Below are 72,089 nucleotides of genomic sequence, written 5' to 3'. Positions count from 1 at the left end.
GGGCCAAAAGAATTTTAGCAAATTTTAAATAATTGAAATGATACAAGGTATCAATCATTCAATGATTAAGTTAAATTAGAACTCAATAACGTAAATGTATCTGGAAAATATCCAAACACCTGGAAGCTAAACAACACAGTTCTAAATAAGTTATGGATCAAATAGAAAGGTATAGTGAAAATTAGGAAATACTTCGAATTTCACAAAAAATTTGATATACCAAAGTTTGTGGAACATTGGTCAAACAATGCTTATAGATAACTCTGTATCACTAAAGGCTTATGTTAGAAAATAAGAAAGGTTTCAAATTATGGTCTAAGCTTCCACTTTATGAAAATAGGGGAAAAAGTAAAACAAATTAAATAAATGCAAGTTGGAAAAAGGAGATAATAAAGAGAAGGGCAAATCAATAAAATTAAAAGCAGTAGAGAAAAAAAATCAATGAAACCAAAATTTTGTTCAATGAATTTAATAAGCCCAGAGCCAGACTGCTTAAGGAAAAGAGAAGACATAAATAGTCAATATCAAGAATTAAAGAGATGACAATACTTATAAATACCAAAAAAATAAAAATGATAACAAGAAAATATCTTTATGCCAATAAATTCAACCACTTAAATGAATTAGAAAAATTCTTTGAAGAAACATAATTTTCCAAAGCTTACTCAAGAATAAAAAGAAGATCAATATACAAAAATCAATTGTATTCCATGTACCAGTAATGAGCAATCTGAAAATAAAATTAAGAAGATATTTCTGCTCAAAATAGTATTGAAAAGAATAAAGTGCTAAGGAATAAATTTAACTAAGGAAATGCAAGACTCAGACCAAAAGTTGCAAAAATTGCTGACAAAAATATAAAAGGATCTAAATAAACAAATAGACAGTCCATGTTCATGGATAGGAAAACTCAATATTATTTTTAGCTGGTTCTTCCAATTGATCTATAGATTCAACAGCATTTCTATCACTATCCCAGCAACCTTATTTTTTTTCATAAAGTTGATACTAAAATGTATATGAAAAGGCAAAGGACCCAGAATAGCCGAAACAACTTTGTGGAAAAAAGGACAAATTTGGAGGACTCATACTTCCTAATTTCAAAATTTGCAAACATTTATAACATTAGCAAAAGATTTAGAAAAAAATATATGCAAGATATGTATGGTGAAAACTACAAATACTGATAAAAGAAATCAAACATGGCCTTAATAAAGGGAAACATACTATGTTCATGGACTCAAGATCATAAGTTGCCAATTCTCCTGAAGTATAAATTCAATGCAATTCCAATCAAACTCTTAGCAGGATTTACATACAAAGACAAAGGAACTCAAATAGCAAAACCAATTTTGAAAAAGATAAACAAGGAAGATCCAAGCAAGATGGCAGCCGAGTAACAGCTTCCTTGCAACTGGGCACGGCAAGTCTGGGGAGACATGACTCCAGGCATCTCTGGCTGGTGGGATCTGCCTATAATCATCCCTTTGAGGACACAGGGAGTCAGCGAGAGACTTCAGGACCCTGCAGTGGAAAAATGGCAAGTGGTGGCGTGTGTTTGTTCAGTCTAATCCCACTGGCAGCTGTAAGTACAGTAGCAGTGAGGCTGCAAACTAGAAAGACCTTACCTGTGAGCTGCTTTGTTGTTTTTGGACTTGGCACTCAGTTGAACTGCCTTGGGAGAGCTTGGGCAGGAGTGCAGAGAACTTTGGGCATAGTCTAGGGCCCCAGATTGAGCCGCTGAGCCAGATGGAGCTAATAGTGTTTGGCTGTGGACCACGTGGAGCCATTGTGAGAGAATTGCCCCAGCAAGCTCAGCTCTCAGGGTTGCAGAGCAAGGAGGGGTGGGGGGGGGCTTGTAATCTAATGACTGAGCGGCCTAAAGGTGGGGACTGAGCTGCCTTACAGCCTTAACCCTCAGGGGCAGAGTGAGACCAGTTTTGGCACCCTGGGTAAGTGGATAGCCACTTCAGCAGTGATTACAGTGACAAGCACTTTCCTGGGAAAGCTTCTGCTTAGACAAGTTTAGAAGTTTAAAGTGCATTTTAAGAGGGCTGAAGAGAGATTTAGGGTCTCCACCTTGCCGGGTTTGAGAAATCAACACAGGCCTTCAGTCATATCAGCATTGTGATTAACATCTCATACCCCAGAAGATCACATGTTGCCCAGACAATATTCATCACGATATATATACTGCTTTGCTTTTGGTTTTGTTTTTTGTTTTTGTTGTTGTTGTTTTGTTTTTTAATTTCAACTGTTTCTGTATAGATTTTTCTTTTCTTTCTCCATTTTTCTAGTTTAAATCCAATTTCCCATTGCTGTCTCTTTCAATAATTAGAACTTTATTTATGCTAGTGTTCCTACCCCTATTGTTTGGTTTTTCCCCAAATTTTATCCCATAAAGTTTTCTGTTCGCTTGTTTTGACTCGATTGATAGCATTTTTGTCTTTCCTCTCTACTTGGTGGAGGTGGGATACTGTGTCCGATCAGGCTAGCAAAGAGCTGCTGACATCAAGGGAACCACACAACCCAGCAACCCGGCAACCCTTTTGTAAGGTTGTGTCAAAATACCCTACTGTGCAGAGGGAGACTGCTCTGTCTTTCTCTCTCTGTGCATCTCTTCTATTTGTCAATATTCCCCTTTACCCACCCCCTCTCCTTTCTCTGTTTTCTTTTCTTTCTTTCTTTTTCTTTTTTTTTTTCTTTCTTTTAGCCCTTCTTGCTCTTCAACCTTCTCATTCTTTTGGTCCTGTACCAAAAGGACTCATCAAAACCTTAGTCCATAGGCATGGCAACTTAAAGAGTAAGAGGAAATAAAAGGAAAATTAGGGCAAGGAAACTTATAAAAGAAATCACTCCTGAGGAACAATCAGCAGAAAACTCCTGGCAATATGAAGAACCAGTCCAGAGCAACCCCTCCAAGGGATCATGAGGTAGCTACTGCAGAGGATTCTACCTATAAAGAAATGTTAGGAATGACAGAAAGGAAATTTAGAATACACATGATGAAAACAATGAAGGAAACTGCTGATAAAGTGGAAAATAAGCAAAAGGAAATCCAAAAACAGAATCAAATAAGAGATGAACAATATGAAGAATATAGGAAGGATATACTAGAGGTGAAGGAACTGAAGCAGTCAATTAGGGTATTCAAAGATGAAATAGAAACTATCAGCAACACATTAGACCATGCAGAAGAAAGAATTTCGGAGGTAGAAGACAAAGTTCTTTTTTTTTTTTTTTTTTGGCCAGGGCTGGGTTTGAACCCGCCACCTCCAGCATATGGGACCAGCGCCCTGCCACTTGAGCCACAGGCGCCGCCCGACAAAGTTCTTGAGATAACTCAGATAGTTAAAGAGGCAGAAAAGAAGAGAGAGAAAGCATGATGTGCGCTGACAGAATTATGGGACTTTATGAAGCATTCCAATATACGAGTTATAGGAATCCCAGAAGGGGAAGAAGAATACCCCAGGGACATGAAAACCATACTAGAGAATGTTATAAATGAATATTTCCCAAATATGACCAAACATTCTGACACACTCCTTTCAGAGGGATATCAGACCCCAGATCACCTGAATTCTAACCGAGCTTTTCCAAGACACATTGTGGTGAACCTGTCCAAAGTCAAGACAAAAGAAAAGATTCTTCAAGCTGACAGAAGTAAGTACCAGTTGACCTACAGGGCAAATCCATCAGAGTGACGGCAGACTTCTCTAATGAAATGTTCTAAGTAAGAAGACAATGGTCATCTATCTTTAATCTACTTAAACAGAACAATTTCCAGCCCAGAATTCTATATCCTGCTAAGCTAAGCTTTAAAATCAATGGAGAAATCAAATCATTTACTGATATACAAACACTGAGGAAATTTGCCACAAGACTAACTCTACAGGAAATACTTCAACCTGTTCTACACACTGATCATCACAATGGATCAGCAGCAAAGTAAGAACTTAGAAATTAAAGGACAGAACTTAACCTACACACTGATGCAAAAGATAAAACTAAGTAATGGACTCTCACAAAATAAGATGAATAGAATACTACCACACTTATCAATTACCTCAACAAATGTTAATGGCATGAATTTCCCACTGAAGAGGCATAGATAGGCTGACTGGATTGAAAAACATAAGCCATCGCTTTGCTGTCTGCAGGAAACACACCTGGCTTCAAAAGACAAATTATAACTCCGAGTCAAGGGTTGGAAGACAATTTTTAGGCAAATGGAATTCAGAAGAAAAGAGGACTTGCAATCTTATTTTCAGATACATGTGGATTTAAAGCAACTAAAGTCAAAAAAGACAAAGATGGTCACTTTATATTGGTCAAGGGAAAAATACAACAAGAGGATGTTTCAATTCTAAATATTTGTGCACCCAATTTAAATGCTCCCAGATTCTTGAAACAGACCTTACTCAGTCTGAGCAATATGATATCTGATAATACCATACAGAGCTGGACAGATCCTCTAAACAGAAATTAAACAAAGACATAAGAGATATAAATGAGACCCTAGAACAACTGTGCTTGATGGACGTATATAGAACACTCCATCCCCCAAATAAAGAATATACATTCTTCTCATCACCCCATGGAACATTCTCCAAAATTGATCATATCCTAGACCACAAAACAAACCTCAACAGAATCAAAAGAATTGAAATTTTACCTTGTATCTTCTCAGACCATAAGGCACTAAAGCTGGAACTCAACTCTAACAAAAACATTCGACCCCACACAAAGGCATGGAAATTGAACAACCTTCTGTTGAATAACAGATGGGTGCAGGAAGGAATAAAACAGGAAATCATTAACTTCCTTGAGCATAACAACAATGAAGACTCAAGCTACCAAAACCTGTGGGATACTTCAAAAGCAGTTTTGAGAGGAAAATTTATTGCTTTAGATGCCTACATTCGAAAAACAGAAAGAGAGCGCATCAACAAACTCACAAGCCATCTTATGGAGTTGGAAAAAGAAGAACAATCTAAGCCTAATGTCAGTAGAAGAAAAGAAATCTCCAAAATCAAATCAGAGATCAATGAAATTAAAAACAAAAGAATCATTCAGAAAATTAATGAAACAAGGAGTTGGTTTTTTGAAAAAAATAATAAAGTAGATAAACCACTGGCCAGACTAACGAGAAATAGAAAAGTAAAATCTCTAGTAACCTCAATCAGAAAAGATAAAGGGGAAATAACAACTGATCCCACAGAGATCATCTCTGAATACTACCAGAAACTCTATGCCCAGAAATTTGACAATGTGAAGGAAATGGATCAATATTTGGAATCACACCCTCTCCCTAGACTTAGCCAGGAAGAAATAGAGCTCCTTAACAGACCAATTTCAAGCACTGAGATTAAAGAAACAATAAAAAAGCTTCCAACCAAAAAATGCCCTGGTCCAGATGGCTTCACACCAGAATTCTATCAAACCTTCAAGGAAGAGCTTATTCCTGTACTGCAGAAATTATTCCAAAAAATTGAGGAAGAAGGAATCTTCCCCAATACATTCTATGAAGCAAACATCACCTTGATACCAAAACCAGGAAAAGACCCAACTAAAAAGAAGAATTTCAGACCAATCTCACTCATGAATATAGATGCAAAAATTCTCAACAAAATCCTACCCAATAGATTACAGCTTATCATCAGAAAAGTCATACATCATGATCAAGTAGGTTTCATCCCAGGGATGCAAGGCTGGTTTAACATACGCAAGTCCATAAACGTTATCCACCATATTAACAGAGGCAAAAATAAAGATCATATGATCCTCTCAATAGATGCAGAAAAAGCACCTGATAAAATCCAGCATCCTTTTCTAATTAGAACACTGAAGAGTATAGGCATAGGTGGCACATTTCTAAAACTGATTGAAGCTATCTATAACAAACCCACAGCTAATATTTACTGAATGGAGTAAAACTGAAAGCTTTTCCTCTTAAAACTGGAACCAGACAAGGTTGTCCTCTGTCACCTTTACTATTCAACGTAGTGCTTGAAGTTCTAGCCAATACAATTAAACAAGAGAAGGAAATAAAGGGCATCCAAATGGGAGCAGAGGAGGTCAAACTCTCCCTCTTTGCTGATGACATGATCTTATACTTAGAGAATCCCAAAGACTCAACCACAAGACTCCTAGAAGTCATCAAAAAATACAGTAATGTTTCAGGATATAAAATTAATGTCCACAAGTCAGTAGCCTTTGTGTACACCAATAACAGTCAAGATGAGAAGCTAATTAAGGACACAACTCCCTTCACCATAGTTTCAAAGAAAATGATATACCTAGGAATATACCTAAGGAAGGAGGTGAAGGACTTCTATACAGAAAATTATGAAACCCTCAGAAAGGAAATAGCAGAGATATTAACAAATGGAAGAACATACCATGGTCATGGATGGAATCAACATTGTTAAAATGTCTATACGTCCCAAAGCAATCTACCTATTCAGTGCCATTCCTATTAGAATACCAACATCATACTTTCAAGATTTGGAAAAAATGATTCTGCGTTTTGTATGGAACCAGAAAAAACCTGGTATAGCTAAGGCAGTTCTTAGTAATAAAAATAAAGCTGAGGGCATCGCCATACCAAATTTTAGGCTGTACTACAAAGCCATCGTGGTCAAGACAGCATGGTACTGGCACAAAAATAGAGACATAGACATTTGGAATCGAATAGAAAACCAGGAAATGAAACTAAAATCTTACAGCCACCTAATCTTTGATAAACCAAACAAGAACATACCTTAAAGGAAAGACTCCCTATTCAATAAATGGTGTTAGGAGAACTGGATATCCAGATGTAAAAGACTGAAATTGGACCCACACCTTTCTCCACTCACAAAAATTGATTCAAGATGGATAAAGGACTTACATTTAAGGCATGAAACAATAAAAATCCTCAAAGAAAGCATAGGAAAAACACTGGAAGATATTAACCTAGGGAAAGACTTTATGAAGAAGACTGCCATGGCAATTGCAACAACAACAAAAATAAACAAATGGGACTTCATTAAACTGAAAAGCTTCTGTACAGCTAAGGAGACAACAACCAAAGCAAACAGACTACCTACACAATGGGAAAGGATATTTGCATATTTTCAATCAGACAAAAGCTTGATAACTAGGATCTATAGAGAACTCAAATTAATCTACATGGAAAAAGCCAACAATCCCATATATCAATGGGCAAGAGACATGAATAGAACCTTCTCTAAAGAAGACAGATGAATGGCTAACAAACATATGAAAAAATGTTCATCATCCCTATCTATTAGAGAAATGCAAATCAAAACCACCCTGAGATACCATCTAACCCCAGTGAGAATGGCCCACATCACAAAATCTCAAAACTGCAGATGCTGGCGTGGATGTGGAGTGAAGGGAACACTTTTACACTGCTGGTGGGACTGCAAACTAGTACAACCTTTCTGGAAGGAAGTATGGAGAAACCTCAAAGCACTCAAGTTAGACCTCCCATTTGATCCTGCAATCCCATTACTGGGCATCTACCCAGAAGGAAAAAAATCCTTTTATCATAAAGACACTTGTACTAGACTGTTTATTGCAGCTCAATTTACAATCGCCAAAATGTGGAAACAGCCTAAATGCCCACCAACCCATGAATGGATTAACAAGCTGTGGTATATGTACACCATGGAATACTATTCAGCCATTAAAAAAAATGGAGACTTTACATCCTTCGTATTAACCTGGATGGAAGTGGAAGACATTATTCTTAGTAAAGCATCACAAGAATGGAGAAGCATGAATCCTATGTACTCAATTTTGATATGAGGACAATTAAGGTTATGAGGGGGGGGAAGCAGAAAGAGGGACGGAGGGAGGGGGGTGGGGCCTTGGTGTGTGTCACAGTTTATGGGGGCAAGACATGATTGCAAGAAGGACTTTACCTAACAATTGCAATCAGTGTAACCTGGCTTATTGTACCCTCAATGAATCCCCAACAATAAAAAAAAAAAAAAGAATGGAGAAGCATGAGTCCTATGTACTCAGTTTTGATATGAGGATAATTAATGACAATTAAGCTTATGGGGGGGGTTGAAAGCAGAGAGAGGGAAGGAGGGAAGGGGGCCAATACAGCTGCCTATCAAAACAGGAGAAATACAGAAAGGATATTACCCTGAACCTCAGTGGTACCATAATTACTCCACATTTGGGTTTTAACACATGAGTCTTAGCTCTTACACAATAGCAATAATAATAACAAATGTTACCCAGACAGTGGGGCTTTCTGCCATGTTTTAATCCCATTTTCAGAGAGTGTCTACAAGGACAAAGACTTTTCTTTGGGGGAGAATTGCAGAAAGATAAAGTTTGGGGTCTGTCATTGCGTTTATCCATCAGTCTGTCACTGGGTTGTAAGGAACTAATTCATCACTCCAATATTCTTTGCTTTTGCTGCAAAGAGAGTTGCTACTGAGATTCTCAGTGTGGCCTTTTAGACAGAAATAAAGCTGTCCCTTTCTGAGTGAAAGAGTTTTATTGTATTCTTTTGATGAGACTGAGCTGCTTTGGATTCTAGCCCACAGGACAGAAAGGATGGCAGGGCTGAAAACATCAGTTTGCACCTGCTGGAAGGTTGCATTCATCCTGCCAAGTAGATATGACTTTGTCCTTATTTTTGAGCTCTAGGACTCCAGGACTAATTCTAGCCCTTTAATAGACGCAGCCTCACCCTTTGGCCACTTTCTGTAAAGATTCTTTTTTTATAAGTTAAATTTATATGTAACAGTAGGTGGATGCTAGCAACTCGACATGGCGTTAAGAAGAGGAGATTTAGACCCAGGCAGGCTTAGATTCTATTCTGCTTGGGCTGCCATAACAAAATGCACAACAGAAAGTAATGTTTTCCACAGTTCTAGATGCAAGAAGGCCATGATCCAGATACTGGAAAGTTCAGTTTCTGATGCAGACCTCTCTTCCTGGCTTACACTCACTGTGTGCTCACATGGCCTTTTTCTCTGGGTGTACGAGGAGAGACAGGGAAAGAACTCCAATGTCTCTTCCTCTTCTAAGGTCACCAGTTCTACTGGATTAGGGCCCCAACCTTCTGGCCTCATTTAATCTTAATTACCTCCATGAAGGTCCTTTCTCCAAATAAAGTTACCTTCTTTAGGGGTTAGGGCCTCAACATACAAATTCTGGGGGAACACAATTCAGTCCATAACGGATTCCATCCGGCTCTGTGTGACTCTAAGAAAATGATTCAACCTCTCTGGACCTCACTCTCCTCATCTTGTCAAATGGAGACAATAGCGTCTAACTTCTGGGATTATTTGGCTGATTCAACAACACGATGCCGGTTACAGGATTAGTATAGTGCTTCCCATGTAGTAAACTCTAAACCCAGCAATTTTTATATAGCATATTAATTGAAGTTCAAGCAACACTGGACTCAGTACAGTGGTGAAGTGAAAGAGGTATTTCAAGGGCCACCAAGTTCCTTTCCAGGTAATCTTTCCTGCTGCTGGCCCCACGAAAGAACCCCCTGAAAACCCAGCCATTCTTCTCTAGCAGACAAATGCCAATGGGTGCCTGACCCTCCCCACCCCCACTGTTTTTTTCTTGTATGTTCAGTTGTTCTGCATAAACAAATATACAGAAAGACCATCAGTGGGGTCCCTGACCCCAGTTTGGGATGTGAATGCTTGGCTGAAACTAAAGTCAGCAGCTACTCCATGTGTTCTCCCCCCACCAGAGCTCATGTTCCCAAAAAGGCCTTGTGGACATTGGAGTCAGTGGGACCTGAGTGCAGACCCCAGCTCTGCCATTCACTAACTGTGTGTGTAACACAGGAAGTTTTCTCTCTGTCCTAGCTCAGCCTAAAAGGGAACCTGTTGATTCATGAACTTCAAAGTCCAGGGCATTCTAGCTTTAGGCATGTCTGGATTCGGAAGCTCACATGAGAACAACTGAAATCATTGTCTACCATAGGGTAGGTGGCTTAAACAGCAGACATTTCTTTCTCATGTTTATTTCTCTTTGTATGTTATGGCCTCAACATACAAATCCTGGGGGAACTCAATTCAGTCCTTAATGGATTCCATCCCAGCTCCACCAGTGGAGTTATAGAGGCTGGAAGTCTGAGATCAAAGGACCAAAGTGAGTCTGGTGAAGACTCTTTTCTGGATTGTGGACAGACACCTTCTCACTGTGTCCTCACATGATGGAGAAACAGACAGCTCTTTGGTCTCTTTCTCTTCCTATAAGGACGCTAATCTTATAGGTTAGGCCCTACCCTCATGACTTCATCTCAATCTAATTACCCCCAAATGCCCCACCTCCAAATACGGTCACTTTGAGAGTCAGGACTTCAATACATGGATTTGGAGAAACACAAATATTGAGACCATTATGCTTTCTGAGCCTGTCTTACCAAAATTCTTTCCATTGCAAATGACAGAAAACCCAGATCAAAAACTGGATTAAAGCCTAGAAGAGGATTTGTTGATTCATAAACAGCAAAGACCAGGGTATTCTAGCTTTAGGCCTGTCTGGATTCGGAAACTCACACAATAACAACTGAAATCATTCCCTTCTTCCACATCTCTTTCCTCGGTGTTGGCTTTATTTTCCCACAGGCAAACCTGACCCTGTTTCCTATGGGCTTACATTTCACTGTCTGAGCCACTGGAACCAGAAAAAGACAGCACATTCCTGGATTTCCAGCAGGAGTCCCAGGTCTGGCTCTCACTGGCCTCATGCGTCCATCTCTGACCAATCACAGCGCCATTGGATAAAATATTCAGATTGGTCAGTTCTCAGCCAAGACAGGATCAGTCCCACCTGAGGTACAAACTAAATACCAAAGAAGGGGGACAAGAAATGTTGGCTAAGGAAAAAACAGCAGAACCCCAATATCCTCTACAAAGCCCCAATTTCTTAATATGTAAAAACGGGGAAATAATATCAGACTTTCAGGACTACCGAGAAAACAGAATTAAATTATATGTGTTAGTATAATGCTGAAAGGCACTAGCTGGGATGAAATAAATTGTTTCACACACACATACGCGCACATACCCTATATTCCAACATCCTAATTCCATAAGGATCTGCCCTTCAGCTTTTTGCTTCCCCTTACTGTGGCAATCATGTACTGCCTGTAACCCACAGTGGACACGATAGGTAGAAAGCATTGTTCAGGCACACCGGCCCTTCTGAGACAAGATGTCAATTAATGAGAACTTAGCAAAGATGAGCGCCTCTTCCAAAGGGGCATCTTCAGCATCCCTCCCCCACCAGAGGGAGAGGGCAATGCCCCCCTGAATGCTTTGCACGAGGAAGCCACTAGGGTCTCAGAATTCCCCCGTCGAAAAGCAAATGGACCTGGAAAGGGCTTTTCTTAAATATCAGCTAATAGCTCAGTTATCACTTAGCACAGATGCAGGGATTATCCAGATGGGACCAGGATAGGGACTCTGGGGGGGGGGGGGAGGGGGGCGGGGGAGGAAGACACATGAGGTGATGACAGAGAAAAGAGAAAGTGCCTAACTGCTGCTTTTAATTCTTCCTGGGGCACTGTTGCCACACACCTTCCTCCCAAATCTGGGCTGATGGGCCATTTAACAGAATAATAGCAGCTGCAACTTAAAGAGTGCTCTCTATATGCCAGGCTCAGTGCTAAGCTTTGATGAGCATGATTTTATTTAATGCTGGCTCCCTGTACCCTAGCTGTGTGTTCCTAGGCAAGTTGCATCATCTCAATGAGATGCCATCTTGTTTTCTCAGCTAAAACAATAATAAAGGGCTGACAAGTATTGATTATTTGCCATGTGCCAGATATGTTTTTACATCTATTAATTCATTTAAGCTTCAAAATAGCTTTATGGAGTATATTATTATTTCTGTTTTACAAATGAGAATACTGAAAATCAGAGAGGTTAAGTAACCTGCCCAATGTCACACAGCCAGGAACTGGCAGAACCTACATTAGGACACAAGTAAAGCCCAAATTCTTAGCCTGTACATTGCCTCCTATCATTGAGCTTAGCAAACCCCAAATGCTCCATAACATTAGCTGTTACTGTTATTTCTCTGTGCTAATAGGGAGATATTAATAAGGGGGAATATTTTTATTATCAACACTACCATTATTAGAAGACTCAACAAATGTATTTTCACTGTGGAAAATAAAAATAATACAGTGAACTCATGTGCTGTCTACATCTGTATAATTCAGAGGTCATTAAAAGCAAGCAACAGAAACCTACCCTAACACATGCAAAGAAGTACTAATGTTTATTGAAAGGATACTTAGAAAGTCACAGTAAAAAAGGGGATTGGGGGAGCTAAGACTCACTGACAGCCTCAAAAGTGAGTGACTTTTTTGCAATCACCTTACCCCTGTGTGTCTCAGCTCAAGACTCAGATTCCCAGAAGAGAGAGCTTGGATTGAACAGCCTGGATTACAGACCCAGCTCTGTAGCCAGGGAGTAGAGTGTCATGGTTTGAAGTCCCATGGAGCCATGTAGCACAGGAGGGAGCCTTCACCAAAAGAAATGACAATGAACAAACAGAAACAACCAATGACAAATCTAGCCACTTCCATGGCATGAGGACTCCTAAGAATAAAACCTGGTGTGAAGAGACCTCCCCATCTAAGCATGAAGGTCTGTCATTAGAAGATCTTCCAGCCAGGCACAAAGGACTTGGATCACAGCAATAATGTTACACTAGGAAGGCTCCAAAGTGCCCCCAACCCTTCTTGATATTCAAGGCCAGAGCTGGATAAGGACCTTCAAGGTACTTAAGCAGCTTCCCAAAGTGCAGCACCCAGAAGACAAGCGCTAACTGGATTTATGGGCCACATTACTGATAAACCCAGTGACCATGTGTCAGAATTCAGTGTGCTGATGGAGAAGCAAATGGCACTAAAGTCTTTATATTAATTAGATAGACCCTGAACCTGATTTATGTGTTCAGTGCAAATTGCTCCCAGGGGCACTCAGGATGACAGTTCTAAACTACCTCTTCTGACTTTGATGTGTGACTCCTTCCTCTTCTGTGTCTGAAAGAATTCACTGGGCAGCATGACCTTTGTAATGGCGTCTTTACCTGTGACATCTGTACTGAGAGACTGGACATAAAGATGCACGGGACACCCTCATATCTAGACCTTGTTAAAACACTCTGGCAGGAGATATCATTTTCCCTGCCTTTTCCTGACAGCTGTTTTCAAGATATAACAAGTCACATATTTGTGTGCTTATTCTTTTAACACTTATTGGTAACCATAAAAAATAAAACCAGACTCTCCTCAAGGCATTATGGAGACCCAAAAAATGTCAGATGCAACTTCCACCCTTAAGGTTCTCACAGCCAAGGGGAGATTCAGCATAATAGAAAATGTACTACACTATGGCCGGCACGGTGGCTCACACCTACAATCCTAGCACTCTGGGAGGCTGAGTCAGGAGGATCACTTGAGGATAGGAGTTCAAGACCAGCCTGAGCAAGAGCAAGACTCTGCCTCTACTAAAAACAGAAAAACAAGCCAGGCATGGTGGCTTGCTCCTTTAGTTCCAGTTACTCAGGAGGCTGAAAAAAGAGGATCACTTGAGCTCAGGAGTTTGAGGTTGTAGGGAGCTATGATTAAGCCACTCCACTCTACCCAGGGTGACAAAGAAACAAAAACAAAATCAAAGTCATGAAATATAATAGGAGTTTAAAGACTTAATTTCTTATTGTAACTGAACCACTTATTATCTATTCAAACTTGATTACATCATGTATCCCCTTTGATCTTCAGTTTCCTCATCTGTAGATAATAGTAAATCTATATGTGTACTAAAAGGCTATTAGGAAGGTTCAAACGATCTAGAGCGCACAGATTGTACAATGCTCTCCACTCTACAAAGTCAGGATGAATTTCACATTCGTGTTCTCTTGATCACATTTCTTGATTATTAATTATTTGCAGGCTCATGACAAAGACTTTAGGTCTGAATCCATCATGGTGCTTTAGACTGCAAATAAAAGACATTCCTCTTCAAACGGACGAAATCAGCAAGAACAGTGTTTGCTACAACAAAGTTGAAAGAGGAAGGTAGCTTCAGGGTTGGTTGTTTGTTTGTTTTGCAGTTTTTGGCCTGGGGTCTGGTTTACACCCACCACCTCCGGTATGTGGGGCCAGTGGCCTACTCCTTTGAGCCACAGGCACTACCCAGCTTCAAGGTTTGATTGAGGCAGCAGTTCAATGTTGACATCAGCTAGCCAAGTTTCTCTGCCCTTCATGCTCTGGCTCCACTTTCATAACATAGGCTTTGTCAAGGCCTGCTGCCCTTATTGACATAAAGTGACTGTTCTCAGAAACCGAAACAAGGGGTGCTCTTTAATTCAAGCATTGTGAAAGAGGAAAACTGGATTTCCTTTGCCAAAAGCCTACCGCAAGTCCCTCCTAGCGTCTGATTGGTCCAGATTGGCATGGGCTGCCCATTCCTCAACCAATCACTGATAAGGGGATGGACTTATCGTATTGTGGCCTGGAAAAACCACCTGCCCTGGAATGCACACGGGGACGCCTCAGTGCTTCCTGTCAACAAGGAACTTATATTCTAAAGATGAAAAAGCAAAGGTGCCTTTGCAAAGCAAGGCTCGGAAGGGTATAATATTTTTTATTTTTCTTAATGTGTACCTGCTCCCTGTATCTATCTATCCAAGATTTGGAAATAACCTCAAATGAAGATAAAAAAGTATTTAGTGAGGAGATAGTGTGGCTGTTTGACAGACTTTTCACATCTTCACCAGAGAGGGAAAGGAACTGTATTCTGAGTGTCTCTGCATGACCATCACAGTGCTCTTTGCCAGTTTCTGATTTTGTTTTGATGCCTTCTCACCATCTAGGCTTCCAAGGTGGGGGCCTCATCTGCCAACTGGCTCCTTCACTGTCAGGAGATGACTGCCAGCAGGAACTGGGACAATGGTAATACTAATAGGACGAGCATTATCCCCATTGTAGAAGCCCAGGGGTGTGGGAAATGTGTTCAAGGTCACACGGTTATTAAGAGGGATTAGGACCACAGCTCACACAAATCTGATCCATGTTCATGTCATTTCCAGCATATCATATTGGTTCCTAAACACATTTGGTGACTGTCCCTCTGTGCTTTTGCCTTCATTTATAATAGACACAATAATGATAATAAATATCATTTGCTGAGCACTCACTTTGTGCCAGGCAATGTTCTGAGTCCTTAAATTCATGATGGCAACAAAAAACATATAACATATCTAGTAACTAACCTAAAAGTAAATGCAGAACTTTGTGGAGAAATGTAAAGCTCTTATAAATACTACTTGAAGAGGTTCGAATAACTTAGGATATACACCATATTCATAAATAGGATAACTAAACCTTGTAAAGATATTAATTCCCTCCAAACATCAATCCCTGGATTTAATGCAGTTCTAATCAAAATTCCAGCAGAATTTTTGAAGAATTTGACAAACTGATACTAAAATGTATGTGAAAAAATATATATATATATAAAATGAGTATCAAAGGCAATTATAAAAATATCAGAGAAGAGGAAGGATTCATTTTACTGAATATCATGACTTATTGAGAGAGGATATCCAAGAAGGGTGAGGTCTAGAAGAACAGGTCTTCTCAAGGAGACCACAAGGATACACCTGCAGGGTCCTCTCCACGGTGACTCAGCTCTTGGGAATTTGTAAACTTAACTTCCTGAAACTTGGAAATTTCCAAGTTCTGTGAAATCCTGTAGTTCTGTAGGGGCAGGAATAGCATCTCCCACTTGATTCAAACTGGCCAATGAGAAAGTTCCACCTGTGGGGTGGAACTTTTTGACTGTCAATAAAAAGGGACAGACCAAGGCAGTCAGGGAGCACGGCCATTTGGAATTCTTCTATGCCGTAAGCTCCAGGCTGGTGAATAAAGCCCTTCCTCTTATAAACGTGGTGTTTGGGTGCTCTTTCTCTCCGTTGGGCCTTGTCTTCCTGCAACATTTTTGGTTCTCTGACCGGGAAGCAAGATCACTCCTGGAGAGAACATGCACCTGGTAGTTGCCGCCAATCCTTTAGACACCCACGTGGGGGCCCCTGATCGGCCTGGGCGACGTGAACCACTGAGCACGCCAGGGAGGCAGTTTGGCCTCCCTGTATGGACGCCTCGACTGGGCTGAGAAGGGACCCCGTCGGCGGGTCTTCAAGGAGTCAAACACCGGGAGGAACTGGCATGCAGGAACAGGTACCTACACAGGGAGACGTCTAAGGCAAGGTATGATGGATCTGGGGGTCCCACTACAGTTTTAGTGGAAGAGGAGCCTGATCAACTCCTTGGGCATTAGATTGCCAGCAGGTCTGTTGAGAGGTGTGTGAGAGTGTGTGGATGTGGTGTGATTGAGAGAACTCTATGGAGTTGGACCTCCCTTCATAGGGCCTAGGGGAGTGTTGGTTTGCCTCCTATAGCTAAATGGCAGCTTGAGTGGGAAATCGAGGCTGCCCAGGTTAAGAAGTGAGTTGGAATTGTGTGCTGTGCTTGTGAATGCTTTGAGAATGACTGAGATGGGTAACAATAGGTGGGGTTTCGCTGCCCTCCCACCCCCATTCATGGGGTGAAATGAATGTGTGAGTGTGCCCTTCTTCCCTGCTCCAACTTTGCCCCCTGGCTATTCTGAGAGAAACTGGAAGTTCTGGGTTTTACGCTTTCTGTCTTTGGTGGTGGCCAAGTGGCCATGTGAGACTTGGGAGAAAATGAAAAGACATTAGAAAGGATGTTGTTGTAGTTTTGTTACTGGAATTTCTTCAGTGAGTGTTTGGTCTCAGGAATTTGAGAATTGAGCCTGCGGGCCACAGATCAGTGATAAAATGGCATTTTGTTGGACTGAGGGGCAGAGAGTGGAGAGTGCCAGAGCTATTGGCAGAGGGGTCCTGCCTTAAAAAGTGTTGCGGTTCAGGCAGTCCAGTGAGCTCTGGATGGCCCTTGAAAATCTAGGGAAGAGAGTGTAAATCTCATGCTGGACAAGGCTGTATCCGTATAAGCAACAGGTCTCCAAAGTGAACAGCCTCTGGAAGGGGGGAGAAGGCCCAGATTGGAGGTTTCCTGCATAAGTCCTTTTCTAGGGGTAAATAATTGGCCCTGAGAGATATTTTGGCCAGGACTTGTTAGGTGGAAAAATACCTTTAGAAACTGAAAGGGTGTTCTAGCAAATGAATGAATGTAGTGCCTCATCTTGGACAAGGGTATTAGGTCTTTGCTGCAGTTTTTGTCTGGGGAGGGGATTAGGGTGTGTGCTCCTTAGTCAGGGTGGAGCTGTCCAAAAGGTTTCAGGCTGCTTTGTCCACAACCTTGCTGGGGCTCAGAGGGTTTGTGCCTGGAGATGGGAGTCTGATGTCTAACCTCACCTGAGCCTGAAAAATGGGGGTTCCCTGTCCAGCCCTGACTGGGAAAATCCTGTATCAATGTTATGTCTCATAAAATGTCTCTCATTTGTAAAATGTAATAATTTGATTGTTTAAATTGTTGGGGAAACTGAGTCTTTGTCAAAGGATAAGATTCTTGCCTTTTAACCCTTTTAGTTATCAGTTTGGCTGAGTGAATGGGTGACTTCATGGTAAACTGGGATCCTGTTTTGTGGGAAGTGAGTTTTTGAGAGTAAGAGAAATTAGACAGAAAGGAGAATGGCATTGTATGAAGCAAGAATCTTGTGTGATAAATTTTGTCCTGAAACAGAATGGTTGTGTAAGAAAGTGAAAGGCAGTGCAAAAGTTAAAGTAAGTTTAGAATGTTTGTAGATGGTCTGTGCAGGTTAAATGAAGCTCATAACAGAGAATTTGTGAAAGAATTTATATGTGATCCAGTTGACTATGTATTTCCTTTAAAATATTTTGGCTTGTAATTTTCTTTAAACAAATGTTTGAGGCCTTTGATATTTGACAAACCTTCCAAAATAAAAACTCTAAATCTGGGGCTTGGTGCCCCTAGGGCAGTGGTTGCAATGCTGGCCACATGCACTGAGATTGGCGGGTTCAAACTTGGCCCAGGCCAACAACAACAACAAAAAAAAAACACAACTCTAAATTTGGTCTTCTTGAAATATTAAGACCACTGAAAGTCATGGGAAAACAAATTAAACTTATTTGATTTATTTAAAAAAATAGGAAAGATTGTCAAATATGAAATGGTGATTAATTTTGTGTGGGTTATGGTTATATATATGTTCTAATATTATAAAGTATTTGTCTGTCCTAATGTATAAAGCATTGGTCTGTCCTAAGGTATAAGACATTGGTCTGTCCTAACATATATTGTCAGTAATCATTTTAATTCATCTAAAAAAGAAAGTATTTTTTATGTAACTGGCTTAGTCCAAAGTTTATCCTAAAAAGAAAAAGAAATATTAAGAGAGGCTGACGAATTCTCTCGAATTCAAATTCCTGATGTCTTTGGAAATTGAATACCTCCGGACTAAAAAGCAGATTTTTAGAACTTTCACTGGAAAGTTAACATGTTTTACTAACCTACCTTCAACAGAACAGAAATCAGTTATGTGGAACTGGGCTAGTTTGTAATGGCTTTTTGTTGGAAATATTGTTGATTCTTCCTGTGTTCCATTTTCCAGAAGTCAAGAAAATAATTTTCTGTCTTTTGAGCTATTTATAGCTTTTCAAGCAATGTATGTACTTATGAGCAGAGTTTGAAACACGCATTTTTCTCTCTCCTTGTTTTGTCCAGAATTTGAAAGCCATTTGTAAGTATTCTTAATTTCTGACAATACAGTTATTTGTATAAGTTCAATAAGAATCTGTTTTGTTCTATAGGACGTGATGAAGACACTGGTTATTTTACCAAGGCTTTGGCTGGAATAACATTTCCAGAGTTTTCCAGACTGTGCTAAGGAATTAAGGTTGACTTTATAAGGCCAATAAAAAAGCCCTTTGGAAAACTGGCCAGATACGCATCAGTAACATTTCCTGATCTGTGGTAAGTAACGAAGGTTGCTTGCTGATGGGTCCAGGAATCAAAATGTGCTTGGGGACCTCAAGAGAAGAGGGATTTACCCAATGCATACAGGTATCTAATGGCACAGATGAAACCTTGGCTTTGAAAGGCTTTCAAAAGGTCCAGCCTGAGATTCCTTATAAAAGGTTCCAGCAAAGGGACGGAGGGAGGGGGGTGGGGCCTTGGTGTGTGTCACACTTTATGGGGGCAAGACATGATTGCAAGAGGGACTTTACCTAACAATTGCAATCAGTGTAACCTGGCTTATTGTACTCTCAATGAATCCCCAACAATAAAAAAAAAAAAAAAGTTCCAGCAAACCCAATTTTAAAGGAAAGAAGAGCCTAGATGGCTAATAATTAATTATTCTTACTGCAATTTATGCAAATAATCAGACCCTGTATATTGAAGGTACAGTTTATTTTGGCAAATAAGTTATCTCTACTATAATTTGCCTTTAGTAAAGAGAGAAATTGGAGAGAGAAAAATAGTTTAAAAGGAGGAAAAAGAGGCTGTGGTCCACCTGTATTTAGATCCCAGCCTTGTCTGTATTCATAAAATGAGACATAACTGTTTTACTAAATTGATCTGTTGAATGGGACTAAGAGACTGGCCAAAGAGTACAGAATTATTTATAGTATTTATATGTACTCTGAAGCCTTAAGGTTCAACAAAGGTCGCCTGTTGGCTACACTGGAAAACTTGTGCAGTATTAAATGTTATCTAGAATTTCCCAGTAAATGGTGTAGCTGTAACACTGCATCCTACTCTACTGAATCTGCTGCCAAGTGGCCCACTTGTCTGGACTTAAAAGAGGCCTTTTTCAGTATAAGGCTGGATCTGGGAAGCCAGAGGATGTTTGCTTTTCAGTGGGAGAGACCAGACATGGAAACTTGAATCCAGCAGACATGAACCAGGTTGCCAGAGGGGTTTAAAACACCCACGATTTTTGGAGAAGGGCTGGCTCGTGACCTCCAGAAATTCCTGGCTGTGTAATTAGAATGTGTGCTGTTCCAATATGACCTCCTTTCAGGACACCCTACCCAGGAGGGCTGTGCCCAAGGCATGGATTGTCTTTTATGACATCTAGAGGTATGTGGCTATAAAGTATCCAAACAGAAGGACCAGATTTGCCAGCAGCAAGTACATTATTTAAGATTTATTGTCCAGAAGGGGTAGAGGTATCTAGGCATGAAATGGAGGCAGGTCATTAATTGCCTCCTCAGCCCCACGAGCCAAAAGCAGGTTTGGAAATTCTTAGGCCCAATCGGCTTCTGTCATCTTTGGATCCCCAACTTTGCCGTCTTAGCTAAGCCCTTGTATGAGGCAACTAAAGAAGAGGAGGAAGAACCCTTGGAGTGGGGAGAACAGGAACGTGCCTTCTCCCAACTAAAGATGAGGCTGATGGCTGCACCTGCACTGGGACTGCCAGACTTGACCAAGGCCTTTACTCTGTATGTCTCAGAGAGAGAGAAAATGGTTGGGGGTGTGTTAATCCAGCTGGTTGGGTCCTGGCTAAGGCCTGTAGCTTACCTCTCTAAGCAGTTGGATGGAGTGGCAAAGGGTGGCCACCCTGCTTACGGGCTTTAGCCGCTACTGCTCACCTTGTGCAAGAAGCTGATAAGCTGACTCTAGGGCAGGATCTCAGACTGAAAGTACCGTACTCTGTGGTCAATTTAATGGACACTAAGGGACATTTTTGGCTCTCTAATGCAACACTCTAAACCAAGCCACGCTCCTTCCAGTCAGTGGAAGAGAGACTGAGCATGACTGTACGGAAGTCATAGATAATGTGTACTCTAGCAGACCTGACTTGTGTGACCAGCCCTGGACAGATGGGACTTGTATGTAGATGGAAGCAGTTACGTGATGGCGCAAGGTGAGTGGCGGGCTGGGTATGCAGTGGTCACCTTAACAGAGACTGTGGAGGCTAAGTCCCTACCTCAAGGTACATCTGCTCAGAATGCTGAGTTAATTGCCTTGACCTGAGCCTTAGAATTAAGCCAAGGAAAAAGTGTAACTATTTACACTGACTCTAAGTATGCTTTTCTGACTCTCCAGGTACGCAGGACATTGTACAAGGAGAAGGGACTATTAAATTCTGGGAAAAAGGACATTAAATATCAGCAGGAGATAACTTCAGTTGCCAGAGGCAGTATGGAAATGCTGGAAGGTAGCAGTGATGCACTGTCGTGGACATCAAGGAGATGCTTCCACCATTACTAAGGGGAGCGTCAGAGCTGACTCTGAGGCAAAGAGGGCTGCCTCCCAGCCGTGCCAGGTGTCGTGAGCGGCTCCCCTCATCCCATGGGTCCTGGAGCTCACCCCTATCTACTCCCAGGAGGAGAAGGAATGGTTGGCAGTGGAAGGGAGCCGAGGAAGCAGAGGGAGGATGAATAAAGATGCCAGACGAACAAGTAGCAGTCCCCCATATTCTAGGAGCCACTGTGGTGACAGGAGTATTTGATGAAGTTACTGGGCCAGTACTTCTACATCTCCCACCTGGCAGCCCTGGCCAAAACTGTCAGTCTACAGTGTGTCACTGGCAGCCAGTTCAACAGATGCCAAGAACCAGCGGTACCCCCAGGAATCCAGTCATATGGAGCAACGCCCTTCAAGGACTTCCAGGTAGACTTTACTAAAATGCCCAGGTTTAGAGGGAACAAGTACTGGCTGGTGATGGTCTGTCAGATTTGGAATAGGTAAAAGCCTTCCCCACCAGTATAAAAAAAGGACTCCTGAAGTAGTAAAGTATTGCCCAGAGAAATCGTCCCATGATTTAGGCTGCCACTCTGTTTTAAATTTGACAATGGGCTAGCCTTCATAACAGAACTAGTGCAAATAATAAGCTAAAGCTTTGAATAATTTATAGGCCTCAAAGCTTAGACAGGGTAAAGTGCATAAACAGGACCACAAGAGCAGAAATTGATAAACTCTGCTAGGAAGCAAAGCTTAACTGGATGCAGGCCTTGCCACTGGTGTTGTTCAAAGAGGCCTCTGTCCATTCTCTGCAAGTTAGCAGGAACTCCTAAAAGAACTGGGAAAGACTGAACTGAATAGACAAAAACCCTAGAAAGAGTAACAAGGAAAATCTCCTCTGGGGTAATTAACTGTGTTCTGTTTAGTCTTTTGTGTCTGTACATCTTTTCTCTCTGGAAGATCAAGGGGACCAAGTCTAGGTCTGGAATCAGAACCTGGTCCCCCTGAAACCAAGGTAGAAAGGACTTTACACCATCATCCTGACCACATGCACAGCAGTGAAGGTGGAAAGAATCCTCACCTGGAGTCATCACAGCTGGCTGAATAGGGCTTCACTGCTCCTTGGAAAGTAAAGGTAACTTTTAAGACAATCAACATGCCCTGCTCCAGCCACATACTGGGAGCTGGCTCGTCAATGCACAGCTGAAGCCTGAGGAAACTCCTCAAGGAACTTGCCTTAATTGGACTTTGAACTTTGGGAAAAGGGGGGAAATGTCACAGGAAAAAGCAAAAACTCGTATGTATATTAGCCCACCACCACAGTACTATGAAGGCCTGAGTAGAGAACCCAAGAAGAGTCACAGTCCCTAAAACCTCAGTGCTGAAAAGTAATTAATATTGGCACCTGCAGAAACAAGCTGATATTGAGACCCCAAATTAAAATATATTGGAGTCTCAAAAGCGGGGAATGAGAGAGGATAGCTGAGAAGGGTGAGGTCTAGGAGAATAGGTCTTCTCAAGGAGACCACAAGGATACACCTGTAGGGTCCTCTCCACGGTGACTCAGCTCTTGGGAATTTGTAAACTTAACTTCCTGAAACTTGGAAATTTCCAAGTTCTGTGAAATCCTGTAGTTCTGTAGGGGCGGGAATAGCATCTCCTGCTTGATTCAAACTGGCCAATGAGAAGGGTTCCTGTGGGGTGGAACTTTTTGACTGTCAATAAAAAGGGACGGACCAAGGCAGTCGGGGAGCGCAGCCATTTGGAATTCTTCTATGCCGTAAGCTCCAGGCTGGTGAATAAAGCCCTTCCTCTCATAAATGTGGTATTTGGGTGCTCTTTCTCTCCATTGGGCCTTGTCTTCCTGCAACACTATTACTAAGCAATAGTAATAAAAAGGAAAGTGTGGTACAGTCTTAGGAACAGCTAAATAGAATGACAAAGCAGCACAGAGGTTATAGAAACACACCCACAGACACAGGAGACTTGGTGTCATAACCCAAGTAGGAAAGAATGAATTTGGTAGATAGGGCAGGGATGGTTCATTGTCTCAGAAAAATTAAGTTGGATTCTCTCCTTTATGTCTAAATGCAAAAGTTACATTGAGAAAAGCAATCAAAGAAGCTAAACAGGGGAGCTCATTCCTATAATCCCAGCACTCTGGAAGGCCAAGGTGCAAGGAATGCTTGAGTCCAGGAATTTAAAACCAATAGCCTGGACAACATAGCAAGACCCCATCTCTCAAAAAAAAAAAAAAAAATAGAAAATTTAGCCCGGTGTGGTGACAGGTGCCTATAGTCTCAGCTACACAGGAGGGTGAGGCAGGAGGATCACTTGAGCCCAGGTTTTGAGGTTGCAGTGAGCTATGATGGTACCTCTGAACTCTAGCTAGGACTACAGAGCAAGACTCTCTCTCTCAAAAGTAAAATAGTATTTTTTAAACATAATCAAAGAAAATTTAGGAAATACATTTGTGACTTAGGAATCAGGCAGGTTCTTAAGCAAAAAGTAAAGAAAGGGAAAAGGAAAAAGAAAAATCCTTAACAGGAAAACATGAAGTGTTTTACTACATGAAAATTGAGATTTCTGATCAGAAATCATCTATACATTGAACACATTGGTAGACCCTGAAAAGATCGTGTCAGCATCTGGTGTTACTATCGAGAGAAACTCTTGCAAAACAGCAAGATGATTTTAGGAAATTTGATAGAAAAAATAGGCAAGTTCTATGAAAATAAAATTAATAGAAGAGAAAACACTAATGGCTAGTAAGTATATGAAGAGACAACTCTAAGGGCTAATAAGTGTGTGAAGAGATGCTCCACCTCACTGCTAATCAGAGAAAAGCAAGCAAAACAACAACGATATGCCACTTTACAGCCATCAGATTGGCAAATACTACAAAGCCAGAGAACACCACGTGCTAGGGAAGAGGTGCAAACTGAACAGCTGCTCCAAGTAACAATCTCTCAGTACTTAGTGCAATTAGCTATTCATCTACTCAACAATCCCTCTCCCGGATATGGGCCCCAAAGAAATTCCCACAAAACCTTAACAGCATATGCGTGAGGATGCTTGCCATAGTTCTGCTTGTGGCCTCAAAGATTTTCATGTCCCTATATGATAATCACAAGGGAAATGGATAAATTCTGTTCTGTGCATACACTGCCTTTTAGGCCACAGTCAGAATTTAATTAGATCTCTATAGAGCAACGTGGAGAGATTATAAAAATACAGGGTTGAGTGGGAGAAAAGGAGGTTTGGGGCCCAGAACCGTTTATGTAAACTAATCAAAAACACATTACAAATAATTATACATCTTGTATCAACTATTACATACATCCAAATAAACATATGAAAAGAGAACTGGGAAAACATAAATTACATACAGAAGGTGCCCAGAAAATGTGTACACATTTTAGGAAAGGAAAAAAACTGCAATTTTTTGCCAAAATGGCAATACTCAATATATACTGATAACAAAAGATGAATACAAGTCACATTCGAGCACGTCTTATAATTGCAGAAGTGAAACATGATTCGAGTATTACAAATTCAATACAGTCTTTTACTTTCTTAAAATGTGTATTCCTATTTCTGGTACCCTCTGAGGTGGAGAAGAAAATGTAATAAAAGTAAATAAAACTGTGAGGAGCTTCCTCTGATCAGTGAACTAAGGAAAATGAATAAATCCACCCCGCGCTCCTGAAGGAACAAGCTTGCTTCCCAAATGGCAGATAAATTGCATTATCTCATTTCATTCTCACAATGACATTATGAAGCTCGTACCTTTGTTCAGTTTATCTTACAGATTTGGAAACTTAAGTCTCAGAGAGGGTAAGGCACTTTGCTAAGGCCACAGAGCATGTCAGCAGTGGGAGGGTGTTTTGAACTAGGGTGCTGTGATTCTTACTATCAAGTTCTACCGCCTCTGTTCAATGCAGCATTAATCACAAAATGCAAGTGCATTAAATTATTTCACTCGCATCTGAGTTTTCTTAGAATGTAAGACGTTCACTGATACAGACTTATTTTTAGTTGACTAGCAACGTCTGACCAAGCAAAACAACAACTTATAAAATAATTTCACAGTTTCTAATGAAAAAGCCTAAACAAAAACTGTTTCTCGCGATCCATCTTTTTGCATAATACAGCCATTTATACCATAAACCATCTTTTCCCAAACAAGTTGAATAAGATTTTCAATGCCAAGTATAGTTATAGAAGAGCCAAAATCTATATAAACTCAATACTACGTTTTTGCACCTTAACAAAAACCTCAAGAGTAAATCTGCCTTCCAAAATTATAATGCAAAATGCATTCTTGGGATTTCCTGAAAACCAAGTGTGGGCCTAAATGATGCCTCCGCATTATCTATACTGGGTAAGTGTTGAGTGAAGGGCAGAAGGAGGGAGAGCTGAATGGGCCTGTGGGTGTGTGGATGGATGGATGGGTGGATGGATGGACAGCTGGATGACGATAAATAAACAGATGAATGGGTGGATGAGAGGTTAGGTAAGCAAGTGGGTAAATTTTAAGTATTTTTGCCTCCGTGGCTAGGAATGTTAACAAACATCACCTAGATGCTTCCATGAGTATATCAAAGTGGTTATAGTATTTTACCCTCTTCCAAAAAATACTGTTAAAAAATTTGATGCTATTTTAAACTGGTATTTTCTCAGCTTTCAGGAAACTTATTAATCTGCCAGTGACTCCTCCAAAAGTACAAGTAGCTGAAAGGGTCACAGCAGTGTGACTCAGTTCACAAACTCATCCTACAGACCAAGGACTTTAAAAGTTACTTCTTGTGCTTTCTTCCCTGGCATTTCTGCCTAGTCTTGGTGTTGAAAAAAAGATGAAGAGAGAACTCATCGTTAGCTTAACAGAATGTCAGCGCTTTCAGGCAGAGAGAGCTACATCAGACCCTGGGCTGGGCTCTCATGTTCTTAAGTTCCCTGAAAAAAGTGCCCTTTAGAGCTGTCCGTGTACCTGCCAGGTTCCCACATGCTGGCTCTGCTTATGACCTCACTGCCTCTCTCCACACGTTGGCAGTTGTTTCCCTGGTGGCGCCACTCACACTGAGAAAAGTCACCCAGACTCCATAGCAAATGTGCCCACCATACGGACAAGGACTCACACGCCCAGAGACTACAAAGTGAAAAATTACAACTCGGATTGCTAAAACAATCAGTTCAATTTCCATAAAAGATTTTCCCCCTAGATCGTTTTCACTTGAGCTTTGTCCAGCGCCATTGAACAATGTTCTAACTGCTCAAAAAGCTATAAGGAACTCAAACACGGATGCGGTAACACAGACATAGACTCCTTTCTTGAAAGTGTCTACGCTGCTTTCTGTGTGGGAATCCAGTCTTGTAGAGCCTTCATTAAGAAAGGTGGTAGAAAAGGCAAAAGATTTATGAGATCTGAAGAGAAACCAGAGTATCATTTGACAATAAAGATATTTGCACCAGATTGTTCATTGCAGCTCAATTCATAATTGCCAAGTCATGGAAGAAGCCCAGTGCCCACCGACCCATGAATGTATTAACAAATTGTGGTGTATGTATACCATGGAATATTATGCAGCCTTAAAAAATGGAGACTTTGTCTCTTGTACGTTTACATGGATGGAGCTGGAAAATATTTTTCTTAATAAAGTATCTCAGGAATGGGAAAAAAATCCAATGTACTCAGTACTACTGTGAAACCAATTTATAATCACTCACACTTACATATGAAAAATGAAACACAACTATAGCCTAGGATGAAGGAGGGAAGAGATGGGATGGAGTGGGTTGATAGAGGGAGGGTTAGTAGGGAGACCACACCTATGGAGCACATTGCAAGTACAAGTTGCATCTATCAGGTGTAGAACACAAATGTCTTAATGCTGTAATTGGGTAAATGAGGTGAAAGCTATGTTGATTAATAGGATGTAAGAGCTCCAATTTATACAAATAATCAATACATGGAATCCCATCATGGCATAAATGTATTTATGATCTATGTACAGATGACTTAATAAAAAAAAAGGTGGTAGAATGTTTCCATATAAACTACCTATATTGAGAAGTATTAATGTACCAAAGACCCTTCTTTTTAGTTTAGAAAATATCTTTCTGAATTCTCAATTAAAGAAGGAAATTTCAGGATTATAGGATTCTATTTCACAAACGCTAGTTCCTGGCCTTGGAAAATTTGCTTAACTTCCCTGAGCCTAAATTTCTCAAAAATATTCACCTTCCATTGTTCTTGTAAAGATACTCTCATTCAGTAAACAGTTTTTAACAACTTACTCTCTGCACAGCTCTAAGATAGGGGGTGGAGACATACCCACAGATAACTCAGAGTTCATGAGATCGAGCAACTTACAGGTGAGGGGGATGTGCAGACCAACAGTACCACACAGTGAGTGCTGACAGGGAAGGTAAGAAAACTGGATTAGAAATCATTCAGGCCTGAGCTGAAATCTTCCTTTTGCCATTTCCTCATCATATGATGACCTGGAAATTACTCAACTTATCTGAGCCTCAGCTTATATTTAATACATTGAAATAATAATACCTTTTTCCTATTTTTATAATACAAGAACTAAATTAGATACTGCTCGATAAGATACTTAATGCAGTGTCTGCCTATATGAAGTATTAAATATGGCAGGAAATACATTCTGATGTGTGCGTACATGAACCCAGCACAGTGGCTGACCCGTAACAGGTGCATTAGAAATGTGAGTCCGTATCCCTGCCCACATCGTCTCTTCCTTCACAGATAAGATCATTATCTAATTCGAACAAGTCAAGGAAAGAGCTAGAATTTAGCAGGAGATCTTAACAAAACTGGGAGAAGATCCCTGTAGCTGGCTGCCTAGACTTCCTCTGGTGCAAAAAGAAGTATAAGTGCATTTGTAAGGAACTACTAATCTATGTGTTCAAGGTAGGGGGAGAACAGGATATAGTACAGGCCAATACCATGTCTGCAAAGCATGGATACAAGGCAGCCAGGACTCATGCTAGAAATGAGAATTCTTGGCAAGACTGGGCCAAGACCCTCTGAAGAGCTATGGATTGGAGCAGTGACTTCAGCCTGAAGTCAGCTCACTATGGTGGTGACACTGTTAACAGGAGGTGAGAGACTGGATACCATATTGTTACGGACATAAGCATTACTGCTGCTAACCAGGTTCTTCCACACAAGAGACTTTCCTGAAAGTTAAAAACATGAGTGTGTAGGACTCTCTTGGAGGTAGGTGCCAGAAACCCAAGTCAAATGGACTCAGGCAAAAAATTAAAGCCTATTAACGTGCATAGATAAGAGTTTAGACCTGGCTGGAATCCAGTGCGCAGGTGACATTATTGAGAATCTGCCTCCTTATGTTTCTCAGCTGTTTTCTTCTGTTTTGTCTTCCTTTAAGAGTGTTCTTCCTGAAAAAGTATCCAATGTACTTAGCCCTACTATGAAACTAATTTATAGGTGTCATATGACAGCTATAACCCAATTATAACCTAAGAATATGGGGAAAGGGAAAGGAGGGGAGGGGAGAGGATGGGTGGAGGAAGGGTAATTGGTACATTTTACAAGGGTACATGTGAAACTTACTAAATGTAGAACATAAATGTCTTAACACAATAAAAAAAAAAAGAGTGTGTTTCCTTAGAAAGCAAAGATAGCCAAAAGCAAGTTTATATCTCTTTCTTTCTGGAATTCCAATAAAAAAATAATTCTCTTTCCTAACAGTTGTAGCAGAAAGCTCAGGATTATCAGTGGTGGCCCAAGTTGAGTGACAATAGTTTGATCGACCAGATATGGGTGTCATAGGTCAGCAGGAATAGGTCAGACCCATCTACACCATCTGTCCTGGGAGAAAGGGAAAGATAGGGTTTTCAAAGAAAACAAGATGTTATTCAAAGAGAGGTTATCAATCTGTGGGCAGGTAAAAACTCTGGATATTGACACTTTCCTGCTACTGTTTTTCTAGGCATCTATAGTACATGTGAGAACGTATTTAGAAGTTAACCAATCTCAGATGATTTCAGCAGGAGTAAAGAAGAGAAATAGACACAGAAATGCTATTACAGCAGTTAATTATGTCAAATTTATCACCCTGATTGATCACGCAGCATTCAACCTCAAGAACAGCTGAGCCAAGTTTTTTCTGACAAACGTGAAGCAAGGTTTCCAAAAACTAGTAGGATATGACTGTAACTTACAAAATGGAAAAAGTAAACAAGAAACACAATTTGATATGATTTAATAAAAGATTTGTTTCCACCACTTCTCCCGGGAACCTCAGCACATTTTCTTTCCACTGACAGTTATTATCTCTACCTTTATTGAACAAAGAAACCCAGAACACAGCTGCTGAGGATCAGTAAAGAAAATCATTCTTTTATTAATAAGACTATTATGATCAGAGAAAAAAAATCCATGTTTGGGAGTTTTCACTGAAGTTACAGACCATTTTGAAGAAATATGGCTGAGTAGTGCCAACCTTATTTCAGGCAATTTCATGATCAAATGTCTTATTAGGTTGTTTAACATTTTTATAGAGATTGTAAATCAGAACTATTTTCTATTTGCCCTAAATATTTAGGTGCTACAGAGAAAGCAGATCAAATTAAAGGGCATTGTGTACATTTTTTTTTTTTTTACTGGAATCTCCCAGGGATATAGATCATTTCACTGGCGGCATGGAGTTCTTCAGGAAACATGCTCATGAAAACAACACTCAAAGCTCCTCCAGCATTCTCATTAAAGGGATGATCTAGGTTACAACAGCAGTGCCAAGTCCCTTCCATATACAAATTGGGGACCTCGTGGCAAAATTCAAAGGATGCTATCCCATGTTTCCCCCCAGAGACACTGTGGGAATAAGTTTTAAGCTACTTTATTCCAGTGTTTCAGCCTGAAATAAAAACATGGGATAAGAATGCAAAGAAGGCAGAAGAAGCAGACAAGATAGGAATCCTTCTTTGTTTTTAGAAACAGAGGGTCAGTATCCATCAAACTTGAAGATGGACATTCTTTGACCTAACGATTCCTGCTTCAGAGATTTAACTTGCCGATGTACTCACCCATGTGCATAAAGACCAATGTGACAAGATATTTAATTTAGCCTTGGTTACAATTGCAAAAGATAGGAAACAATTCGATTGTCTTTCAATATGGCACTGATTAAATAAATTATGGTACCATCTCACAATGGAAAACAACGTGGCCATTAAACAGAATGGAATGAGTCTAGTTGAATTGAAATAGAACTGCCCCTAAGATATGTTGTTAAGTAGGAAAAAAAGGTACAAAGGAAAAAGTATAGCATGATGCCATTTTGTATTTTTTAATGTATGCAAATATTCTGTTGTGCGTACACAGAATACCCCTGAAAAGAACCCTATATCTGCCTTGGTAGAAGGAAACAGGGAACACTCTTGTTTTCATTGTTGTATCTTTTGGTACTACTTTTTAAACTTTTTGCCATATGTGTATATGCAATTTTTTAAATAAATTCAGAAAAAGAAATAAGGCACCTTGCAATAAGTCTAAAAAGAAATATAAGATTTCTTGAAGAAAATGAGAAAGCTATTTAGACACACACAAGATCTCTTTGAACATAGAGAAACACACCAAAGCACACCAGCACTTCCTTTTGATATTTTGAATTATTTTTCTGTCTCTTCACTGTCTCCCTGAACAGAATTATATATACCTTTGAAATCTTCCCACTGTAGGTAAAATGAACATCCTTACCACAGATGCCAGTCTTGACCATATGACTTGCTGTGGAAATAGTGTTAGTAATAGGATGCAAAAAGAGGCTTTATGTGTACTTCCGTGCTCCTGTTTGGTCTCTTGTGCTTCTGCCATCCTCCATGAGAAGTACAACCCCCAGGTAACCATTGGTCCCAAAATAAGGAAATAAGTAGAGCAGACTCAGACCAACACAGACTGCAGTTAAGTCAAGCCAAGCCAACAGTGCCCAGCAGAACCACAGCCTACATGCAACTTTGTGAATGATAAAAATAATTGGGTTTGTTATAAGCAAGATTTGGGAGGGTGTTTGTTACACAGCTTTATTGCAGCTGTAACTGACTGATACAAATGGGAAAACTGCATTACTTTATTGACTTCTTCCCACCTCCACTAGGAAAAGTTCCTGACTAGCCTCACTCCACACTAGACTATGATCTCTTCAATGACAGGAACTGTGTATTATTCATGCCTATGTCCCTAGACTTCTGCACAGGGCCTAACACAAAATTCAAGAACACAAAATATCTTTCCCTGGCTATCACATCTAAGGTAATGTCCTCCACCCAATAGTTAATCTCTACCACATCACACAGTTTATTTACTTCATACCCTTAATCATAATCTGTAATTATCCTGTTACTTTTTTTATCTTGTCTCCCTCACTACACTAGAATCTCCCTAGAGGAAATGAATCAATGAATGAGGGAAAGGAATATGTGATTTTCTTACTCAGATTTGTGTAAGCACTTAGATACCTGTTTTGAACCCTCTCCAAACTTCTTCGCCTGCCTTTCAAAAACTGTTCCACATTTTTCCCAATTCTATCTCCCATTGGTTCCCTTAGGAAATCATGTGGAATTATTTGTTGCCGCCCACCCGTCATCCACACTTTTCCTTTTTCTGCAACATTGTTCATGATGTTTCCTCTGACATGTTCCTCTTTCATTGATGCCCTTCTTTCTCATCCCTGTCTAAATCTTAATCATTTGCATTATTTTGGATTAAGTTCTGCTACACTTAACTACAAAACTCAGAACAGCAGTGGCCTAAATAAGATAAAAGTTTGTTAATCTCTTTTGTTTAACACATCTAGTGATAGAATAGGACTGAGAAGACAATATGTGGTTGCAGGAGAACAAGATCCTCCTTACTTATTGATCTGCCATTAGTATCCATTTCTAAACTTGCTTCATAGTCCACAACAGCTGCTGGAGCTTCAGCTATTATGCTATCTTTCCAGCCAGCTAGAAAGAAGGAAACTGAAAGAGCAGCATACCTACTGCCTGGAAGGAATCTCCACAGAAATCACGCACATAGATACACCCAGCTGCATGGGAAATTATATTTCTTCATTTTCCTATGTCACAAACAACCACCAAAAACCTTGGTACCTTAGAAAGCATTTATTTAGTGCATAATTCTGCAAGTTGGCAATCTGGGTTGGGCTCAGCTGGGCAATTTTTGTGCTCTTGGCTGAGCCCATCTCATGTGTACCAGCAGTTACCTGCCTGGTTGGTTGGTGCTGGCTAGTCTAGGATGCCCTCAGATAGGACAGCTCTCCAAGTGGTATCCCATCCTCCAGAAGGAAAGCTCTGGTTTTTTTTACATGGCACTTGGGAAGGATTCCAAGAGATTGGGAGGGAGTATGCAAGGTCTCTCAAGACCTAGGCTCAGAACTGGCACTGATGTCACCTCCATCACATTGCATTGGCCAAAGCAAGTCACAAGACTGGCCTGGACTCGAGGGTGGGGAAATATACTCCACCTCTGAATAGAAGGAGAAACAAAGTCACATTGCAGATGAGTGTGCATCCAGGGAGAGGAACAGTTGTGGTTATCATTGCAAGTACTATTCCACAAAAGTCTTTACTTTGGGAGATAAAGGGCCCAGTCAAAAATGAGAGATTCTAGTACTATGGAAGAAGAGGGAAATGGATACTGAGGAACAGCTTGCATTTTCTGTGACACCAATTTTTTTTTGAGACACCAATTTTTTTTTTTTAACCTGGGCTAGCATACAGTGGCATCATTATAGCTCACTATAAACTCAAGCTCCTAGGCTTAAACAATCCTCCTGCCTCAGCCTCCCAAGTAGCTGAGACTATAAGCCCTCACCATCATGTCTGGCTAATTTTTCTAAATTTTTGTAGAAGTGGGATCTTCCTGATGATCAGACTTGTCTTGAACTCCTGGCCTCAAGTCATCTCCCACCTTGGCCTCCCAAAGTGCTAACATTATATGCATGAACCACCAGGCCTGGCCTGTGACACCAACTTTTAAAGCCCAGTTCAAATTCCACTTCCTCCTCCTAGACGTCTTCCTTGATTCATTGAGCTAGAATTCTGACCACCAGAGATTTTCACACGTATGCTTTGTGGCCCTTGCATAACTACACATGGAAAAATACTGTCCCATCAATGACAGTTCAGAGCAATCAAAGATAAGCCCTGAGCCATCCTCCGAAGGCACCATGAGCTTGCACCCCATCTTCACTGAGATACTAACATTTCTGTTGAAACAAGTACTTTTTTTAATTGAACGTGATAAAGCTCTTCTCTAAATGGCAGGCAGACAGCATTGTTACTTTTGCTTTCAGCAAGCCCACGCGAGGTACAAAGAATTCCCATGATCCAGGGGTAATAGGTCAAATATTGAAATCTGGAAGGACTCCCTTATCATCCGGAACATGAATAAATACACACGCTCCTCATCAGAGAGGGTATTGGAAGGAGTCCGTGGGTATGTTGGCATGTTTTTTTCTCCCTTTGTAAATTTTTTTCCTCCTGGTATGACTGGAATATGAATCAGCAGCCTAGAGTCCTTCGTTAACTAGGTTCTCATTTGAGAGGTTGCCACCTAGGAGGCTATTAAAAAGAGAAAGAAAGGCCTCTTCTATAAACATTTCCTGCCAGCTGCTGAGAACTGGAGAGGAGGGAGGGCACAGGGGGTGACAGCACAGAGCAGGACCATTAAGGAAGAAAATCTGTAAAGAGGAAGAATACTTGGTTTGCATCCCTGGCAGAGGCACCATGAATAGAAGTCCAAGGTGCACAAGAAAACCCCTGAGGAGGAAGGAGGGTGGGCAGGAGGGCCTTCCGCTGACCCCAGTGGGCCACCACTCTCCAAAGCCAGACAGGAAGGCAAAATCCCTGCCTGCAGATGCTTCCAGAATGTTTAAGACAAAACACGTGGACTTTAGAAGGTGCGTGAGAGGATAACCTCAGCATCTTCTATCAACTCTACAAGAATCATTGCAAGAGCTGTGTTTGTGGGTGATCACTGTATGACAGCTCCACATTACGCATTTTCTATGCATTAATAATCTCAGTTACTCTTCACCGCAATGCCGTCAAGCTGGAGCTATTGTTTCCACATTTTGCCAATGAACCTAGTAATGCTCATTAGTTTCCCAAGGTCACTTTATCAATAAATGGAAGAGCTAGTGTTCAAAAGCAGTTTCTCTGACTGCCTCGCCTAGACTCTCTGCACCATCCTAGCCTTTCTTGTCATGACAGTGAAAGAGGACTTACGTCAGACCCTATCAAAGAATCACCTAACTCCAAGATTACCCAGGGGTGAGACTGCGGATGGACACAGTCTGTCTTGTGGAAGAGCTCCTAAACTTTGGGAAAGGACAGCTGAGAGTTTCCATAGTACAAGAATGAAGTAATAGCAGGAATGATAATAAAGGAGCAATTATGCTGCTCTAGCCTTGTGCAAACTATCTAGATTGTCTCACTTAATCCACTGAGGTAAGAATTATTGTCCCCATTTTAGAGATGAGAAAATAGAGGCTCAGAGAAGTTAAGCCACATGGCCAATATCTCACAGTCAACAAGTAGCAGAACCAGAATTTAAACCTAGGTCTGAGACCAGGCTCTTTTCCTGTCTTGAGGTGCCTCCCTAAGTGGGCATCTTAGTCATTCACTGCTGTCATCATCTTTCAACTGTAAATGAATATTCACTATGTTTGGAAAATCTTTTAATTTCTGAGATTGGGAGTGCAGGCTAGAAATAAAACCTTTATGCTTCTGTTTTGACTAAAGGACACAAACTTTAATTTTTTTTTTTTTTTAAACAGAGTCTCACTATGTCTCCCTTGGTAGAGTACCGTGGCATCACGGCTCACAGCAACCTCAAACACTTGGGCTTAAGCAATTCTCTTGCCTCAGCCCCCCAAGTAGTCGGGACTACAGGCGCCCACCATACAACGCCCAGCTATTTTTTGGTTGCAGTTGTTTAGCTGGCCTGGGCTGGGTTCAAACCCGCCACCCTCAGTGTATGTGGCTGGCGCCGTAACCACTGTGTTATGGGCACCGAGCCACAAATTTTAAATTTTTTTCAAAACAATGCAATATCTGCAAAGCACAAAAAGCAAAGTGCAATAAAATAAGGTATGCCTGTAATTGGTTTGTCATAAACTAATCTCGGAAGTGACAGCCCATCATGTCTGCCATATTCAATTCATTAGAAGTGAGTCAGTAAGTCCAGCCCACACTAAAGGGAAGGGTATCACACAGGGTATGAATGAATACTGGAGACAGCGATCACTGGGGCCTCCCATGGAGACCACCTGCCATATCATACATTCCATAAAGTTACAGAAACCTTTCAGTCATCCCATCACCTAATAATCCCTTAACATGCCACCTCTGCTGAAAATCATGGTATAAATTGAGTTCTTCATCGTTCTCGAGAATATGTAATCAAGGCAGGGTTGTGGTTTTCAAGCGTTTTGGTGACATAAACATTTCCTCAAGTAAAATCTTCCTCCATAGGGTAACTGAATAAACATATAGTTTTATATTCATAAAACCAAATACTGCTCAAAGAACAACTGAAACACACAACACCGATGAATAAGAAAGCATTGTTCTGAGCAAAAGAAGCCAGGAGTAGCAGAATAGATGATTTCATTTATATGAAACTCTTAGAAAGAAACATCTAATATGTCATGATAGAAAGTAGTTTGGTTGTTGCCTGGAGTCAATGTGAGGGTTAAGGATTAACTGGGAAGAGAAGTAAGGGAATCTTTGGGGTGATGACAATGTTCTGTGTCCTCGTTATTAAGTCTCATTAAAATGTGCATTTAAAATGGGCATATTTTTAGTGAAGGTATCTCACTCAATAGAATTGAAATACACTGAACTGTTCTGATTGCAATAAGGATGTCAGAGCTAATAGCAACATCCCCAGAGCCTCCCTGACCCCACATCCCTAAGATCACCTCGGCTTACTTCCACAAGTTCACTCCCTCCCCACGGGATTCACTAAGCAAGTTCGAGAAACCTTAGAAATAGACAAAGTTGTCTCCTATGTGAGCTTGCTGGAGTCCAAAGTAAAAATTGGAGCCACTGCTCATTACACAGAGTATCTAAGCTGAAGAGTTTGCCAGAGTCACTTGACAAGCTGGAATCTGGTTCCTACAGAGTGTTCTCAGTACCCCTCTCTTAGCAGAGTGTGATAAACAGGTGTCTGGAGTGAGAAAGGGAACACATCCTGCACTGCCTTGTCCAGTGAGCTTGGACAAGAAACCCCTCCTGCTGGACCTCAGGTTAGATCAGGGATTCTCAACCCTGTTCCCCCAGCCATCACATGACAGAATCCATGAGCCTCCCACCAATCCCTTGCACCAAATAAGCTCCTCCTTGCTGGCTTTATCCATTGAGATCTGGCACAAGTTTCTGTTTAATGTTATGGATTGAATTGGGTCCCCCTGCAAAAAAAAAAGGTATGTTGAAGTCCTAAAAACTAGTACCTATAAATGTGACTTTACTTAGAAATAGAGTCTCTGCAGCTATAATCGAGTTATGATGAGGTCATTCTGGAGCCGTGTAGAGTCAAAATCCATTATGACTAGTGTCTTTATAAGAAGAAACACAGAGGAGAGGCACCTGTGGCTCAGTGAGTAGGGTACTGGCCCCATATACCGAGGGTAGTGAATTCAAACCTGGCCCCGGCCAAACTGCAACAAAAAAAAAGCTGGGCATTGTGATGGACACCTGTAGTCCCAGCTACTCGGGAGGGTGAGGCAAGAGAATTGCTTAAGCCCAAGAGTTGGAGGTTGCTGTGATCTGTGATGCCACAGCACTCTACTGAGGGTAGTAAAGTGAGACTCTGTCTCTAAAAAAAAAAAAAAAAGAAGAAGAAACACAAAGACGCAGAAGGAGGATGCTATGTGACAACAGAGGCAGAGATTGGAGTGATGTGTCTATAACCCAAGGAATACCCAGTGTTGTCGGCAACTCCGAAGCCAGGAGAAAGGTTTGAAGCGGGTGCTCCCCTGGAGGCTTCAGAGAGAGCACGGCCCAGGTAACACCTTGATTTTGGACTTCTGGTCTCCAGAACTACGAGAGAATAAACATCTGTTATTTTAAGCCACACTTGTGGCCATTTATTCTGGAAGCTCTAGGAATGAACAGACAGGACTAGGTGGTCTCTAAATAAGTAAATTGGACAAGTGGATCTCTATTTCCCAGTCCTTCATCACGAGGCTGCTCGTTTGTCATTTTGACAGGGTGAGATGTTTCCCGCCAGTACTCAGTAGCTGTGTTCTTTGGACAAGTCCCTTAAAGCATGCTTCACTTTCTTCATCGGTTTTTTGCTTTGTTTTGTTTTATTTTTCACCCCTGGTGGTTGCTGTGAGGATAAAATGATGTAATGTGTATGAAGCATCATACACATTATCCTGCACAAAAGCAATCAATTAGTGCTATAGTTATCCTTTCAGCTGGAGACTCCATCTCCCAGTAATTCACCAAAATGATGAACACAAAGGAAAAAAGGAAAGACACCCCATACATGCTCTCAAGGCCTTTTAGAAAACATAGAGTTGTTCCTTTGACCACATTAATGCAAATCTATAATAAAGGTGATAACTGTAGACATCAAGGGAATGGGTACTGTTCAAAAAGGCATGCCACACAAATGTTACCATGGCAAAACTCTACAATGTCACTCAACATGCTGTGGGCATTGTTGTAAACAAACAAGTTAAGGGCAAGGTTCTTGCCAAGAGGATTAATGTTCATACTGAGCATATTAAGCACTCCAAGAGCCGAAATAGCTCCCCAAAACACGTGAAGGAAAATGATCAGAAAAGGAAGGAAGCCAAAGAGAAAGGTACCTGGGTTCAACTGAAGCGCCAGCCTGCGCCACCCAGAGAAGCCCACTTTGTGAGAACCAATGGAAAGGAGCCTGAGATCCCGGAACCCATTCCCTATGACAGCGGTTCTCAACCTGTGGGTTGCGACCCCTTTTTGCCATTTGTAACAACACGGCAATTAGGAAGGTTGAGAACCACTGCCCTATGATTTCACGGCATACAGCATAGCACACAGGAGAACAAAGAGAACCAGTTGAACAGGAGCACAAGGTGCTGGAACTTACTCCCCATGAATTCGTGGCATAACAGAAATAGCAAGGTTTGTCACATTCAAAGAAAGGCACCTCCCTGAACTGCTGGAACATTTTCCCTATTTATTTATGGCATAATAGATATTAAAAATAAAAGGCTGCAATAAAAAAATTACTGTAGTTATATTCAATTCTGTTTCACAAACATTTTAGAGCACCTACTATGTGCAGGCATTATGCACAGTGCTGGGGATATTGTGAGAACAGTGAATGTGCGGCTCTTTTCTTTATAGAACATCACACAGTGGGGAAAATAAACAATTGAAAAATTAGATTTGGGGGTAATAAGTAAAAAAAATGGAAGCACTCACTTTGTAATCTTTGGCAATGTGACTCTTGCCCAGTATCCTACAGACCCTGTCCATTCCTGGGTAATTGACAATCTCCTATTTATAAGCTCCACCCTACTTTTATGGAATCCTCTGTTTGCTTGGACTTGCTATAGCATCCAAGACCGTGTGTAGTCCCTTCATTACTAAAGCTTCCTAGTTTTAACTTTAAAAAAAAGGTATGATTACGTACTATCATTATCATTACGCTAAAAAATGTCATTGAAAAGTAAAATAAAATGAGGCAGGCACAGTGACTCACACCTGTAATCCTAGCACTCGGATTGGAGGATGGGGCAGGTGGATTTCTTGAGCTCAGGAGTTCAAGATCAGCCTAAGCAAGATCATGGCCCCATATCTACTAAAAATAGAAAATCCAGCTGGGCATTATGGCAGGTACCTATAGTCCCACCTATTCAGAAGGCTGAGGCAAGAGGACAGATTGAACTCAGGAGTTTGAGGTTGCTGTGAGCTATGATGTCATGGCACTTTACCCAGGGCTACAGAGTGAGACTCTGTCTCAAAAAAAAAGAAAGAAAACGAAAAAGAAAATTAACTAGTGCACAGGCTGTAACAAGCAAAACTTTTCCAGAATCTCAAACCTATTTGCATAGGTCATCATTGTTATCAGCTTCTTGTGTGTCCTTCCAGAAATGTTCTAGGCATTTGCAGCAGACAACGTTAGGTGCTTCTCTAATAATCACGTCTCCATTTCTCTTCACTGACAGAAATCCAAATTCCGTCAGCTGGCAATAAGCCCAGAATCAAGTGATGAGTTGTGATTTGTCTAAGCTCGTCCTGGCAATGCTGACTCCCTGTACCAGCCTCCCTTGCAGCTAAGGATAACCATGTGACCAGTTCTAGCCAATGGGATAGAAAAGAAAATTGGACTGAATGCTTCTTGGTGGATTTTGATTTTTTTGATAAAAACTGAATCCGCTGGCATCATAGTTCTTCAATCTTCTTGATTAAGCATGGAAATGATCCTCAGAGATACCACAATCATGCTAAGCCTACAGATGAAACAAAATATGCAAAAGGTTGCTGATCAGCTCATGGCCTACATACAGACATCTCATGATAGCAGGGGGGGAAAAAGCATCATTGTTACATTTCCTGTTACTTGCAACAACATCCTTCCTAAAACAGAATTTACAACACACACATACCAATATACACACACACACACACACACACACGGTTATCATGGGGCATACATAACTGAAAACTCTGACTCAAACTACATTAAACAATAAGGACATTTATTTTATGGTATAAATGGAAATCCAAGGGTAAGATGAGCTTCCAGCACAGAATGACTACCCTTTTCATGATGTCATTAAAAATCTAGTTCTTTGCAGATTCCTTCTCTGCCTTCCTTGGTTGCTTTCATTCTAATCCAAGGAGAAAGTCAGTTCTTCTCATTCTAAAGTCAGTTCTTCTCATGGTTGCAAGTCAATTATAAAAGCCATTGGGGACACATGCTTCTTTATTCACGTCCAGCAAGAAACAGAGCCCTTTAAGCCCTTCCCTGTAGTCTAATTAGCCAAACTTCTGATCCACTGAAGTTATCAGGGGAAGGCCATATGGTGATTAGTTTAACATGCAAAGCTTCATTCATAAAGTTGGGGAAACAGTTCCTATCTGAACAAAGATTTTAGTTCTATGAGGAAGAAAGCAAAAGGACATGGCTCTTAGCTAGACGACCCGTAGTATTCATTACATTCTATAACCACCAGAACCCCAGTAGCACTGTTTCTCTACCCAACCTCCCCCAACAAAAAAGGCAAGGTGGGCATAGGACTCCGTCTCCAAAGAGAAAAACATCCAGTTGCCATTGGTGTAAACCTTTGTCATGAGATGATGGTGAAAAGATTCCCCATGCATAAGAAAACTTGGTATCTTGTTAATGTAGCTGAAAGAATACACATGTAAGTGATGGAACTTCAATTAAAACAAGGGGATGAGAACCACAAAATTTAGCACAGTGCTTTACCTCCAGCAGGGGAGGCACACACAGGTGAATCTAAGTTACTAGTGAATTCTAGTAGGTGGATTTGGCAGTAGGTTCACAAATGTTCATCGTGTTATAAATCAACAGAGAGCTACAGCTAGATCAACAATGATGATATATATTGACCCAGAGAGTAGGATAAATCCAATTCTGGGCACCTGACATTCAAATAAAATATGGGAGAAGATTTAGAGTAATCTTGCCATGCTGTGCTAGGTAAAACCCACCACCTTTTCTCTGTAATAAAAATCTTATTTCTCAGGGTTTCTGTGAGAAGCAAAGCCTAGTTCTATGAAAAAATACTTTTCTGCTTGCTTTCTTTTTTCTTTCATCCTTTTGTGTATTCTTTCTCTCCTCTCTCTCTCTTCACCTGTTCTTCATTCCTCCTTCCCTTTCTCCCTCTCTGCCTTCCTTCCCACCTTCCCTTCTCTTTCCATACGTAAGATCAGACCCTAGTTACTATTCTCTGGCTATTTTCCGCTCTGTATCTTTTGGACACAATTCTATATAGACTTATACCTTATTCCTTTTAATGACTACATTGTATTCTGTTGTATGGATGTCCTAAAATGCATTTAGCCAGCACCTTACTGACAGGAATTTATATTGTTTTTCAGGTTAGGATTTTTCCTCCCTTCTAACCTGTTTTATTGTCAGGATTATTTGAGACAAGAAGAAAAACCTCCCACTGGCAAAGGGAAGCCACTTCCCATTAGGAGAGGCCAGCATCTGTCCCCATCTAAGTAATGCTGTTATAATTCTCCCTCTCATCCTAGGCATGGCTGCCCGATGGTCATCATTAAAGTTTCTTTCCCTAAGAGGCACAAAGGTACAGTAGTCCTAGCTGGCTGTCCTTAAATGGAATTCTAACACCCATAGAAAACCCTGAGAAGTGAGAACCTAGCAAACATCCTGAACACCCTCTGACACCTGTGAAAAGATATTGTACTTGAGCTGTGATTAACACCTGATAACTCATTAGAGCCAGACTAATTATCAACAAGCAGCAGGCTCCTTTCACACTCTAAGTGTACCAGCTCTGTTCTGAAATGATAGCTAAATTAACCCCAGAGAACCAGCCAATGACCTCCTCCTATAACTCTGTTCATTCTTTGAGCTAATTAGTTCTTTCTTCATCAGCTACCTTGTTTGCTAAAAAATGACTGGACTATTTTCTTTCTGTGGAGTATGGTTGATAACAATGTAAATAATAATGCTTCGCACCTGTGGGGCATCTTACAAGGGTACATGTGAGCCTTGGCAAATGTGGAATGTAAATGTCTTGGCAAAGTAACCAAGAAAATGCCAGGAGGGCTATGTCAACTAATGAGATGAAAATATGTCAAATATTCTATGAAACAAGTGTATGGTGCCCCATGACCATATTGATGTACACAGCTATGATTTAATAAAATAATAATAATAATAATAATGCTTGCTTATTGAATCCCTTACTACAGGCTATGTATTTTACACAGATGATCCCCTTAAACTTTATCAATATAATATGAAAATAGGCGCAAAGAATGTAATCTAGTTGCCAGATATCATGCAGTTAGTCTGGGGTCTTAGGTCAGTCTACTTCCAAGTCCACAATTTAGAATAAGACCAAGTGGGGGTGAACACCAGGGAAGAAAATAAAAAAGAAGGACCTCACTCCTGAGATACCCTGAGAAAATGTGCACATGTTTCCAAAGTCTAGCACATTGCCCAGCATATAGTCATGTGAATGAAAAAAATCAGAACTCTTTATGAATTGTTTTGTGAATTACAGAAAATGACCTAGGGACAAAGCATGGTGATGTGGTTGGAGCAGGCTGGCGTGTACTCCACGGGTAGCAAACAGTAGGTCAGGACTAGAAAATGCATGCATGCATACATATAAGACAACCACTTTGGATAGGCCAGCCCTTTCAAACAACACTAAATGGCAGCTCAAGAGCAAAGAGACGACTAGGGAAAGAGCAGATATTCCTTTCCCAACATCACAAAGGATGTCATACCAAAATATTATGAAAAATTTCACAAGCACCCAAGATGAAATAAACAGAAAACATGTTAATTCATGAACTTATGAAATATTATTCATGGTTTGATTTATTCTGCAGCCATGTAAACATCATGACCTTTTCAACAACACAGAAACAAAAAAAGTTCTCTCCGTAATGAATAATGGATAAGTGAAATCGATCACGGCACAAGCCTGGAATACACTGCTTGGAAGCTATTAAAAAGTGTAATCAGCGCATATTTAAGGTTGTCAGAGGTGTTTTGATAGCTAAATGAATGAAGTCAGCAGTAGAACAGAAGATGTAGTATAATCCCATTTTGCATAAAGTATAAACTGGTAAGAAAAAGAGCCTGGAAGGATGCAGAACAGAGAAAAATGTGAACAGTGTTTTATGGATGGTGAGATTATGAGATGATGGGGTGAGTTTCAAAATTTTACTGGTGGGAATGCAAATTAATACATTCCTTTTGGAAAGATATATGGAAAACACTCAGAGATCTAAAAATAGATTTGCCTTTCAATCCTGTAATTCCTCTGCTGGGCATATACCCAGAAGAACAAAAATCACAACATAACAAAGATATTTGTACCAGAATGTTTATTGCAGCCCAATTCATAATTGCTAAGTCATGGAAAAAGCCCAAGTGCCCATCGATCCACGAATGGATTAATAAATTGTGGTATATGTATACCATGGAATACTATGCAGCCTTAAAGAAAGATGGAGACTTTACCTCTTTCATGTTTACATGGATGGAGCTGGAACATATTCTTCTTAGTAAAGTATCTCAAGAATGGAAGAAAAAGTACCCAATGTACTCAGCCCTACTATGAAACTAATTTGGGGCTCTCACATGAAAGCTATAACCCAGTTACAACCTAACAATAGGGGGAAGTGGGAAAGGGAGGGAGGGGGGTGGGTAGAGGGAGGGGGATCGGTGGGATCACACCTGTGGTGCATCTTACAGGGGTATTTGCGAAACTTGGTAAATGTAGAATGTAAATGTTTTGGCACAGTAACTGAGATAACGCTGGAAAGGCTATGTTAACCATTGTGATAAAAATGTGTCAAATGGTCTATGAAGCGAGTGTATGATACCCCATGATCATATCAATGTATACAGTTATGATTCAATAAAAAATTATAAAGAATAAAATAAAATAAAATTTTACTGAGCAATCTGCATTTTTTTATTTTTATATAACAAATATGAACTGATTGTTTAATTAAAACTAAGTAAAACCTGTTGTGGCATTTATATAGGGACCTAAAGAGAAGAATTCAGTGATAGCCCAGGAAAGAGAGAAGAAACCAGAAATTCAGCCAGGCTACAGTATTGCCAAAGGATCCAGAAGAGCTTAGGTGGGGATCAGAAATTGTTAAACGTGGTAGAGGAATTATTAAAACCTCCTTCTACTGTGATTCACGATAGCACGACCCCAAAACTCTGTTATAACTTTTTTTAAATGTCAGTGAAGCATATGTCATTTCTCAATGCCTTACACCCAGTAGAAAAAAACAGCCAGCGTTTGCCCAAGGCTTCTAGTCTAGGTGTCATTGCAGCCTCAGAAATAACTTCTCCTAATTCTTTACCTCTTGGGTAGCTCTCTAAATGGACACTTCCGTCTCCTCAAAGACTGTCATGGGAAAGGAACCGTCTGCAAGTCAGGAAAAGGAGCCCATCCGGCTATTAGGCCTATAGGATCTTGGGTAAGTCCTTTCTCATGGTCTTCATAGGTTGATCTGCGGAGCTTAAGACAGGAGGTTCTCTTGCTCAAGAATTTGAAACTTGAAAACAGACATTGCAAAGTGAGACACTTGAATGGCCAAACTCGAGAAAGGCAGATCTTGATATCCATCTGCTGCTAATCTCCCCGGAGCTGTTTTAGTATTTTCCTTCCTAAGCAAACTCCTCTCTTACAGGATGGCAAGAGCCATGAAAAATTTTATTCTTATATTAACTAGAGTCAGTTTCTGTCGCTTGAAACCAGCCAAGACTTAGCTACTATGGCCCAAATGAAAAAAAAGAAAAAAGTCTGTTTTACCAGCAGGAAGGGAATTGGTCAGTCAGGCAAAGGAGTCTGACCCAGGGGAAGAGGCTGCCACAGACAGTGACTGTCATCCTTGTGCTAAGAGGCAAGGGCCCAGCAGAACAAGCTGTCACATTCAATAAGGATTCTCAGCCAGCCCAGCCATGCGCTCTGAGCTCCCAGGCGTGAGTCCCCACAGGGTGAGGGAGCAGAAAGGAGGGACAAGGAGCGTGATGGGCAATCTGTGTCCCCGGCTTCCCATCCAGCTGATGGCGTGCCCACCTGAAGACCTGCCAGGCTGACATGGGGCTCTTTCATCTTCGAGTCTTTGTAGCCGCTACAGGACTCTCTCCTAATGCAGTGGTTCTCAACTGGGAACAACTTTGCTACCCTAAGAAACTTTTTCTTTTCTTTTTTTTTGTTTTGAGACTGAGTCTCCCTCTGTTGCTCTAGGTAGAGTGCTGTGGAATCACAGCTCACAGAAACCTCAAATTCTTGAGCTGAAGTGATCCTCCTGCCTCAGTCAGCCTCCCAGGTAGGTGGGACTATAGGCGCTGACCACAACATCTGGCTAATTTTTCTATTTTTTAGTAGAGACAGGGTCTCACTCTTTCTCCACCTGTTCTCAAACCCCTGAGCTCACGCAATCCATTTGCCTGAGCCTCCCACAGTGCTAGCATTACAGACATGAGCCACCGCACCTAGCCTCCCCTAGGGACTCTTTGAGAATGTCTGTGGACGTTTTTAGCTATCACAAATTGAGAATGAGCTATTACTGTCATTTAGTGGGTAGAGACAAGATGTATTAGTTCTCATTGCCACTCTAAAAGATTACTATGAACTTGGTAACTCTAAAATAACACAAATTGATTACCTTACAATTCTAGCCATCAGGAGACAAAAAACATGAGTCAGCAGGGCCACTTTCCTTCTGGAGGCCCCAGGGGAGAATTTGATTCTTCACAATTTTCAGCTTTAAGAGGCTGCCTGCATTCCTAGACTAGTGGCCCCTTCCCAGTCTTCAAAGCCAGCAAGGGAGCATCTTTTCTTCCCACTCTTAATCTGTCATCTTATCACATCATCTTCTGTCTCATCAGGATCACCCACAAAATCCCAAATAATCTCCCCATCTCAAGATCTTTAATTTAAATCACAACTTCCCAGCTCAGTGCCTGTAGCTCAAGTGGCTAAGGCACCAGCCACATACACCAGGACTGGCAGGTTCAAATCCAGCCCAGGCGTGCCAAACAATGACAACTACAACCAAAAAATAGCGGGGCATTGTGGCGGGCGCCTATAGTCCCAGCTACTTGGGAGGCTGAGGCAAGAGAATTGCTTAAGCCCAGGAGCTGGAGGTTGCTGTGAGCTGTGATGCCACAGCACTCTACCCAGGGCAACAGTTTGAGGCTCTCTCAAAAAAATAATAAAATAAAATAAAAATAAGTCACAACTTCCAAGGGTTTTATTTTGCTGTGGTTTTTGCCACTTTTAAGGTAATATAGTCACAGATCCCAGGAATTAGGGCATGTCCATTTTCAGAAGGGGAGTTATTCTGTTTACTCTGGCAGGGATGCTGTTAGCCATCCCACAGCCCCTGTAAGAATCAAACAGTTTAAAACGTCAATAGTGCAGAGGCTGAAAAACCTATGTGCTCTGATTACCGTTTAGGTAGATTTCTCACATGCCTGAACTCTGTGCCATTCCTAACACACGAGTTACAACTATTCCAAGGAAGACCTGTGCTACTCCTTGACGTCACCTATCAGTCCAAAACACCTCCTAACCACCAGTGCCACTAGTACAGTGGTATCATGTAAGCTTCCCAAAATACTCTCTCAATTTTTTTAAAATAGTTGTGAATATTGTTCAGTCCAATTGAGTAGCAGGAACCCTGTTTTTCTAAAAAGTTTTAAAATAGCAGAAAAGGGTGGTCATTTCTCAGCCTTGGCATAATTCCTGTGACTCAGAGGTTTGGTACCTTAATTCAAAGCTACTCAGGGTGGGAAAAAAAAAACTCCCCAAATTTTGGGACAGAAAATGAGAAGGAAGAGCATAAAACAGTTGTCCCCAACCCACTGCCTCCTAGCTGCCCATTCCCTGTTTCAGCTTCCTAGAAGCAAAAGTTCTTAGGAAAGGGAAATTGAATAAATGTTGGTTTTCTGTGCCTGGAAATTCACACGTGGGCGACATACATTACATCTGTGGCACATCTGGGTTGGTCTTATCATTCTCATTTTAATGGGAGTGATAAAGTCAATGGAGACACCCAACAGGTAAGATACTTCTCTAATGAAATGAAGCGCGAGTCAGCAAACTTTTTCTGTAAAGCATCTGTTAGTAAATATTTTAGGCTTCCTGGACTATCCGGTGTCTGTTGCAACTACTCAACTCTGCCGCTGTAGGGAAAAGCAGCCATTGATGGCATACAAATAAACGGGTGTGTGTGGCTGTCCCAGTAACACTTTATTTACAAAAACAGGTACAAAAATGGTGCAGACCAGACGTGGCTCTGCAGTCATAGTTGCCTGCCCCCAGAAATAAGGTTCTAAAATAGCCTTCTTCTTTACCTTCCCCCATCCTTCATCTTTTCCTCTCCCTCCCCCTCTCTAACCCTCTTCCTCCTCTCTCCTCTTTCTAGAATGCATTCTTGATGGGAATAAAAATCAGTATAATTATGCTAAAAAAACAGTTCAGCTAATGTGACCCAGCAATTCTGTGTCCAAGAGGGGAACGATCTAGAAATAAAGGTGTTCTTGGCAGTATTGTTTGTCATGGTCAAACAGGGGACATAGTCTAACCGTCCCTCAATAAAAACAGTGACAAGCAACATTCAACAAACACTGCTGTATACAAATCGTCACCACAGTCATTCAATGTTAAATGTTAAATCTACACTTATAGTTAATGGCAGAGAAAGAAGTCCAGGATATATTTTGAAAGCAGGTCATAAAATATCACCTATATAATAATCTTATTTTTGTTTTGAAAATACATGTTTGTAGACTCTTTATAAAAAATCATTCATGATAAATGCCAAATGTTTATGGTGGTTATTTCTAGGTTATAGAATTTTAACTATTGTTGTTGTTTTTTTTTTACTAGCTCCTTTATTAATCTTTGTGGGTTAGTCTCACATGGATATACAGTAGGTGCTCAGGAAATATTTGCTGATAAGATGAAAAATGTTACCAGTGTATGCTTACACTACAGCATCAGGGGTAAGGCAAGCATTTCCACCATGAAGGGTGGAAAACATAGGAAAAGATAATTAAGGCAGCATCTGGAATCACCTTTTCTGAAGGAATTTTTTTGAAGAATAGAATCACCTTATGATTTTTTTTTTTTGTATTTGTTAGGTTAAGTCCCTCTTTTTATTTTGTTTTTATTAAATCATAGCTGCGTACATTAATGCAATCATGGGGTACAATGTGCTGGTTTTATCACTTTATGAACTTGAAACGAGTAAAGTTTTTCTTAGTAGCTCACAAATCCAGGGCATATAAAAATAGACACATTTGATTAAATAAAAGTTTTTTTAAAGTTGCAGAATGAAAATACCATAACCAACGTCCAAATACAAATGACAAACTGGGAAATAATATTTGTGATGCACAGCATAAAAAAATGACTAATGTCCTTAATGTCTAAAATCAATAAGAAAAAAGAGCAGACCAATGGAAAAATGGGCAAAAGATAAGGAACGGTTTGTAATAAAAGAAATACCAGGGATGCTCATGCTAATGAAAATGCCCTCTGTGTTAGTCACAGTAAGAGAAATGCAAATTAAAGCTTTGCTGAGATATCAATTCTCACCTATCAGATGGGCAAAATTAAAAAGAACTTGATAAGACACTATGGGTGATGCAACTGCGGGAACTCTCAAAGGTTGCTAGGGGAAGGGGGTGTAAATTGATACAATCCCTGTGGAGAAAAGTCTGTCATCCAGCCCAACTATTACACTTTGAGGGATTTATCCCACACATATATTTGCACGTGAGCAAATTGCACCAGTATCATATTATAAATTGCATCTTGTTTATATCAGCCAAAGAGTGGAAATGCCATGAACATTTTAAATAAATGATGGTGACGAGATGGTGTACTCCGCCTCTGATGAGAAAAGAATAAGGAAATTCTCTGCACAGCGCCTGTGGCTCAAAGGGGTGAGGTGCCGGTCCCATATGCCAGAGGTAATGGGTTCAAACCCAGCCCCGGCCAAAAAAAAAAAGAAAGAAAGAAAGAAAAGATATATATCTAAGAGAAAAGGGGAAAAAGCAAGTAACAGAAAAGTTTCATTTATATTAAAAAATAGAGGGAGATAATACGTGTATATGTGTGTATATATTTATATGTACATGTACACATTTTGCTTATGTATGCATAGACTATTTCTATAAGAATTTCCAAGAAATAAGTTATTTTGTTGCTTTAGAGATGAGGGCGGTGGAGAGGTAGTAAATGAAAAGAGAGACTTTTCCCTGTTTATCTTTTAGTATGTTTCAAAGTTTGGACCATGTAAAAGCATTACCTATGCAAAAAACTAATAGAGCATCGTACTTCAGAGCTTCCTATATACTGTTCCCACTGCTGGAGATGCTCTTGTGTTGACTTACACCATACACAATCTTCCTGGAAATATTTGGTTATCTTAAATGTTTAAGTGTTTAAATAGCACTTCCTCCAGGAAGCCTTCCCTGATGACTCCCACGTCCCCCATGAGGAGAGAACTCTCTGTGCTATGCCCATTCACAGGTGGGATTTATCCGTGTGTGGGATTTATCACAGTGGGTATCACTTAATAGTTATTTACTACCTGTCTAGCCCACCAGCAGATCCCCAACACCATGCCCAGCTTCTGCACATAAGACCTGTATTTCAGGGGCTTTCTTCCTTTGATAGGGAGGGAACCAAAAAAGAAAGGAATCACAGTTGCAACAACAGCTAATACACTCCTACCGTGAGCCGGACAGTGGTGTACAGACTTAACGCATATTAACACAGTGAACTCTCACAACACCTGTAAGCATTTTACAGATGAGGAAACAGAGACCCAGGGTCACCAGGCACGGGCAGGATTCAAACCAGGCAGACTAGCGTCAGTGCTCACGCCGTTGGCACCTAGAAGGAAGGACAGAAGAAAGGGAAGAAGTAAAGGGAGGGAAATAAAAAGAAGTTTTCTCAGAGTGGCAGGATGAAGCCTTTTGCTGTCCCTTCCAGTGTGGGACCTCCAGCAAGCCTTCCAGCATCTTCAGAAAGTTGAAAGAACACCATTCACGCAGATTCTGTAATGCACACGAAACATTTGTAAACTGACAATATCGGCCCGCAACAAAGAGACAGCAGGCGTGAAGTATGACAGCTGTCTCGTCTAGAGGAGCAGGTAGCATGCATTGCAGATAAACACACTATCTGATATGGGCTAATAGGCTTCATTGAATTAACGATGACAGAATAATTACAGCGACAAGCAACAGCAGCAGGGAAGCTGGGGCTCCTAATTGAGGATAATTCAAGCACGTGGCAAGATTGGAAGTTTTGACTTTAGGACAGAAACTTCCCTGAGATTGGAGCTTTATTATTTTGATTATTTTAAATTAGCAGTTGCACTATGGCATGTCTGAGGTCTGTATAAATCAACAGGAAGTTATCTGCAGGAGAGGAAACATTAATAAGAACAACAGAGGGAAAGGGAAAAAAAGAAACACAGAGGCGTTCCAGTTTTTGCTGTTTCTTCTCAAATAGGATTTGACCCTCATCTTAAAGGTCTAGATGGGATCCCAAAAAGCATAAGAAAATGAGGATTACATTCAGGGTAATCACAGCAGCAATAATAATAGTCCTTCACATATTGAACCCATGCCTCCAGCTAGGCTCTGAAATAAGCACTCTTTATGTCTTACCCCACTGAATTCCCACAATAATTTTGTAAAGTGGGAACAAATATGTTTGCATATTTTATGAGTGAGACAACTGAGATTCAGAGAAGTAAAGTAACTTGCCCAAGACCACACAACTAGGAAGATACAGAAAGGGATTTCAAGCCAGAGTTAAGAAAAGCAAAGCAAAACGCCCAGAAACTATTTGCTTCTGGAGAGGGTGGTGGATTAATAAATGCATAAGCAGGTAGGCCTAGGTATAATTTCTTGCTAAATATGAATTCCATTTAATTAAATAAGGATCTACTTAGTATCTACCATGAACCCAGCGCAGTGCAACACCCCTGAGCCATATTTTTTCCCCGAAAATGGACATAATGACATCTTCCATACGACACGTTCTCATAATGTAACCTTCCTATTCCTCAGGTTGAGTGATGGAGTCTATGATCCCTTGCTCTTAAAAGTTAGCCTTATCACTGAGACTGCAGCAGAAAAGATGGTATTTGGCTTCTGGGACTAGAACATAAAAATCCCATGCCCTTCCTCCTTGTTCTCCTGAGCCTCTAACTCTTGGACACCAACCACCATATTGGGAGGAAGTCCAACTAGCCCGTGTGAAGAGACCACACAAGGAGGCCATGTGGAGATGTTTGGTTGACTTCAGCCAGCTGAAGTCCCAGCCGATAGTCAGTATGAAATGCAGGCATGTGACAGAAAATACCTCCAGATGACTTAGCTCCCAGCCATCAAGTCACCCTCGACTTTTAAGTTTTCCCACGTGAGTCCCCAGACATCATGAAGCAGAACTCAGCCACTCCTCTGGTCTGAATTCTTGACCACAGGAAAGAATTATGGTTTATGGCAATGAATATTAATGTGGCACTGAATGTTAGTGTGATTTGTTACACGCTAACAATATCTAGACGAGCCCCCCATACGTGGGTCGTATGAAGGTTTTAAGATACACAAAAGTCAAGAAAAGTAAAATCCACATGGATGGAAACATGGGAAGCCCTCCCAACACCACCAATGAGCTGAGCAAATTGAAACTTGCACACGTGAATCAGAAAGGACACTGCTGACTGTGTTTCTTGAAAGTTAAATAATGGACCACAGCATAATCTGTCTCAAAATTTTTATAGTAACCTAGGTATTTTTAATACAAAAAAAAAAAGGCATGTGAAACAAGATCTCCCCTTCTGTCAAATTTGAAAAACAAGATTCCTGCGATGGAATTTTAATCAAAAAACAATGTGCCGGGCGGCGCCTGTGGCTCAGTGAGTAGGGTGCCGGCCCCATATACCGAGGGTAGAGGGTTCAAACCCGGCCCCGGCCAAACTGCAACAAAAAAATAGCCGGGCGTTGTGGCGGGCGCCTGTAGTCCCAGCTACTCGGGAGGCTGAGGCAAGAGAATCACATAAGCCCAAGAGCTGGAAGTTGCTGTGAGCCGTGTGATGCCACGGCACTCTACCTAGGGCAGTAAAGTGAGACTCTGTCTCTACAAAAAAAAAAAACAATGTGCCTCACAATAGCCAAAAGAGGGAAATGATCAATGTACCCACCAGTAGATGAGTGAACAAAATGCAGTCTGTTCATGTGATGGAATATTATTCAGCAACCTGAAGGAATCAAGTTCTGACACATCGTACAACACAGATGAGCATGGAGAACATAATGTTCAGTGAAAGAAGCCAGATATGAAAGGCCACGTATGGTAGGATTCCATGTGTATGAAATATCTGGAATGGGCAAGTCCAGAGAGAGAGAGTGGATGAGTGCCAGAGGCGGTGGGCGGAGGCAAATGAGAAATAACTGCTCAGTGGTACTGGGATTTCTCGTAGGGGCAGGATGAAAATATACTACAATTTGATAGTGGTGTTAGTGGAAATATCTTGAGGATATGTTAAAACCACTGAATTACATGCTTTTAAATAATGAATTTCATGGGGCATGAATTATATCCCAATGTAGCCATATTGGGGCCTTCTTTGAGAGTGGGAACCCATAAGCTTTGAGGTCAAGAAGATCCGGGTTGTTGTCCTAGGACCCCAACAATTTCTTTTTCTTTTTTAGAGACAGAGTCTCACTTTGTTGTCCTCAGGAGGGTGCTGTGGCATCACAGCTCACAGCAACCTCCAGCTCTTGGGCTTAGCTGATTCTCTTGCCTCAGCCTCCTGAGTAGCTGGGAGTACAGGCGCCCGCCACAACGCCCGGCTATTTTTTTGTTGCAGTTTGGCCAGGGCCAGGCTCGAACCTGCCACCCTCCGTATATGGAGCCAGCACCCTACTCACTGAGCCATAGGCGCTGCCCAGGACTACCAATTTCTAATTGTATGGACTTGGGCAAGTATTTCAATCCCTGTAGATTACCCATCTGTAAAATGGGGTTGATAAACCTCACTTCCTGGGACTGCTGTGAAGATTAATGATTATCTTTGTCAAAGATTGTAACAGAAAAACTCTCAAACAACAGAAGGCAAAAATAAGCATTTTATGAATGGAATCAGGGACATGATACAAGGAGCCCAGGTTATTAAGAACAATTCGCCCACCTAAGAAAATTGAACCAAGAATTTGAACTCTATCAAAAACCAAGGCTGATATTCTTCCTAGCATGTTCAAAGTGAATAGTGGAATTTCCTTAAAATTATCAATTCATGGAAAATCAAGATTATGCATTATATTTTAAGGTTAATCCACTAAAGTCACTTAGTTATTGTGAAATAACATTTTTGTAAAGGAGAATTAATTTGAATATCAAATAGGAAAAAGCTCAATGCCCTAGCTGGTAGAGCTGGAAAGCAGTTAATGACCACAAGCTTAGAGCACAAAATCAGCCTCCTGTGACAAATTCAGTTTATGACCTTAGGAGGACAAATGGACTTTTCTGCAATAAACATTCAAACAAATAACAAAATTTTTAAATCTCAAGATCATAATAAATTAGTCCTAAGAACTCTTAAGACACACTTTTTTTGTAGTATAGGAATGTGCTTTTGTATTATAAAAACAAAACTATAAAGAAACTGTATGCTCATAAGAGACAAGCTTACATAAAGACTTTAACTTAATTCTTTATGGTAGTTGCTCTAACAGTCAATGACCTTCTTTATTTCTCCTTGTAACATAGGAGACAACATGAGGCAGGTGCTGAATCATTTCTCCCAGATCCATAATCTAAAAGGCAAGACCTTGTAGCTCAAATGGCTAAGGTGCCAGCCACATACACCAGAGCTGGCGGGTTCAAATCCAGCCCGGGTCTGCCAGGCAATAATGACAACTACAACCAAAAAAATATCCAGGCGTTGTGGCGGGCACCTGTGGTCCCAGCTACTTGGAAGGCTGAGGCAAGAGAATTGCTTAAAATCCAGGAGTTGGAGGTTGCTGTGAGCAGTGATGCCACAGCACTCTACCCAGGGCAACACCTTGAGGCTCTGTCTCAAAAAAAAAAGGCAAGACTCTCTCTCTCACAGCTATTTTTTTTTAATCCCAAGTAAGTGATTGCCCACCACTGGACCAATTAACATGGCTCAGATATTGAAGACCCCAGACTGCCCTGGTTGCTTGCCCACTGGCCTAGCTGGGGGGAGGAGAAAGACAGGGTGCTGGGACCAGAAATTCTCAGGATTGGTGTAGGGGAAAAACAGGTTCCTAAGGAAGTGGAAATGCTCAACAGTCAAGACGACCCAGGTTCCCTACACAGGGGTGTGAAATTGTACTTTTTCTTTTTCTTTTTTTTTTTTTGGTAGAGACAGAGTCTCACTTTATGGCCCTCGGTAGAGTGCCGTGGCATCACACAGCTCACAGCAACCTCCAACTCTTGGGCTTACGCGATTCTCTTGCCTCAGCCTCCCGAGTAGCTGGGACTACAGGCACCCGCCACAACGCCCGGCTATTCTTTGGTTGCAGTTCAGCCGGGGCCAGGTTTGAACCCGCCACCCTCGGTATATGGGGCCGGCGCCTTACCGAATGAGCCACAGGCGCCGCCCTACTTTTGTTTTTTCAATTTGATTAGCCCACGTGGGTGCCCCACAGAGGACTAGTGACATTTATTTACCCCATTCTATGCCTCTCATGCCATCAAGGTGTGGCATTGGGCAGACTAGATAAATAGAACACTTAGATCTTGGAACCCTTTCTTCCTCTCTATCTCTCTCTTTTCTCTCTCTCTCTCATCAACATTAGACAATGTCACTCTATGGTCATGATGTGTCAAGACTGAAAGAAGATTACTCCCTAATTATATGTGAACACAGACCAAACATGAACACTGTTCCATCCACAAAATACCAAACATGATCCTCTCCCAGCTAATGCAAGTGACTGCCAGTCCTCACCAATCACAGTTTCTCCTCACTCTAGCCTGCCTCCCCACCCTTCCTAGTAGATAATATTTATTGAAATAAAATTGCCTCTTCTTTCAGACAACATCCAACCCAGGGAAAATCCCAGCTTGCTTGGACCCTTCCCCAAATCGCACAACCAAAAGCCCAAACCTATAGCAAGTCTTCTCTAACATCTTCCACAGTTCCCTATGGTGTGTAACAACCAAGAAAACCAACTTGTTCAACTACAAGCACATTCTTAGAAGTTTTGGCTAAAGGTCACTTCTGCTTGTCTGACCCCTGGTCTGATGGAACCTAGGCTGCTCTTTCTTTCTCCATTGACCAAAGAGTTTGAAAACCACAGTCCTTGGCCCTAGAGGACAGAGTGACACACACAGAATCCTAGTGACCAGAGACATCCGTTAACCCTCCTCTCCACATGTACACACATAACGAAGGTGTAGAGGGCAATTTCTGCATCTTGCCCTGGGGTAGAGGGATCCTTGGCACCGGAGACCAAACAGAGTGCAGTAAGATGGGCCCGCCGCACCACACCTCAAGGCGGCTTGGAATTTCGCCAATTCCTTTCTAACCCCAGAGTTCTTCTCTGGTACTCGGAGCAGCACAGGTGTAGGCCCGAAACAGTTAGGCAGCTGAGAAAGAAACGGAACATTCAGGTTTGTACTTCCTACAGTACTGTGGTGAAGTTTAAGTTTCCCATAAATGTACAAATCTTCCCAGACGGGAGAGGAAGGGTTTTGCCTCAGCCACTTGTCCTCAGTCTAGTTGTATAGAAGCAACGTGATATCTCAGGAGGCAGAAATCAAGGGCCGCTGTTTTCAAAGTACCCCCCAGTTGACACTCAGGTGCAGCAGGGGTCAAAATCACTACTCTAGTTTTTCAACTGATAATTACTGAACAAGTGTCCTGAGTTCCAGGAACTGTATTGGGTACTGGAAATGATGTGCAAATAAGACAGATGTGACTTCTGTCCTTACAGTCTCTGCAGTCTAGGGGAGAACAAAGGACAACAAATAAACATCTAATTCTACACCGCAGTAAGTGTAATGAAGAAAATTCACAGTATGCTGTGGTAGAGAGTAAAAGAGTGATCTCTATAGATAAGAGAAGAATTAAACGTATCACCAAGGTGGTGAAATGAAGCTGAGAACAGACAGGTGAGAGGGGGTGAGCGTTGAAGAGGGGAAAGAAGAGTGTCCTAGAAAGAAGAAACAGCATGTGCAAAGGGCCTGAGGCAGAAAACTGTGTTCAAAGAAGTGGAAGAAGGCTGCCAGGACTTGGGTGAGGTGGGACAGGTGGGAGGTGGGTATTTGTGCTGGCTGCTATACCGACTTCCCCAGACTGTGGCTTAAACAAGAGATTTATTTTCTCACAATTCTGGAAGCAGAGTTGGCTCCTTCTGAGGACTGTGAGAGGAGACCTATCCCAGTTTTCTCTCCCGGAGACAGGTATGCAGACAGCCATCTTCTGCCCTTACACGTGTCTCTGTACATGTTTTGTGTAAGAAAACCATTCATACTGAATCAGGGGCCAGTGTGACACAATCACTTTAACATAATTACCTCTGTAAAGGCCCCATTTCCAAATCTGTTCATATATGCAGAAGTCTGAGAGTTCAGACTCAGAATTAGGAGTTGGGGCTGGAGGGAGGGGAGGGAGGACACAATTCAGCCCATAACACTATGGTAAAGGGTTTCAGAACTTATTTAAAATGGAATGGGATTTGGGAGGCTTTAAACAGGATGGTGTGTCTGATTTAAGCGATTGCTTTGGCTATTGGGTTGATAATAGGCTGAAAGAAAATAAGGGCAGAGGTAGTGAGCTGATCTCAAAAAATTTTTAAAACAAAAAAATAAAATTAAAAAAATGATAAAAAAAAAAAATCCCACCAAATCTTTCGGATTCCAAACCAGAAAAAAAAAAATTCCACTAAACCAAATTAAACTCCTATCCTGTAGCAATGATTAATAAACCACAGCTCACAAAATCAGGGACTTCGCAGTATATACATGTATATAATTGTATGTTCCTTATACTGAAGTTTTATCAAGGTTTAATGATTAAACAAACTAGCTATTGGCATATTCTTCCCTTCACTGAAGCCCAAGATCCACAGTAAAAACGTTACCATCAAGGTTCCTTTCATAACAGCAAGGGGTAATGATTTTCTTTTCTCTCTCCTGTGTCTTTTTTTCCATCCTTTGGGGAATCATCTGCAAGTGTTTGGTTCAAAAGTTCAAAAACAACCTCTGTGACTTTGAACAATGGGTTAAAGGAGTCATCCACATGTGAATTCAACAAGGGAGCAAGCTATAGAAAAACATTCAAACAGAATTCCTTCCATCTTCTTAGGAAAAGTCAGTTCTGCAACTTAATTTGCCCACCACTCAATGTCCTGTCTTCCAACATTTCAGATCTGTGTGTGTGTGTGTGTGTGTTTTTGTTTGTTTGTTTGTTTTATTGTTGGGGATTCATTGAGGGTACAATAAGCCAGGTTACACTGATTGCAATTGTTAGGTAAACTCCCTCTTGCAATCATGTCTTGCCCCCATAAAGTGTGACACACACCAAAGCCCCACCCCCTTCCCTCCTTCCCTCTATCTGTTTCCCCCCCCATAACTTAATTGTCATTAATTGTCCTCATATCAAAATTGAGTACATAGGATTCATGCTTCTCCATTCTTGTGATGCTTTACTAATAATGTCTTCCACGTCCATCCAGGTTAATACGAAGGATGTAAAGTCTCCATTTTTTTTAATGGCTGAATAGTATTCCATGGTATACATATACCACAGCTTGTGAATCCATTCCTGGGTTGGTGGGCATTTAGGCTGTTTCCACATTTTGGCGATTGTAAATTGAGCTGCAATAAACAGTCTAGTACAAGTGTCCTTATGATAAGAGGATTTTTTCCTTCTGGGTAGATGCCCAGTAATGGGATTGCAGGATCAAATGGGAGGTCTAGCTTGAGTGATTTGAGGTTTCTCCATACTTCCTTCCAGAAAGGTTGTACTAGTTTGCAGTCCCACCAGCAGTGTAAAAGTGTTCCCTTCTCTCCACATCCACGTCAGCATCTGCAGTTTTGAGATTTTGTGATGTGGGCCATTCTCACTGGGGTTAGATGATATCTCAGGGTTGTTTTGATTTGCATTTCTCTAATATATAGAGATGATGAACATTTTTTCATGTGCTTGTTAGCCATTCCTCTGTCATCTTTAGAGAACGTTCTATTCATGTCTCTTGCCCATTGGTATATGGGATTGTTGACTTTTTTCATGTGGATGAATTTGAGTTCTCTATAGATCCTAGTTATCAAGCTTTTGTCTGATTGAAAATATGCAAATATCCTTTCCCATTGTGTAGGTTGTCTCTTTGCTTTGGTTATTGTCTCCTTAGCTGTACAGAAGCTTTTCAGTTTAATGAAGTCCCATTTGTTTATTTTTGTTGTTGTTGCAATTGCCATGGCAGTCTTCTTCATGAAGTCTTTCCCCAGGCCAATATCTTCCAGTGTTTTTCCTATGCTTTCTTGGAAGATTTTTATTGTTTCATGCCTTAAGTTTAAGTCCTTTATCCATCTTGAATCAATTTTTGTGAGTGGGGAAAGGTGTGGGTCCAGTTTCAGTCTTTTACATGTAGACATCCAGTTCTCCCAACACCATTTATTGAATAGGGAGTCTTTCCCCCAAGGTATGTTCTTGTTTGGTTTATCAAAGATTAGGTGGTTGTAAAATGTTAGTTTCATTTCTTGGTTTTCAATTCGATTCCAAGTGTCTATGTCTCTGTTTTTGTGCCAGTACCATGCTGTTTTGAGCACTATGGCTTTGTAGTATAGACTAAAATCTGATATGCTGATGCCCCCAGCTTTATTTTTGTTACAGAGAACTGCCTTAGCTATACGAGTTTTTTTCCGATTCCATACAAAACGCAGAATCATTGTTTCCAAATCTTGAAAGTACGATGTTGGTATTTTGATAGGAATGGCATTGAATAGGTAGATTGCTTTGGGAAGTATAGACATTTTAACAATGTTGATTCTTCCCATCCATGAGCATGGTATGTTCTTCCATTTGTTAATATCCTCTGCTATTTCCTTTCTGAGGATTTCATAGTTTTCTTTATAGAGGTCCTTCACCTCCTTTGTTAGGTATGTTCCTAGGTATTTCATTTTCTTGAAACTATGGTGAAGGGAGTTGTGTCCTTAATTAGTTTCTCATCTTGACTGTTATTGGTGTACACAAAGGCTACTGACTTGTGGACATTGATTTTATATCCTGAAACATTACTGTATTTTTTGATGACTTCTAGGAGTCTTGTGGTTGAGTCTTTGGGGTTCTCTAAGTATAAGATCATGTCGTCAGCAAAGAGGGAGAGTTTGACCTCCTCCGCTCCCATTTGGATTCCCTTTATTTCCTTGTCTTGCCTAATTGTATTGGCTACAACTTCCAGCACTATGTTGAATAGTAAAGGTGACAGAGGACAACCTTGTCTGGTTCCAGTTCTAAGAGGAAAAGCTTTCAGTTTTATTCCATTCAGTAAAATATTGGCTGTGGGTTTGTCATAGATAGCTTCAATCAGTTTTAGAAATGTGCCACCTATGCCTATACTCTTCAGTGTTCTAATTAGAAAAGGATGCTGGATTTTATCAAATGCTTTTTCTGCATCTATTGAGAGGATCATATGATCTTTATTTTTGCCTCTGTTAATATGGTGGATAACGTTTATGGACTTGCGTATGTTAAACCAGCCTTGCATCCCTGGGATGAAGCCTACTTGATCATGATGAATGACTTTTTTGATGATAAGCTGTAATCTATTGGCTAGGATTTTGTTGAGAATTTTTGCATCTATATTCATGAGTAAGATTGGTCTGAAATTCTCCTTTTTGTTTGGGTCTTTTCCTGGTTTTGGTATCAGGGTGATGTTTGCTTCATAGAATGTGTTGGGGAAGATTCCTTCTTCCTCAATTTTTTGGAATAATTTCTGCAGTACAGGAATAAGCTCTTCCTTGAAGGTTTGATAGCATTCTGGAGTGAAGCCATCTGGACCAGGGCATTTTTTGGTTGGAAGATGTTTTATTGTTTCTTTGATCTCAGTGCTTGAAATTGGTCTGTTCAGGAGCTCTATTTCTTCCTGGCTGACTCTAGGGAGAGGGTGTGATTCCAAATATTGATCCATTTCTTTCACATTGTCAAATTTCTGGGCATAGAGTTTCTGGTAGTATTCAGAGATGATCTCTTGTATCTCTGTGGGATCAGTTGTTATTTCCCCTTTATCATTTCTGATTGAGGTTACTAGAGATTTTACTTTTCTATTCCTCATTAGTCTGGCCAATGGTTTATCTATTTTATTTATTTTTTCAAAAAACCAACTCCTTGTTTCATTAATTTTCTGGATGATTCTTTTGTTTTCAATTTCATTGATCTCTGATTTGATTTTGGATATTTCTTTTCTTCTACTGAGTTTAGACTTAGATTGTTCTTCTTTTTCCAATTCCATAAGATCTCTTGTGAGATTGTTGATGTGCTCTCTTTCTGTTTTTCGAATGTAGGCATCTAAAGCGATGAATTTTCCTCTCAAAGCTGCTTTTGCAGTATCCCACAGGTTTTGGTAGCTTGTGTCTTCATTGTTGTTATGCTCAAGGAAGTTAATGATTTCCTGTTTTATTTCTTCCTGCACCCATTTGTTATTCAACAGAAGATTGTTTAATTTCCATGCCTTTGGGTGGGGTCGAGCATTTTTGTTAGAGTTGAGTTCCACCTTTAGTGCCTTATGGTCTGAGAAGATACAAGGTAAAATTTCAATTCTTTTGATTCTGTTGATATTTGTTTTGTGTCCCAGGATATGATCAATTTTGGAGAATGTTCCATGGGGTGATGAGAAGAATGTATATTCTTTATCTTTGGGATGGAGTGTTCTATATGCGTCTATCAAGCACAGTTGTTCTAGGGTCTCATTTAAATCTCTTCTATCCTTGTTTAATTTCTGTTTAGAGGATCTGTCCAGCTCTGTAAGAGGAGTGTTAAGGTCCCCTGTTATGATGGTATTATCAGATATCATATTGCTCAGACTGAGTAAGGTCTGTTTCAAGAATCTGGGAGCATTTAAATTGGGTGCATAGACATTTAGAATTGAAATGTCTTCTTGTTGTAGTTTTCCCTTGACCAATATAAAGTGACCATCTTTGTCTTTTTTGACTTTAATTGCTTTAAATCCACATGTATCTGAAAATAAGATTGCAACTCCTCTTTTCTTCTGAATTCCATTTGCCTGAAAAATTATCTTCCAACCCTTGACTTGGAGCTTTAATTTGTCTTTTGAAGCCAGGTGTGTTTCTTGCAGACAGCAAATGGATGGCATGTGTTTTTTAATCCAGTCAACCAATCTATGTCTCTTCAGTGAGGAATTCAAGCCATTAACATTTATTGAGATAATTGATAAGTGTGGTAGTATTCTATTCGTCTTATTTTGTGAGAGTCTATTGCTTAGTTTTACCTTTTGCATCAGTGTGGAGGTTAGGTTCTGTCCTTTAATTTCTAAGTTCTTACTTTGCTGCTGATCCATTGTGGTGGTCAGTGTGCAGAACAGGTTGAAGTATTTCCTGTAGAGCTGGTCTTGTTGTGGCGAATTTCCTCAATGTTTGTATATCCGTAAATGATTTGATTTCTCCATCAATTTTGAAGCTTAGCTTAGCAGGGTACAGAATTCTGGGCTGGAAATTGTTCTGTTTAAGTAGATTAAAGGTAGATGACCATTGTCTTCTTGCTTGGAAAGTTTCATTAGAGAAGTCTGTGGTCACTCTGATGGATTTGCCCCTATAGGTCAACTGGCGCTTACTCCTGGCAGCTTGCAGAATCTTTTCTTTTGTCTTGACTTTGGACAGGTTCATCACAATGTGTCTTGGAGAAGCTCGGTTAGAGTTGAGGCGACCTGGAGTCCGATAGCCCTCTGAAAGCAGTGTGTCAGAATCTTTGGTGATATTTGGAAATTTTCTTTTATAATATTCTCTAGTATGGCTTCCATTCCTCTTGGGCATTCTTCTTCCCCTTCTGGAATTCCTATAACTTGTATGTTGGAACGCTTCATAAAGTCCCATAATTCTGACAGGGAACGTTCTGCTTTCTCTCTCTTCTTTTCTGCCTCTTTTACTATCTGAGTTATCTCAAAAACTTTGTCTTCTACCTCTGAAATTCTTTCTTCTGCATGGTCTAACCTGTTGCTGATACTTTCCATTGCATGTTTAAGTTCCCTAATTGACTGTTTCAGTTCCTTCAGCTCTGCTATATCCTTTTTATATTCTTCATATCGTTCATCTCTTATTTGAGTCTGTTTTTGAATTTCCTTTTGGTTATTTTCCACTTTATTAGCAGTTTCCTTCATTGTTTCCATCATTTATTTCATTGTTTTGAACATGTGTATTCTAAATTCCCTTTCTGTCATTCCTAACATTTCTGTATAGGTGGAATCCTCTGCAGTAGCTACCTCATGGTCCCTTGGCGGGGTTGTTCTGGACTGGTTCTTCATGTTGCCTGGAGTTTTCTGCTGATTCTTCCTCATGAGTGATTTCTTTTATCTGTTTCCTTGCCCTAATTTTCCTTTCACTTCCTCTTGCTCTTTAAGTTCTCATGCCTGTGGACTGAATAGGGTGGCACCTGTGCCTCAAAGGAGTGGTGTGCCGGCACATGTACTGGAGGTGGCGGGTTCAAGCTTGGACCCGGCAAAAAACAGAGACCTGCCCCCACTCAGTTGCACCGCTGGGGGCCACTTCCCTGTGCCTCTTTTCTGCCCTGGCTTCACCTGCCTCATGGAGTGGGCTGAACAAGATCCTGTATGTGTTTTACATAGTTTTCGTGTTGCTGTCATAGTCAGTATTTCTTGGCCTTTTTATGCCTTCATTTCCTTCCCTATAAAAAGGAGGCAGTAAAATACTTATCTCAGTATCTTGAACCCAGTAAGGATTGCATTAATGATAGTGTTGTTGTGAATCATATTACCATTTATTCATTCAACAAATATCTGGAGAGAATATAGCAACATGAAATCCGATATTCCATCCATCCATGGTTCTAAAGATCCAGTAGATGGCTAAGGCGCCAGCCACATACACCAGAGCTGGTGGGTTCAAATCCAGCCCAGGCCTGTCAAACAACAATGATGACTATAACCAAAATATAGCCAGGCATTGTGGCGGGCATCTATAGTCCCAGCTACTTGGGAGGCTGAGGCAAGAGGATCACTTAAGTCCAGGAGTTGGAGGTTGCTATGAGCTATGAAGCCGTGGCACTCTACCCAGGGTGAAACTTGAGACTCTGTCTCAAATAAATAAATAAATAAATAAGCAAAATTAAAAAAAAATAAAGATCCGGTGGAGGATCCAGGATTTCCATATTTAGCGGTAGCAACCTAGCTGGAAAAGGGAGACAAGACCCTTATCTGGAAGCAGTTATGGGGAAGGGAAGCTGAGGACCTCTTGAGGGGGCTTAAACATCCTTCTGCTGCCATTGCTGGTTTTTTATTTGTTTGTTTTCAGAAAAGGCAAACACTATTATCACCATTTGACCAATCAGAAATTTGAGGCTGGCATAGCTTCAGTGATTTCTCAAAACTACAAAATTACAGTATGGGAAATCAGACCTTCTTGAAGGCACTGAGCTGCCTTGGTAGAGACTTTGCCCATGGACTTTAACACTCTATCCCCAGGGCACAGACGCAGTGCCCAGCACACAGCCCGTCTTTGGCAGATTCCCTAGGAACAAAGCCCAATTTATTGAGGGAGTGCTCTCAAGAGAAAGGGAATGAGGGAAATGAGATAGGAAAGCAGAAGAGGGTAGGCAAAGATACAGATTCAGCAGAAGCCTAGCCTCAGACAAACCCGTGGACAGTGCTGGAGCCTGAATGCCATCACAGAGTTATCCAACTTCCACCAACGGGCCAGCCTTCTGTACACCTTCTTCATGACAGTGGGCTGCCATTGGAGGGGGTGTGAGGCATGGGGCTCCAGCTATTTTCAAGCACAAATCCCTGGGGAAGAGAGAGTAGCCAGACTCAGAGCAGCTGCCCAAGACTTCTAAATGGAACCTGAGTGGGAAACCAACAGTGCCCAGCTCAAGGTTCAATAAATATTTGTTGGGTGAATGACTCGTAACTAGAAGATGATTCTCCTACTTTCTCTATAACCTTTCTCTATACCCAAGACAGGATTTTCTTCCTACAAACATTTCTCAATCATTGTCTCTAATTCAGAAACCCTTCCCCAGCACGACTCGGCCATCTGCCAAGAGTCACATCTAACTGTGTTAAATTATCACTTTGGAGGAGGAAGGACATAGCTGTTGAGGTTTTAAGCTGCAGACTAATACCTTTGCCAGTCGTCTAAGGCCACTACAAATTAACATTTGCATTGGGGTTTTGTTTGACAGCTGGACAAAACCAATTCATGTCAAGGGACCAGAGACATCACATAAAAAGTCCACTAGAATTTTATCTCCCAGAGAGGGTATTTGCTTCTCACATTCTCGTACCGCCCCTGGACTGAGAACTCAAGCTGGGGGCTAATATAATATACCTTTCACACCAAGTCGGTATTAAAGCAAGAATGTGTGGTATAATCATTACTGGCATGAGGAACAGAGCCAGGTCTTTTTACCTTTTTTCTTTTAATTTTACCCATTCTCCATTTGGCTCTCAAATGCCCTGCCACTCTGGTTAGAGCTGTTAGCTGCCCCTCCCATCACTGCTCTACTCTACTCTCCAACCCACAAACAAAAGTGGCCAGAAGTGGGAAGGATGACTTGGCAAGGGAATGGTTACGATGCAGTCCTTTCCAAAAATGAGACATCCACACATCCTCCACATTGCCGCCAGAGTGAGCTCCTGCAAAATTGTGTCTTCTCCTGTTTGAAACCCTTTGCTCTTGGGACAAAGTTTACAATCTTGAATAGAGCTCCTAAGTTTTGATGTAAGGGGGTCCACCTGCTCTCCCTCACTCACTATCCTCAAATCACACCGACTTTCTTTCAGTTCCTCCACCCTGCCACAGGATCTTTGTACATGCCAACACCACTGCTAAATGCTCTCACCTCCAGCTGCTCCTTCAGATCAGAGCCGAAGTGCTGTGTCTTGAGCTCCTCTCTCTCCTTCAGATCTGCTCTGGGTTGTCACAGTTGTCACTTTTTCTTCGGGGCACGTCACTATTTGTTACTATAGTTTTCTTTTAATAGACTTAAGGGATACAAGTGCATTTTGTTACATGGATATGCTGCACGGTGGTGGAAGTCTGAGCTTTCTGGGTAACCATCACCCCTTTGGTATACGTAGTACCCATTAGGTAATTTCTCCGTTCACTCCACCCTCCCACACTTTTGAGTTTCCAATGTCTCTTATTCCTCTTTCTATGTCCACACATTATTTAGCTCCCACTTATAAGTGAGTATATGTGATATTGGACATTCTGAATTATTTCACTTAAGATAATGGCCTTGAGTTCCATCCATGTTGCTGCAAAAGACATAATTTTATTATTTTTTATGACTGACTAATATTCCAGGCAGTGTGTGTGTGTATACACAGACATTTTCTTCATCCTATCATCTGTTGATAGTCACTTACATTGATTCCATCTTTGCTATTGTGTGAATAATGCTGTGATAAATCTACAAGTGCAGGTAGCTTTTTGATATAATGATTTTTTTCCTTTGTGGTAGACACCCAGTAGTGGGATTCATGGACTGAATGGTAAATCTATTTTTAGATCCAATAAATGAATTCAATAAAGTCTCAGGATACAAAATCAATGTATAAAAATCAGCAGCACTTCTACACACCAATAATGACCAAGCTAAAGACCAAATCAAGAACTCAATCCCATTTACAATGAGCATAGCTAAAAAATAAATAAAGTACCTAAGGATACATTTAACCAAGGATATGAAAGATTTCTACATGGAAAATGACAAAACTCTGATGAAAGAAATCATACACAGCATTAACAAATGGAAAAATTTCCCATCCTAATGGACAGAAAGAATCGATATCATTAAAATGATCATACCATCCAAAGTAATCTACAGATTCAATGCAATTCCTATCAAAATACCAATGGCATTTTTAACAGAATTAGAAAAAATAATTTGAAAATTCATATGGAACCAAAAAGAGCCCAAATAGTCAAAGCGATGCTAAACAAAAAGAACATAAGTGGAGGCATCACTTTGCCTTACTTCAAACTATACTACAAAGATATAGTAACCAAAACAGCCTGGTACTGGTATAAAGACAGACATGTAGAGCAATGGAACAGAAGAGAGAAGGCAGAAATAAAACCATATAGCTAGGACCAACTAATTTTTGACAAAGCAGACAAAAACATACACCAGGGAAAGGATGCCTATTCAACACACAGTTCTGGGAAAACTGGATATCCACATGCAGAAGAATGAAACTAAATCCCTATCTCTCACCATATACAAAAATTAACTCAAGATAGATTAAGAGACTTAAATATGTGACCTGAAGCCACAAAAATTCTAGAAGAAAATGTAGAAAAGAACTTTTCTAGACATTGGCCTACACAAAGAATTTGTGAGGAAGACCCACAAAGCAAATACCACAAAAACAAAAATAAATAGGACTTAAACAAATTAAAATGTTTCTACACAGCAAAAGAAATAATCAACAGACTAAATAAACAACCTACAGAATGGGAGAAAATATTCACAAACTATTTGCCTGAAAGGGGGCCGATACAAGATATCATATCTAGACTCTACAAAGAACTCCAACAAATCAGCAAGAAAAAAACAAATAACCCCATAAAAAAGTGGGCAAAAGACACAAACAGGACATCTTCTCAAAACAAGATAGACAAAGGCCGCAAACATATGAAAAAATACTCAACATCAGGAGGGGGGTGGGGCCTTGGTGTGTGTCACACTTTATGGGGGCAAGACATGATTGCAAGAGGGACTTTACCTAACAATTGCAATCAGTGTAACCTGGCTTATTGTACCCTCAATGAATCCCCAACAATAAAAAAAAAAAAATACTCAACATCACTAATAATCAGAGAAATGCACATTAAAACCACAATAGTATACTGACTTATCCCGACAGAATTGCCATTATTAAAAAGTCAAAAACCAATACAGGTTAGTGCACTTGTGGTGAAAAGGGAACACTTATACACTGTTGATGCAACATAAACTAGTTCAACCATGATGGAAAGCAATATGGAGATTCCTCAAAGAACTGAAAGACCTGCTGTTCAATCCAGCAATCCCATTACTGGGTATCTACCCAAAAGAAAAGTCTTTTTTTTTTTTCTTTTAAAGACACCTGCACCTGAATGTTTATCACAGCACAATTCACAATAGCAAAGATATGCAATCAACCTAAGCAACTGATGGATAAAGAAAGTGTGTGTGTGCACATGCATGTGTATGGAGTATTATTCAGCCATAAAAAGGAACAAAATGATGTCTTTTGCAGCAACTCAGATGGAATTAGAGGGCATTATTCTAAATAAAGTATCTTTGCGAAACTTGGTAAATGTAGAATGTAAATGTTTTGGCACAGTAACTGAGATAACGCCGGAAAGGCTATGTTAACCACTGTGATAAAAATGTGTCAAATGGTTTATGAAGTGAGTGTATGATGCCCCATAATCATATCATTGTATACAGTTATGATTTAATAAAAAAAATTAAAAAAATAAAAAATAAAAAATAAAAAAATAAATAAATATATTTTGGAAAAAATAAATAAATAAATAAATAAATAAAGTATCTCAGAAATGGAAAAACAGATAACATATGTTCTCCCTTACAAGTGGGAACTCAATGAAGGATATTTATGATTATAAAGAGCAATGGACACTGAAAACTAAGTAGAAGGGAAGGCCAGAGGGGATGAGGGTTAAAAAATAGGCCTATAGAGCACAACATCCCCTATTCTGGCAATGGGAACACTGAAAGCTCTGACCTCAGCATGAAACAATTTATTCACATTTCACTTAGGATTTCAATTTATCCACAAAACCACTTGTACCCCTAAATTTTTCAGAAATCAAAAATAATGAGAAAAATGTAAATAAATAAATAAATAAATAAATAAAATTGAGCAAATAGCATGAACAGGCATATCTCAAAAGAAGACATACTAATGGTCCAAAAACACATATGAAGAAATGCTCACATCACTAATCACCAGGGAAATGCAAATTGAAATCATAGTGAGATACTATCTACTCCAATTAGAATGGCCATTATTAAAAAGTCAAAAAACAAAAGATGTTGGTGCAGATGCCATGAAAAGGAAACATTTGTACACTGATGGTGAGACTCTAGATGGATATAACCTCTGTGGCAATCACTATGGAGATTTCTCAAAAACTAAAAGTAGATCTACCATTTAATCCAGCAATCCCACTACGGGGGATCTACCCAGAGGGAAAGAAACCTTTATATCAAAAAGACACTTGCATGTATATGTTCATCATAGTGCAATCCACAATTGCAAATATATAGAATCAATTTGAGTGCCCATGGACTGATAACTGGGTAAAGAAAATGTGGAGTAGACACTCCATGGAGTACTACCCAGTGAAAAGGAAAAATGAAGGAAGGTCTTTTGTAGCTGTTTGAATAAAACTGGAGGCCATTCCTAAATAAAGTAACTCAGGAAGAGAAAAATAAATGCCACGTGTTCTCCCCTCTAAGTGGGAGCTAAATTATAGCTACACAAGGCCCTAGAGAGTGGTATAATGAACATTGGACACTCAAAGAGAGGAGGCTAGGAGGGACAGAGAATTACCTGTGGGGTACAATGTACACTACACAGGTGTTAGGTGCACCAAAGGCCCAGACTTTAACACTCTATAATATACACATGTAATGGAATTCAACTTGGACCTCTTAAGAGTCTTTTTTTAATTAAAAAAAAATTTCCCATCCATATTCTCCCCAGACACCATCTCAAAGTCTATATTTAAAATCATATAAAATAAAATAATTGGTCAACACAATACCTAGCCTTTATTCAGCACTGGCTCTAATGTACCAAGACCCATACAGAGCACATGACACATCTTAATCCTCCTGTCCTCTCACAGCAGCTAGACAAGGCAGGCCAGGCAGATGTCATTCTTCTTGGGGGCATGGCGTCTTGCCCAAGGTCACACAGCTGCTGAGTGGCAGCTCCCAGCTTCATACTCAGCTTGGTCTAACGTGAAAGCCCACGGTCCTTTGTCCCATCATGTCACTCTGAAGTGATCAGTTCAGGACAGGGACAGAGTCCCTTATTCTCTCAGCCACAGGGCCTGATCTAGAGGGTACACACACACACACACACACACACACACACACCATAAAAGTCTTCCCAGAACATGAATCGGTCTTCCTGAGCCAAGATACCCTCATAGAACAAGCATCAAACTAGTAAAAAGGGGAAGGGGGCAATGTAAAGTCTAGTAGAAACCCCACATCCTTGTTGAATATCACTAAATATGCCCAAATTGCAAAAAGAAAATGAGCTCCCTCTGCAAAAAGCACTCCAATCACCAAAAACAGTGGGCTTTTGACTGCCCAATATCCATTCCAGCTTCTCCTTTCCATAGTGGTGTCTGTTTTGCTTTTTGAGACTTTTTTTTTTTAACTCGTGCAGTTAAATTCATTGTTTGTGGTGCACAGCGCTAAGGCCCTGCAGCACCATCCTCAAGATACAGAAAAGTTCCTCCACCCTGATGCGCCCCGGGGCTGCTGCTTACCAGCCTCCGTGTACTGTTCTCCCTCTTTCCGGAACTGAAAATCAGGTTGCCCAGACCAAAGGGAGAGACCTACCTTGGCTCCTGCAATCTGACTCTTGGAGCAGGGGAAAGACTAGGCTTTCTCTTTACAGCACCCTGATGAGTCAGGTGATGACTTCCTATTACAAAGAACCCTGGATGCTCCAGGAGTTTCTTGTTTCTGCGTGGCATGTCGATTTGGAAGATACTTTTCTTATGGCTAAGCAGTAGTAGAATATAGAAGTTAAGTACTTTTAAACATTGTGGAAGTTGGCCAGGCGTGGTTGTGGCTCATGCCTATAGTCCTAGCACTCAGGGAGGCCAAGGCAGGTGGATTGCTTAAGCTAAGGAGTTGGAGACCAGCCTGAGCAAGAGTGAGACCCTGCCCATCTCTACTAAAAATAGAAAAGCTTTCACATTATACATCAAATCAGTACACTGAATCCCATAAATGCGTCAGTGTACATAGTTATAATTAAATAGATAAATAAATAAAAATAGAAAATATGACGATTAGGGATTATGAGCATTTTTTCATGTTTGTTAGCAATTCATCTGTCTTCCTTGGAGAAGGTTCTATTCAGTGATCTATGGGATTGTTGGCTTCTTTTTCTTGATTGAGTTCTCTGTAGATCCTAATTATTAAGCCTTTGTCTGATTCATAATATGCAAATATCTTTCCTCATTCTGAAGGTTGTTTATTTGCTTTGGTTGTTGTCTCCTTAGCTATACTGAAGTTTTTCAGTTTAAGTCCCATTTATTTATTTTTGTTGTTGTTGCAATTGTCAGAGAAGTCTTCTTCATAAAATCTTTCCCCAGGCTGATATCGTCAAGTGTTTTCCCCACACTTTCCTCAAAGATTTTTATTGTTTCATGCCTTAGATTTAGATCTTTTATCCATCTTGAATCAATTGAAAGGTACAGGTCCAGTTTCAGTCTTTTACATGTGGATATCCAGTTCTCCCAGAACCATTTATTAAATAAGGATTCTTTCCCCAGTGTATGTTCTTGTTTGGTTTATCAAAGATCAGATCACTGTGTTAGTTTCATCTCATCATCCCTAATCATCAGAGAAATGTAAATCAAAACCACCCTCAGATATCACCTAACCCCAGTGAGAATAAGCCCACATCACAAAGTCTCAAAGCTGCCGATGCTGGCATGGATGTGGAGAGAAGGGAACACTTTTACTCTGCTGGTGGGACTGCAAATTAATACAACCTTTTTGGAAGGAAGTATAGAGAACCCTCAAGAACTCAAGCTAGACCTCTCATCTGATCCTGCAATCCCATCACAAGGCATATACCCAGAAGAAAATAAAATCATTTTACCATAAGGACATTTGCACTAGATTATTTATCACGGGTTAATTTACAATTGCCAAAATGTGGGAAACGCCCTAAATGCCCACCAACCCAGGAATTAATTAACAAGCTGTGGTATATGTATACCATGGAATACTATTCAGCCATTAAAAGAGATGGAGACTTTACATCTTTTGTATTAACCTGGATGGAGGTGGAACACATTCTTCTTAGTAAAGCATCACAAGAATGGAGAAGCAAGAATCCAAAGTACTCAATTCTAATATGAAGGCAGTAGATGAGCTAATACAAGGTGGGGAGAAGGGAAATGTGAGAACCAGGTGAGAGGAGGGAGGAGGGGGGAAATGGCAGTCACAGGATATGGCACACCTCTTAGGGGCAGGACACAGTTACAAGAGGGACTTTACCTAACAAATGCAATCAGTGTAACCTAATTCTTTCTACCCTCAAATGAATCCCAAACAACAACAAAATAAATAAATAAATAAATAAATAAATAAATAAATAAGAAATTTAAAAAAAATAGAAAAATTAGCCAGGCCTCGTGGAGGCGTCTGTAGTCTCAGCTACTTGAGAAGCTGAGGCAAGAGGATGGCCTGAGCCCAAGAGTTTGAGGTCAGTGTGAACTATGGACACCAGGGCAACAGAGTGAGACTGTCTCCACCAAAAAAATAAACCAAAACACTGTGGAAGCAGAATAACTTGCTTCCAATCCTGGGTCTGTCTCTATACATGTGACTATGGGCAAGTCACATAATATCACTGGGGCTCAGTTTCCTTATCAATAAACCAGAGACAGTAATACCTAACATAGAGAGTTGTTTGAAAATTGAAAGATTTAAGACACATAGTAAACGCTCACTAAAAAGATTACTACTGTACTATCATTTTATCACCCTCAGTAGAGTACCATAGCGTCATAGCTCACAGCAACCTCCAACTCCTGGACTTAGCAATTCTCTTGCCTCAGCCTCCAGAGCAGCTGGGACTACAGGCGCCCGCCAC

The sequence above is a fragment of the Nycticebus coucang genome, chromosome 12, assembly GCF_027406575.1.
Source record: "Nycticebus coucang isolate mNycCou1 chromosome 12, mNycCou1.pri, whole genome shotgun sequence".
In the NCBI taxonomy this organism is placed as follows: Eukaryota; Metazoa; Chordata; class Mammalia; order Primates; family Lorisidae; genus Nycticebus; species Nycticebus coucang.
This window is presented reverse-complemented; position numbering follows the sequence as displayed.